At 54.4% G+C, this 53,492-nt stretch overlaps 2 protein-coding genes across 7 annotated transcripts; both read right to left on the reverse strand.

Annotated features, from left to right (window-relative positions):
* Positions 1-897: 897 nt before the first annotated feature.
* Positions 898-12,652, reverse strand: MYOZ3 (myozenin 3). 2 transcript variants are annotated; one of them, XM_044231311.1, is made up of 6 exons: positions 12,592-12,652; positions 6,475-6,629; positions 5,522-5,590; positions 5,279-5,414; positions 4,679-4,841; positions 1,231-1,474 (listed from the first exon to the last, which is right to left on the reverse strand). In XM_044231311.1, the coding sequence occupies exons 1-6, from the start codon at positions 12,650-12,652 to the stop codon at positions 1,306-1,308; spliced, it is 753 nt and encodes a 250-aa protein (XP_044087246.1). In that variant the 3' UTR covers positions 1,231-1,305. The 2 variants fall into 2 exon arrangements, with proteins under 2 accessions (XP_044087252.1, XP_044087246.1); XM_044231317.1 differs by lacking the exon at positions 4,679-4,841 and having other exon boundaries at positions 898-1,474; positions 12,592-12,637.
* A 3,551-nt stretch (positions 12,653-16,203) lies between these two features.
* SYNPO (synaptopodin) lies at positions 16,204-53,211 on the reverse strand. Of its 5 annotated transcripts, none has more exons than XM_044231325.1 (3): positions 52,565-53,211; positions 24,248-26,601; positions 16,204-19,073 (listed from the first exon to the last, which is right to left on the reverse strand). In XM_044231325.1, the coding sequence occupies exons 1-3, from the start codon at positions 52,965-52,967 to the stop codon at positions 18,381-18,383; spliced, it is 3,450 nt and encodes a 1,149-aa protein (XP_044087260.1). In that variant the 5' UTR covers positions 52,968-53,211; the 3' UTR covers positions 16,204-18,380. The 5 variants fall into 5 exon arrangements, with proteins under 5 accessions (XP_044087260.1, XP_044087276.1, XP_044087283.1 ...); XM_044231341.1 differs by lacking the exon at positions 52,565-53,211 and adding an exon at positions 32,014-32,179; XM_044231348.1 differs by lacking the exon at positions 52,565-53,211 and adding an exon at positions 32,010-32,177.
* Between the last annotated feature and the right edge of the window lie 281 nt (positions 53,212-53,492).

Genomic DNA, 53,492 nt, shown 5'->3' on the forward strand with positions numbered 1-53,492 from the left:
CCAAGCACTGAGGCCCCCAATAAAAATCAGCCACCACTGCCAGCATTGTTATTGTCCTCTTCCTCATCAGCTGAACTAAGAGGCATTCCTTTCTCTCCTTTCCTAGTAACTGGATATAGTCCTGAACTAGCCCCGGCAGAGACCAGGATGAGATTTACCCTGAGGCTTGCACAAGATGGTGAGTGGAAGAGGAAAAGAAAGAAGGGGGCCTTACATGTACCCCATGTTGCAGCTGACCTATAAGGTGCCCAGAGGGATGAGGGGTGCCCCTTCTTTCCATCCCCATGGCCATCACCCAAATCTAGACCTTGTTTCCTGCAGACTTCCTGGCCTCTGGTCTTAGTCCTGCCCAATCTTTCCACATAGCAAGACCCATCACTCCCCAGCTTAAAACCTGCCCCCATCTCCTTAGTAAAGAAACCCCAAAGCTGGCCCTCACTGACCCTCTAACACAGCCCCTCCTTTCTCCAGAACATAACCTCCTTCTCCTGTTCGCAATTCCACACTTTGCTCATGCTAGTCCACTGGGCAGGAATGCCCTCCCCATTACCCCCTTTGCCCTCGGTGGCTCTCACTCCTCCTCTGGGGTCCTACTCAAAGTCTCTGAGAAGGTTCCTGGAATCCCATCCCATCCCCATGGGGCACATCCCCCCCACCATGGCACTTTCTTCCTCTGTCGGCAGCATGTTGTCAGGGAAACGAACACGAACTATTGCTTACGAATCTGCCTTCCTGACTGCCCTCTCTCCTCTAGGTCAGGCCCAGGCGTACTCACCACATACTCCCCCGGGCTGGCAGGGGGTCCAGCACACAGTACGTACTTAGCAAGTTTAGACCTGCATCTCAATGCAAGGGAATCTTTCTGATTATCAGAGTTCTGCATAGGTTAACCAGCCACTAGCAAGCTGCCTGTCGGGGGAGTATAAGCTGGTGTCCATGGCAGGAAGGAGGGGAGGCGTGGATGTGAATTCACTGGTGGCTCGGATGCCAAAAGACACAGACCATGAACAAGTTTCACTGGAATCATCTGGGAGTGTGGTTACTAATAGAAATTCCCCAGCTCAGGAGATTTGAATGCTGCAAGTCTAGGGCAGGCCAGAAATCTGTACGCAAACCATCATCTCCAGGAAATTCTGAAACACACCCCATCTGGGGACTACTAAACTTTGTGGCCGCAGAGGCCATTTGTAATGAGGTTTTGTGTGTGAAGAGCCCCTTCATAAACTGGGAAGTGCCATCCAGAAGTCTTGACTCCGAGATGTTACCCAAACACCAAGACAGGGGAATTGAATTTTCGGGCTGGGGCTACAGCTCCTCGGACTCAGGGAGGCTGCGGACCCAGCCCTGGGCCACTCTGTTGAAGCTGGGTCTGAGGCGAAGGAGTTCCAAGCCACTGATGAGCTCCGGGGTGAAAGGGGTGCCTGCTCTGGGAATAGTCTCGCCCACCAGGGGTCCTCCAAAGGGCACCGGGGTCCTGGGGAGAGAAAAGCAGCAGGGGAAGTAGCTGTGTGGGAGAGCACTGGAGAGCAGACTGCTGACATGCAGGTCACCATGTGGGGGCCCCTCCTTACCTCCCTCCAGGTCTCAGTTCCCCACCTTTTTGTATTCTCTTTAACAGGTTTCTGCAGCTCCGCCAGTTCCTTAGCCTGTCTCTAGTGGGGATGGCTTGATGCTTGGGAATAGGCATGAAATTTTCAAAGATAGAATTGGCTAGTCCCAGGCAAAACTCTAGTTTCCCCTTAAGTAAGTTCTGGAAGGCAGTAGAGCTGGAATGGGGTTTTTCCTTCCTCCGCTCATCTCCCCTCAGGACAATATACACCCAGGCCAGAGAGGGAAGAGAGGGTTAGAAAGAGCACTGAGAATCCAGAGATGGACATGATAACAGACACACTATTCTCACCGGTAAGACTAGTGAGAAGAAATAATTTGATAATGTGGCAAATTTGGTGAGATGGTGGGCAAAGTTTCACTCAGATACTGCTGGTTAGAGGGTAAATTAGTGCTCCTACCTTGGACAACTTGCAGGATCTTTTCAACCTAAAAACTGTGCGAACTCTGTTAACCAGCAATTGCACCTGTAGGCACAGGGCCTAGGGAAGCACGTGCACACACAGCAAAAAACAAAAACAAAAACGGGCATGAGCAGCACGTGGCTGAAAACCAGAAACCACCCGGATGTCCACAGGCAGAACACCGACAAGACAGACGTGTGTTCGCATGGTGGAATACCATACAGCCGCTTAAAGGGAATGAAAAGATCTGTGCGTGTTGAGTAGGATAGATTTCAAAAGATCAAAAAGGCAAGCAAGTTACAGAATGAGATACAAAGTATTAAAATGCATACATTCACATAAAACAATGCCATTCACTCTAGGACTGGAACTGCTGGGAAAGAAAATGACCTGAAAACAGACGCACCAACCTGACCACAGTGTTACCTTTGGGAGTTGAGGAAGGGAACTGGGACTGGAGGATGGTGAATAGAGGACCCTCTCTTTATTTGTAGTTGCCTGTGTGTGCGCGTTCATGTGTGTGTGTGTGCGTGTGCGTGTGTGTGTAAGAGAATATAAGGATGTTATTTTTAAACTATTTTGTCATCTTAAAAAAACTTAAAAAGCATTGCTCATGTAGTGTTTTCTTTGAAGCCTGGGAGCAGTGGGAATGGAGGAGTGCTTGCCCCTGGGGTAGAAAGGCAGGCCTCAGGCCAGGGCCTGGGCTCCAGCCAGGAGAGTGGGGCTGCCCAGACCACCCCGGCTGTGGCGGCAACAGCCAGGCCCTTCGAGAACAGGCTGGGCAGTTTCCAAGCTGCACAGGCCTCACGATCCAGCCCTTGTCTGGAAGCCCAGAGCCCTGGATCCTTAACGCAGCTTGGCCACTTACACTGTTGCTCACCCCCGTCTTGGCCTCAGTTGGCTCTTCTGTCTCAAAGGGGGCCTGAGCTGAGGACATTCTAAAGCCCTCTTCCTGCTGATGGGAATGTGTTTCCTCTTGTCCTAGTTGCAGCCTGAGAAGCATGGGGCCAGCCCGGAACCCAGCACCCAGGACTCAATGTCTTTTGAGGGTACATAGCCTCACAGGTAGGGGCTGAGGGCCCCAGGGGGAAAGAGAACACAGTTTGGCCTGGTGGAAACCCCAGAATGCATGCCAATGGCTCGTGGCTCTCATGGTTCCTGTTGAGCACAGTTCTTCCCATGGGGCCCTCCCTGGCTATCAGCTGTTTGAGGGGATCCCCTCCCTTCTGAGCAGTCTCTTCTCAGGGCTGATCACCCCCAGGTGTCCGACAGTCTCACATGTGGTCTGAGCAGGTGCCAGAAAAGCTGGACCATGGCCGCCTCCTGTGGGCTCTCCTCTTTCTCATTTAATGCCACCCAGGCCAAAGGAGCATTTCTCAGAAATAGCATCAGCTCAAGACAGACAACTGCAGGTGAAATGCATGCCCCAGCCCAAAGTCTTCCTCCAGTGCCAGGCTCCTGTCTTGACTCCTAGGATTTCTCTTTGGGCCCCTGGGGCAGAACACCAAATTTATCCCTTTCTAGTTCTCCCTGTTAGATTTTCTTTTCTTTTATTTTTTTTTAAGATTTTATTTATTTATTTGACAGGGAGAGATCACAAGTAGGTGCAGAGGCAGGCAGAGAGAGAGGGGGAAGCACGCTCCCTGCTGAGCAGAGAGCCCGATGTGGGGCTCGATCCCAGGACCCTGAGATCGAGACCTGAGCCAAAGGCAGAGGCTTAACCCACTGAGCCACCCAGGCACCCACTCCCTATTAGCTTTTCCAACCATTATTTCAGCCTGTAACTAATACCAATACTAATACTAATAGCTACTGTTTATTGAGAGCTCATTACTTGGTAGAAACTTTGCCTATGGCTTCTCATGCCATCCTCGTGACAGTCTTACAAAGTAGATACTGTAACAGTCTCCTGTTACAGTAGGGGAAGTAGAGGCTCAGAGCGGTTAAGTCACTTGCTCAAGGTCACACAGTGAGGCGAGGAGTCCTCGCCTGTAAGCATGTAAGCCCACATGAGATAAGCATGTAATGCATGTAAACCCACATTGAGACCCCCTGCTCTAAATAGTACAGCCGCTCCTCTGCGGCTTTCACATCTGGCAGCCGAAGTTTCACCACTGCCCCCCACTTTGATACACTTCAAAGCCATCTCTAGACCTTCTCTAGACCTTTGAGGAAAGTGAGGAGAAGGCTGAGCTGATCGAGGACTGGTGAGGTAGGGGCACCACGCAGAGGAACATGCACCAAAGAGAGGGCACACAACAGGGAGGAAATAAGAAACCGGGCTCTGGAGTCAGACAAACACAGACTTGGACCCCGCACCCGCCGCCTCCTTGTTTCGTGACTTTGGGCAGGTTGCTGTTGGTCCTGAGTGGGTCCCTTCACTGGCAGAATGGGAAAAAAAACTGCAGCATTTCCCTGCCCTGTTGTGTGGAGAAACCAACAAGATGTGTGGCACATTCACCCATTCATTGCCTGTACATTTCTTGAGCACCTACTATGTTCCGAGGTAAGCATTCGATTGAGTTCTAGCAAGAGCTCAATCCATGCGAAAGTGTTCCAGTAGAGCTTGGCATGTGAAAGGGCTCAGGAAATGCAGCCCCTGCCATGCTGTGGTGGGTACCTGCACAGCCTAGCCATTTATCCCCAAGCTGCACCCCTCGCCTTACTTGTTGAAATTTCGATACTGGGCAAGGCTGGGGGTGTGACTTCTGCCATCGCTCTGGTAGTCCCGGTAGCTGATGAACTCCTGCCAAGGACAGCGGTAGCCCTTGGGGATGGCCGTGTGGTTGAACTTCTCTGGCGGGACACCCTTCAGTGGCTCAGCATAGCCTGGAAATGGAGCAGGGCTCATGGGGGGCAGGTGGCGGCGGGGGGAGGTGGCTGAGTTCTTTTTTCCCCTCATCCCCCACTCCTGTCCACCCCACAGATACGGTTGGGGGAGGGAAGCCTGGAGCTGGGATGCAGGCAGGGGGAATAAAACACCAAAGCTGCTCCGGCAAAGTGGACCAATCCTTCCCTATCCCTAGAAGCAAGGAGGACTGGAACAGGGGAATTTCAAGTTGGGGTGTAGACTCGGGCTCGGTGTGTGACCTTGGGCACATTGCTGCGCCTCTCCGGGCTTGTGTTAGGTCTGCGGAGGGGTGTGGGGGTCCATGCGGGAGGTACTAGATGCTCTTTGGGCACTGGTTCCTGCCCCATGGTGGAGCTCTGCCAGGATCGGGATCTGGTCCCGCAGCCCCGGTCCCAGGACCGGGGGAGGCCCTCACCTGGTGCCAGGGCGCTGGGGCTGCAGGCACGCTCCGTGGGGAAAGCTGCGGACTGGGTATCCTCGGGGCCCTGGGATGAGGCTGGGAAGATGTGGAGCTCAGAGCGGCAGTTCTGCCCCTCAGGGCCGTTGGCAACCTGGGCACAGGGGCGGGTGCTCAGAAGCCAAGGTCTGCTGCACAGAGCTGCCTGGTCCCTTCCCCCAACTTCCCCTCTTACGGGGGCTCCCCTCCCTGTATACTCACCATCCCCAGCTCCGCTGATCCTGTCACCTTCGACCCCATCACCTTCCCCTTGGCACTTCCGTCCACGATCTGTGGGGGCAAATAGACCGCGGGGAGGCTCAGTGCGGGAAAGGACCACCAAAAAAGGGGGGGAGGTGCATCATCTCAGTGCCCACATCTCGGGGATGGTGAGGGGATGAATTAATAACATAGGGTGCTAATCCTAGTGCCTGGAACAGAGAAATGCTCTCTGTATGTTAGTTGCTATACTAATATTGACCTTGGGCACATAAACTTCTTGAGTGTCAGTTTCCTTATCTATAAAATGGGATTAGTGTTGATACTATCTAGCTTATAGGGCTGTATGAGCCTTAAATGCGATGATACACACGAATTGCTTGGCTTGCAAGTAGGTGTTTTATTGTCTTTACTGTTCTGCATTCTGCCACATCGTCCCCTCTCAATCATCCTCTGTTGAGTCCAAAAACTAAGTGGAGTGTGAATTCATTCCAAGTAACTGAAACTGCCCACTGACTTTTTGAAGCCTGAGGATAAGCCGTTCTTGTCGCTACTGGCAGATGGTTTTCTGGCCTTTTCCTTCTGCTAGGGTCATGAAGAGAAAGAATTTTGTGTTTTCTCCCTAAGGGCAAGCTCAAGTCTCATCTAAATCCTGCTCACTGCAAATTCAGCCCAGAGCTCTTTTGATAAGAGCCAGAATCCCTTCCCTCTCACAGCTCGCCCTGCCCCTTCCACTTCATGTTTTGTATCTGGGGGGTGATACTGCTTTTCTAGAATCACACAGCAAGTCAGGGGCTCAATCTGATAGGAACATCACAGCCTTTCCAGCTGGAGCTGGAGCTGGAGGGACTCCTCAGGGGCCAGATGTCCTCATCTGGCTCCCTGATTGGCTTTAGGCTAACCACTGGCCCTCTCTGGGCCTCAGTTCCCTTAGAAGCACAATGGGATGAACTCACCATCCTTGGGCTGGCTGCAAACTCAAAGGTGAATCTCTGTACCCGGCGCTGTCTCTTCTGGAAGAGGAGGGATCCTTTGTTGTTGCGTAGCGAGAGCTCTTCCATCATCAAGTCCTGGGGCACGCTCAGCTTCTTGCCCAGGTCCAGCAGAGGGGCTGCCCAGAGAGGCCAGAGTGAGCTCTTACCGCCAATCCCTCAGGGCCCTCGGGGCTGCCTGCCTCCGAGGGCATCGGCCTCCGAGCGCTTGCCAGAGTGTACGAGAATGCCGGTTCCTCCCCACATTTGCTGACCCTGGGAGTCACCGTTCTGGGGACTCTGCCTACCTGGTGGGCAGAAATGACACCTCAGAGCTTAATTTGCATGCGTTTGACACTCCGTGAAACTGAGCTCCATTTCAGATAGATGTTCTTTGGCCATTTGTATTTATTCCATGAATTTCCTCTGCAGTTCTTTGCCCACAGTGGTTGGAGTCGTGGGAAATGGTCAGATTTTAGAGACTTTTCTAAAGGTAAGCCAGGGGAGCGAGCTCTGCTGGGGAAGGGGCCCGGGAGTTTCTGGCCTGATCCAGTCTGTCCTCATCCTGGGGGCAGCCACTCCCTGAGATGGGGAGAGCTGGAGGAGGATGAGATGGGGAAAGAGCAGGAGCTCAGGGTTACACATGTGTTCTTTCCATTTTAAAATAGCCTTTTATTATTATAAAAATAGCATATATATATATATATATATATATATATATATATATATATATATATACTTGAAGGAAGTTAGAAAATACAGATATAAGGGGAAAAGAGAAAAATACCATTTCTATCTCCCAGAGGTTGCTACTTTTAACACCTTAGTGTATATCCATTCATATCTTTTTCAAAGACTATATATTCATATGTGAGGGGCGCCTGGGTGTCTGGGTGTCTGATGCTTGATTTCAGTTCAGATCATGATCTCAGGGTCCTGGGATAGAGCCCCACCTGAGATCCATGCCCAGCTGGGAGTCTGCTTAAGGATTCTCTCTCCTTCTATCCCTCCCCCTCACATGCTTTCTCTCTCTCTCTCTCAAATAAAATAAATAATTTTAAATTTTAATTTAATTTATTTATTTGAGAGAGAGTGAGAGAGAGAGCATGAGAGAGGAGAAGGCCAGAGAGAGAAGCAGACTTCCCACTGAGCAGGGAGCCCGACGCGGGACTTGATCCCAGGACTCCAGAATCATGACCCGAGCTGAAGGCAGCTGCCCAACCGACTGAGCCACCCAGGCGCTCCAAAATACGTAAGTTTTATCAGAAAAAGACTATATAGCCATGTATGAGTTTTCAGCCAAAGTGAAGTCATAGTTATACATGCTTTATAACTTGCTTTTATCAGTTAAAGATATCCACCTGGGCAAGTAGACACATTTTTTGTTTGTTTTGTTTTATACAATGCCTAATCCATATTCAAATTCCCCTCATTGCCTGCAGAATTGGGCATAGAAGGTTTGAAGAGCCTTGCAGATGCCGAAGCAGAGAAGCAGAGACAGAGGGAGCCTGATATGGGATCCTCGTGCTCACGGGAGAAACTGACCTGAGGTAAAAACTGGGGCATCGTGAGCTTACAAATGGTATTTGTTGTTGTTGTTTAATGAAGACCATTACATTTCTTTCTTTTCTCAGAGTGAGGACTCATTATGATAATCACATAGAGGGTTTCCAGGACTGATGGCTGTTCTTAGTAGTTTTGGAACCCATCCATATCCTTTGTGTCTGCCCCCCGCTGTCAATACACCCACTTTGACACAGTTCCCAACAAGGGGAGGCTCTGGGAGGAAAGGGGTGACAGAGGGGTGAGGACACCGGGTAGGAAAAGGATACGTGTGGACAGCATGGCCAGAGCTGTCCACCTCTAAAATCGGATACACTGAGGTTGGTGTTCCAGCTCTATAAATGGTGTTTAGAGTCGGGAGCCTGGATGAGATCACCGGGGATGTGAGGGAGAAAGAGATCTGAAGCCTGAGCCCCGGGGCTCTGGTGCCCAGACCCAGGAGGGGAGGAACCAGCCATGGAGCCTGGGAAGGGGTGCCCAGTGAGGCAGGAGTAAAGCCAGAGTGTGATGACCTGGAAACCAAGTGATAAAAGCATTTCGGGGAAGATGGGGGGCTCACAGAGCCGAAAACTGACCGTCCTCCATAGTGTCAGGACCTTATTATTGGTCATCTTCGCAAACGTAGTTTCTATGGAGTATTTGGGTGTGAAAATCTTCTTGGAAAGTGTTAAGAGAAAACGGACAGAAGGACATTCTAACCACACCTCGAGGAAGCAGTGAACCAAATCTAGAATGTGAAGTATTTTGTAGGGTAGCTGGCCTGGGTTCTTTAAAGGAATAAATGACCTGGGGAAAAAAAGAAAAAAAAAGTGTGGGGGGGGCGGGTTGGGGCATGTATGGGACTTACAGATTCAAGGAGATTGAAGAGACCCGGCCACCAGATAAACAGTGGTCCTTCTTGGAGTCTCATTAACACAAACTAGAAAATTGGAGAAAGTTGACTGTGGGACTGGTCATTAGCTGGTATTAAATAGAAATTGCTAATTTTGTTCAGTGTGCTAACATCTTCGAGGTATGTAAGGAAACGTCCTCTTCATTATTTTCGGTGCATCCTGAAGTGTCGAGGGGATGAAACGACAAGCTCTTTGGGTTTTGCTTTGGGCTCCAGGAGCGAAAGGAGAACCATGGGGATTTGCACTCTCTATTTTTGTGTGTTTGGAAGTGAGCTTAATAAAATGTTAGGGAGAGAGAGGAGGCGAGAAAGCGTAGACAACAGCTTTGAGGAGTTGCGCTCCATGGGACCGAGGCAGCGGCAGAATCAAGAGGTGTTTGTTTTTAAGAGGGAGAAATAAAAGCATGTTTTTTAGCTGATGGGAAATTTTGACAATGCAACAGAGAGAGAGGGCCGACTCCAGGACTGGAAGACTGTCCTGGAGCGGGACAGAGGTGAAGAAAGGGGAGGGGAGGGTGTGGACCGGAAGAGGTCATCCTCCACACGGGGAACGGGAAGGAGAACTGAGAAAGCCAGACGGGGAGGAGGGAGCTTGCACTGGACTCTTTTGGTTCCTTCACTCTTCTCAGTGCAATAGGAAACAAGGTCATCTGCTGAGAAGGAGGACAGGGGAGGAGGCATCGGGAGTTTGGGGACAGAGATTGCCACCATCCTCTAAGCAAGTCATATGGGACAAGGAGATGGACGGGGCTGCCAGGCAGCATTGGGGGTGGGGGCATGCTAGTACTGTGGTTCAGTCCAGTCAATGGAATCCAAACAGACTTTTAAAAAAGGAGGCTGATGATTTTTTTTTCTTTCAGCAAATAGAGAGGACCTCCTTCATGGTAGGGACTGGAGGAGATCCATTGTAGGTTAAGAGGGGAAAAAAGTTAAGTTTCAGAAGAATCTGTATTCCAAGATCCCACTCATTTATTTAGAAAAACAAGCACTATATGTTTATGCATGCTTTGAAAAATCTGCACGGAGATATGCTGAATATCAGTAGTGACTATTTACGGGACGTAGGAAGAGGAGGGCTGGAAATTGCACTTTTTTTTTTTTAACAATGAAAGATACTGCCTACTAAAAGCATGAAAATCTATATCTAAATACATAATAAAAAGTCCCCTAGTATCAGATTGTCAGATACTACCAGATGAATTGAGTTCAATTAAAAAAAAAAAGTTATAGATAAAATCTATCTGATAAAACAGTTCTATTTCTAGGCATTCATTCTTAGGGAGAAAAGTCGAATAAACATGCCTGAAGATAGAGACGGTTGTTGATTGCCCTGAGGGTTCAGCTTGTGAAAACCACACCACAGTGTTGTGGGGGTGCCACCCAGATGCCCTTCATCTGTGGCTCAGGGTCCCAAGTGCCCCCTTCTGAGAGCACTGCCCCACAGAGCAGAAGGGCTCAGGGCCCCATCGCTCGGGACGGGATGAATCCTGCAGAGCCACTCAGGCTCTGGAGCCCCTGCGGGATCAGGCCGAACCTGGGCCAACAGCTGAGCCCACATCCTTGCTGAGCCATTTCCCCTGCCCTATCCTGCTTCCATCATTTCCCTCTTCCTGAGGGCGTGACCTCAGTAAGTCACTCGTGTGAGAATGCTCAGCTCTGTTCCTCTGGGTCCAACCCGAGATGAGCCTGCGTGACCGCCAGGAGGGGGGGGGTGTATCAGTATATTTAACAGGATGCATGCTGCGGGGGGATGGGGAGAGACAGCATACCAGCACCGGAGGGAGTCCCCGCTAGGCTGCTAAGTGAAGGAAAAGGTGAGCTGCAGAGCACGCGTATAGTACTCAGCCCACGTGCACGTGTGTTTGTATAAATGCGTTTATATATGATCGGAAGACGGAGTTACACAGACGTGCTAACCATGGTTATCTCCAGATGGTCCCATTATGAGGGACTTTCACTTTCAAAGTCATTTTACATCTGTTTTGTCTGAATATCTTACGAAAGGGATGTATTATTTTGCACCACTGTGCAGTCAAGAAGCCACTCTGGAGACAGAGAGATCTGGAATCCAATCTCAGCTCTAGCAACTGTTAGATATGGGATGGCCTAGCTCCCCTGAACCTTGGCTTTCTCGTCACCAAAATGGGGACAACAATAGCTAACGTACAGTATTATTGTGAGGGTTACATAACAGGAAGCAGGGAAGCTCTTAGCACAGGATCTGACCCAGAGGAAGCACATAATCACGGTGTCTGTGTTATTATTACCTTACAGAGGCTGTCTTGTCATGGTACTTTAGTTTCAAAATTGTCTTGAATTAATACCCTAGCAACAGCCAACAATGGATGCATTTCCAGTCTGGCATAGATGATATGTGTCCACACTTGGGGGAATGTAATTAATTAGTTACTTAGCCAAGGGAAAAGAGAGCACATTGCCTGCTTCTTCTAGTTAGAGCATCAACACCTCACAAAGTTGGCTTATGTTAGCACCCAAAATCATGAAATTTAAAAAAAGGAAACTTGATGCCCACATAAGGAGGCAAGAACACGTGAAATAGGTTAGGACCACTCCCATATGAAGTCATACAAGAGGATGAAATACTTAGAAGCTGCATGGGGCAGAACAGCAGTGGTGTCCTTACAGCACAGTCTGTCGGAGCTCGGGGCATGGTCCGTGCTCCAGAACCCCCCAGGGCACTTGTCTCAAAGGCACATGTCCCACCCCCTCCCCAGGTCCACTGAATCGGGATCCTGGGGGTAGATGCTGGGAATCTGCATTTTTAGCCAACAGCAGCGTTCACTATCATTTGCACTGTAGGGTGAGAGCTCTGACCTGGTTGAATTTGTTTTTAAAATACTTGAAATCCCCATTTCAAGCCTGCATGGCTCTGGCAGTAAAGCATCTGCCTTCCACCCAGGTCAGGTCCCGGGATCGAGCCCCCGGTCAGTCTCCCTGCTCTGCTTCCCCCTCGCCCTCTGTGTGCACACTCACTCTATCACCCTCCCAGATAAATAAGTAAAATCTCCTAAACACTTCTTTGAAAATAAGATACTTGCAATGCTCTGAAGTAGGCCAAATCAACGGACTCCAAAATTATGCCGGGAGTTCCAGAGGGGGTCTCATATGGTGATAAACATGTATTTTAACTGATTTCTTCATTGGGTGAGCCAACTTTCAAGTGAAATGGTCTGAGTCACACTGGGGAGTCTGCTTTAGCCAGCCTGTCCCCATTCTCCCTTGACAATTGTCTCCTGCCACAGGGGCTCCGGGAGACCCACAGTGACAGGAAGCAAGGGCACTTGTGGTGGAGGGGAGTGGGGGAGCTTGAGACCACAGTTAGGGCTGGAACTGGGACCAGAGCCCTCATGCTCAATTTGGGGCTGAGGTAAGGACTTTGTTAGGCCCAGGGCCCAGTGTAAGGCATTCGGTCTCAGCCTCTGGGTGTGTGGGCATCAGGCAAGGCCCCTCCCAATACTTCGGGAAGCTTCCCAACCCAAGTGGCAGATTCCACAACACTCTCTCGGGGCTGACCTGGAACTCACACCTGTTTGCCCAGGCCTCAGGCCAACAGGCCCGAGTGGCTACACTTTGAGACCAGGAAAGGGTGGGGTCTGAAGAATGCACAAGGGCAGAGTCCGCCTTACCTGGTCCAGCAAGGTCCCCCATGGCAGCCATCACTGGGCCCTTCTGCTCCTTAGGGATCATCCTGTGGAAGAGAGATGCTTACAAATGGGTGGGCCCCTTTCCACCCCTCCCCAGATGTCCTCCCAGTCCCTGGGACACCCAGTCTCAGCTCTGAACTGCCTTGCCCACCTCCACCCTAGTCTCGAGGATGGGCTGTCTGAGCTGGACAGGGCTTTGGGGGTCTCTGTGTACAGAGGAGGAGACTGAGGTCCAGGGAAGGCAAGAGGAGGTGCCAGAGGCCACACAAATCTGCTTCCCATGCTGCCAGGGAGGCACTCTTTCTTCAGGGGGCAATATCTGGGAGATGAGGGGTAGGGGAGATGGGGAGTCTCAGACAACTATCACCCACTGAGGCAGATGAGCTCTAATCAGAGGCTGAGGCTGAAATCGGGGAGGGGAAGAAAGGATGGGTTGTTAGGCTGGGGCTGTGCTAGGCTCTACAAGACTGGTCCTGTCCTTCTGTCCCCATTACTTGGCTCTGAGGCGTGAGGGTATAGGCAGGTCCAAGAAAGCCGAGAGACCCATCACCTCCTTCCCTATGCCCCATCCCTCAGCTGACCTACAGGGTGCTCTCGCTCACTCCTACTCTGTCTCCTCCTCCATCTCCCCTCCCCATTTGCACCTCATGACACTTTCCAGAGACCTTGGAGGATATTTACAAACAGAATGAGGTCCAGAGCCCCAGAGAATCCCTGCAGGTCCCAAATCCAGATTCCCTAACTTGCCCCAAGGAGAGAAGCCAGAGCTCTTGAGTCTCCCGACAGACTACCCCTGTGCTTTGCTTCCAGGTTTTTCTACACTCCTTCCTTTAGAAAGAAACAGTCTGTCTCCATCTGTACACCAAACCCACACACGGCCCTGGGGGCACTGAGGGCACTGAGTTGGGCAACCTGGAGTCTAATCTGTGTCCCCGATCTCCTCTGTGACTGTGAGCAAGCCGCTCCCCAGGTTTGTGCCTCAATCCCTCACGTGTCTCTGTAGCATAAGAAGGTTGGCCTAGATCATGGGATCCACAGATGGGCTTCAGGGCACCCACAATCCCCCACCCCGCAAACCAGATCGGATCTGAGCAGGTCTGCAGGCATCTGGGGTGAGGGCCATGAACTGAACTCCGACTGTGACCACTCAGGAGGCCAAAGTGCACGGGTCTGTTTCTTGATAAACACTCCCCTTACAGACATGCGCAGACCCTGGGAAGGGCCCTCATCCCACTGTCAGGGGCCCCGCTTCCCTCTGCAGCCTAAAGACCTTGAAGTCCCACCCAGAGCCATTACCTCTGCCCACCTTGAATCCAAGCCATCCCTTCCCATTTAATCTAGAATGATCTAGAGCTTAAATCCCGCCCCTCCCAAACCAGGCACCAGGCTTCCTAGAGGCCCCAAGCTCCCAGACCCTTGGCAGGGCCCTTCCTCTGCTTGGGGGCTGGGGCTCTGACAGCTGGCTCATCACCTCTGCCCACACCCCATAGCTCCTCAAGCTCCCCTAGGATCCTGGTACCTGAGTGGCGGGACCACAGTGTGCAGGAGGGAATGTCAGGCCCTCAAGATTAACACCTCTGTCGGGAAGCTGAGAGCTGAGTGGTCGTGTAGGTGCTGGTGGTCCTTGGTCCAGTCTGAGTGGGGCACGCCCTTGCAGCCAGCTCTGGCCTCAGCAGATGAGAATCAAGAATCGGTCCTGCCTTGTTGTGGCTCACAGCCTTATTTCGGGCTGCAACAGGATCCAGGGACAGATGCTAAAAGCACCAGGCCGTGGGGAAGACAGGTGCCCCGGCAGCAGGCCCTTGCAGACGGAAGGGCTTGCACGCACGCACACACACACACACACACACACCAGAGTCACCTGGGAATGGTGAGTCAGTTGCCAGTCACTTGAGCTTGCTAATTGTATCCTTAATACCTAGAATGGGGCCTGATAGGAATTCAACCGCTATTTGCTGAATGAATGAATGGATGCATGCATGCATGAATCAATGAATTTTCCCCTGATATCCTTGCTTGACTTGTTCATTTCTTCTTTCCTGCCTTTCTTTCTTCCTTCTGCTCCCTCCTTTTCTCTCTCCCTCCACCTTCTTGCACTGAGTCCCGATGGACGGAAGATAAATAAGGCAGGGCTCTGTCCTCAAGGAGCTCCGCCAGGCCCAAGTCAGACCCAAAAATAAGCCTTTGCAATGCATGATGGGAAATGCTCTAGGAGTACCCAGGGGAGGGTGCCATCAGCTCTGCCTTGGGGGGGTGGGGTATGGGGAAGGTGCTTCCCAGAGGAGATATTTGATCTGGGCCTGGGAGGCTAGTTAGTGGGAGGGAGTTCAGTGGGCAGAGGGGCCGAGGCCTTGCGGGCAGAGGCCATGTTGTGTGGAATAATGTCAGGGGTCCGCAAGCAGAGCCAGAACTTGCCTCAGAGCTGAGACATGGGTCGGAGCTGAGAGTTGAGGCCGAACATGTGGGCCAGAATCACAGCAGGCTTTGCCAAAGGCAAGTGTGCTTTAGAAAGGACTGCTGAAGAGTTTAAAGCAGTGGAATGGAGCGGTCAGGCTGGCATTTTCTGAATATATCTCTGGGCTGCTAGGTGAAAAATGAGTTGGAGGGGGCCAGTCTGGAGGCAGGAAGATGTGCCTGTGGTCAGGTGGGAGAAGGGGAGGCTGCAGGGGACAGGGACAGAGGCCATGGAGAAGAGGAGGAGGACCTGAGGAGTAGCTGGGGAATCACTAGGTCCTGCTCCGAGATGAGATGTGGGCAGTGAGGGAAAGGCCAGTCTGGCTTGAGTGACTGAGGAAGGTGAGGGGGCACAGCTTGGGGTGGTGGTGGCTTCTCAGCTCAGTTTGGGATGAACTTGATTTGAGGTGTCAGGGATGGGAATCGCCAGTAGGCAGGGCGGTGTTGTGCTCGGGGAGGGGATGGTTCTGGCTGAAGATAAAGACTGGGTCACTTGCAGGGAAGCGTGGGCTGGCAAGGGTGTGCTCAGTCCAGGACGGGCAGCACCTGTCCCTGTGTGCCAGGACTGACTGTCCAAGGCTGTATTTCTGACATGCCCTTAGGAAGAACCCGGGGCTCTGAGGACTCCAGGAGCTCCACGCTCTGCCCCTTCGGTTCCTGTGCCCCGCCTCTGCTGGGCCTGAGCTTTTAGAGAGGAAGGTGAGGGATGTTCCCAGGGCAGGCTTCGCCTCACAGTGGGGTCACCCTTTCTCGGGACAAAGGACACCCCCATCAGGTGAGGAGCATTCCAGATGGTCTGGGTTCCGGGCTCACTTTGGTTACCTGGACTCAGGTGGGACCTCTTGTAGGGACTTCTCCTCCTGCATGGAGCCCCAACCTGCCAGAAGGAACCTGCCGCACAGCATTGGGCCCTGGCCCAGCTTGGCCCTGCCTGCTCCAGTGACAGTGGCTTGTAGGGAAGACCAGGGCAATACCACCTCACCCAGCTCACCCTGCACAGATAGGGAAGTTGAGGCTGGCTATGCAGCGGGCTTGCTCAGGGTCACCCAATTAGTAGAAGACAGGATCAGGATTTCAACCCTGGGAATGCAGGGGGAGAAGGAGGGGCTTTAGACACAGCTGAAAATGACACAAGAGGCGGAAAGATGCAGGAAGCATTTATTGAGGGCCAGAGATGAATTCTACAGGAGGCAAGAGACAGAACACAGGCAGTCTCTAGTGGGCTAGAGGGGAGGATGGGGGTGGGGGTGTGGGGTGTGGGGGGGAAGGCTGTGACAGGGAGACCAGCCAGGCAGAACTGCAGCTTTCCAGGGCTGCCTCCTGGCTCTTTAGGGAAATGCAGGCAGAAGTGGATTTTCTATGCCCCTCTATTAACCAGTGGCCTGATAGGGTCTCTTCTGTGAAAGCGGCCCTTATTCCCAGTCTCCGGTGCTACTAGGAACCCTGAAGCAGATGGGGACTTCAATATGGTCACTCATCATCAACCAAGTGGGAACACTCTCTTATCTTCCCACTGTCAAGGCCTGTGTTCCCAAGCCTTAGGCCCTAGGCACCCTCTGGGATCACTCCTTAATTCTAAAGACCCCCACCCAACTTTCTCCCACCCTGAACCCAGCTTTCCCTAGTCTTACATAGGAGCTCCAGGTCTAGCATCACCTGATAGGTGGGTAAGTCTACCCCTATACCCAAATCTCACTCGGTCCCTCACTGTTAGCAACATCCTGGTATCCTTTCTCCCACATCTCTTTGATCCTCAGCCAAGTCCAGTGGCCCACCCCCACCCTCCTCTGCACTTAGTACCCTGAAGCTGATATTCTGAACCTCTAGAGGGCACCACCAGCCAACTCTGGAAACTATAGAATTTAGCCGCATTCCTCCCACGTCCCTGCTGGGGACTGGAACGAGAACCACCCAGGTCTAACGGACAGACCAGTCTGCAGCCAGGCTCCTCAGGGTCACTGGGCCCGAGGCACAAGCTAGGCCAGAGTGTAACAGGAAAGAGATGGGGCAGAACAGTGTCCAGCCATCTGGGCATGATATGGATACTGGAGCCTAACTTGAGCAAGGGGTATTTCCTAAGGAGCAAAAAACACAGGCAGACCCTAGTCTAACCCCTCACTCACCCACCCATGCCCATCTGCCCCCAAATTCTGCCCAACCAATCCTCCACCACCATCTGCCTCCCTCCCTAACATCATGCAATGCATTTCAGGACTGGAAGAACCCTCAGAGGTCATCTGAGCCAATCCATTTCCTACTAGAATCTCCTCTATGCATCCTGGCTCCTGCTTGAATATCTCCCGTAAGAAGGAACTCTTGCCTCCCCCTTTCCAAGTGGGCAACCTCAAACTCAGGGCCACCGGTTAAAGTCATAGGAGAGCAGATAGCTTCCTATCAACTCTTCTCTCCCCAGCTCAGCGTTGAGCCTGGAACCTGCCATGAAAGGGCCCAGGAGAGATAGGTAGGTTGGAGGCACCTATAGCATTCCTGGAGGCCCAAGTCCTGGGGCCGGGGATGTCAGCCATTACCTTCCTGCTCTCCCCCTCTGGCGGCACATAAGAGGCCCCAACAGTCTGAGCTGGGGGCTGAAAAAGCACGAGAAGGATCTGGGAAGAGGAATCTTTCCACCTCTTATCTCCCAAGGGGCCACCAGGGCACCTTGAGCTGGCCTGGAAGACCTCTCTAAAGGTCATCATGGTAAAAATAGAGCTTGTCTGGGAACGGGTGGAAAACAGCTGCTCCTGCCTGGGACTTGGTGCCAGGCAGGCGGATGGTCAAGCCAGGGCCTGGATAGGGAACTTAGGCTTAGGATCTTGTGAGCACCCCTCATTTGCCAGACTCCAGACAGCAGAGCCAGGAAGGGAGGGAGGAGTATGGAACCCTGAACTGCAGCAAGTCTAGGGGTCCATATATACCACACCCTGACTCTTTAGAGGCAGGTGTGTGTGCGTGTCTGTATGTGTATTGATGGGAGGGGAGGGGGAATTTAGACCTGTGCAGATGGTTTTGGCCAAAGTCCCATTAAACAGATAGGAAAGCTGAGGGTCGGACAGAGGAGAGGTCTTACCCAGGGTCACACAATGCCTGAATGACAGAATAAGGGCTACACCCAAGTTTGGATCTCTACCCCAGCCCCAAGCCCGGAGCACTCCTTCCCTGACCCCTCGTCCAAAGCGGCCAGACCTTACCCTCCATCCTCCCCCTACAGCCCCCCCCAACCCGCCCCTCGCACGGGACGCTGGAATCTACCAAGCCCCACAACTCTTCTACTGGCCCAGCCCTCCCGGGGTGCGGATGGAACCGGAGCGGGGGAGGCTTTAGGTGGTGCAGGAGGCCTCGGTGGGGAGGCTGCCACGCTTGAGCCTCAGGCTGCCGTTCCACCCGCGAGGACAGATGTTGTAGCCAAGGATGCCGGGCGACTTAGCCCCGGAGTCCTCGGAATCGAGGGACACGTCGGAGTCCGTGGGCGAGCGGCGGTAGGGGAAGGGCCGGGGCGTCGCGGGCAGCGGGCTCCGGGGGCTGGCGCAGGGCGAGGGCCCGGCGGGCAGCGGGCTCCGCGGGATTGGGGAGAACGTGGCCCCGGGAGCGGCGGCGACTGGGGGGCCGGGCCGTGTGGGCTGCGGCGAGCGCAGGCGCGGCGGTGGCGGCGGCGGCGGCCGCGGTGGCTGCGCCTGCGCCCCGGGCGGCGAGAAGGGCCGCAGGCTCTCGGCGCCCGCCGGCCGCGGGGAGGCGCTCTTGCGCCGGGCGGCGTTGATGATGTTTCGCGCCAGGAGGGCCTGCAGCTGGCGGCTGGGAGGTCGCGCCTCTGCCTCGGGTCGCAGCGGGGATACCGAGCGCTCGCTCCACGAGGGCGACATGGGCGGCGGCGGCGGGAGCGGCGGGGGGCTGCTCATGCTGCTCCCCCGGCCGGGTTCCCACGGCCCCGGGCTCACCCAGCCGTCCAGGCTGCTGGGGGGCCGGGAGGCGCCCGGCGTCCAGGGCGGGGAGGTGGGCAGGCTCTCCCGGCGGTCCTGGGGAGAGAGCAGAGGGCGGGGCAGGCGTTAGTGCTGGGCTCCTCCAGACCCGGGATTCGGGAGCGACTGCGTCTACTTTGTTACTGTAGAGTCGGGAGGGCAGCGACCCAAGCCAGGAAAGAAGTGCCTGCAGTAAAACGCCGGGTGCCGCAGCTGTCCGCACCTGCTCCTGCGCTTAACCCGGAGGCAGGGGACGCGTGGTTAAGAACGCTGACTTCCGAGACCGGCCCTTCTGCTTGCGGAATGAACGCGGGCAAGTTGTTACAGCAGCAGAAGCAATTGGAAGCCTCTGGGCTTCAGTTTCCTCCTCTGTGAAATGGGGGTTTAATATCAGCACCTACACTTTGGGGGCTGTTGTGAGGATTAAATGACATAATTCATGTAGAAGAATATGATATGTCTTGAAAGATTCCATGGAGGAGAGTCAGTGCTCTCAGTAGATGTTAGTTACCGTAAAGAAACACTGGACGGCTACACGTGAAACTAACCAAAGTGGGCTGCTGTTAGGACATGGGGCCAACAGGGCAAGGTATGCAGCCACAGGAGTGGGAATAAAGGTTTCATGTATTACTTTTTATATTAGTTTAGGTTCTTGAAAGCTATGGATGTATTATCTATTCTAAAATTTTTAAACGAGGGGCACCTCGGTGGCTCCCTCCGTTAAGCATCTGTCTTCCGCTCAGGTCATGATCCCGGGGTCCTGGGATCCAGCCCCCATCCCCACCCCTCAGGTCTCCCTGCTCATCAGGGAACCTACTTCTCCCTGTCCCTCTGCCACTCCCCCTGCTTGTGCTCTCTTTCTCTCAAATACATAAATGAAATCTTTAAAAATAAATAAGAATTTAAAGTGAAAATATTGGCCATTATTACTAAGGACTTAGGGAAAGGCCCTCTTTGCCCCAACCCCCTTGCCATGTTGCCATGGTCACCTCCTAATTTTTCCTTGTAGGCCTTGAGCAGAGAGGAAGTTCCCACTAACAGATGGGAACACAAAAGGAAGTTGGGTCCTCAAGCGCTAGGCAGCACGCTCTCCTGACTGGATTTCTTGCCAGCATGGGGTAGAGAGTGAGGAGTCGGTGAAGCCAAGTTGGTGAACATCTTCGAGGAGATAACGCATTACTCTGCTATACACGACTACACCTGTTTCCTACCTCTTTAGGGACTTTCCAGTCTACAAGTTTCCATGTCATCCTTTCTCCCCCATTAGATCCTCACAGCATGCTGATGTGGTGGCTGGCATTATTACACCCATTTTACAAGGATGAAAATGAAGTTCAGAGATGTAAATAACTATCTGGTGTGTTCTGCCCCATCAGGATGTGTGCATATGTGTGTGTGTGACTGTGTGTGACTACCTTCTGCTCAAAGGCCACACCATGCTAAAGCAGTTTGGAGAACTGGTTTGAAAGTGGAGGGCTTGGGAATCATGCTCAGCTTGTATCTGCTAAACCTTCCAACTCTTCATCCAATCAGATTACAGAAGTAAACCAGTCCACTCAGCCTTCAATCCAATCCAGATTCACCAGCAGTCATTTCTCAGAGTCCAGACCTAGCCAGTCCCTTCAATGTCTTCTGCCCAATCAAAATCTAGAACCATTCATGGATCCATTCTTTCATTCAATCAGTAATCAGCCACAGTCAAGCCTGTCAGCCTCTCATCCAATCAGAATCTGATTTCTCCCAATCAAAAGGAGTGTTATGTTTTCTCCCTACAATGCAGCAGCTACTAGATGACCTGACTCAGAATGGGGTCCTTTAAACAGCAGTCCGTATAGGAGATTTTTCATGGGATAGTAATGCTGGAGGGACCCTTAGGGACCTCCTGGGGACAACCAAGACCCCAATCATCAATTTGAAAAGGTAAAAAGCTCAGCATAGGATCCATCCCTTTCACTCCCAGGATCAAAGCTATGTCTGTGTGAGCCAGAGACACTGGGACCTTCTCTGTCTGTGACACATCCCAGGAAGCTTTCAATCAGCCCAGCTATGGGAAATGTGGCCAAGAGTAATTGATCCCAGCCTGTCCACAAGTCTGGGGGCACAAGGACCAGGGCTCTGAAGCTAGAAAAAGGGCAGGCTGGGGCAGGAAGAGTTATACCTGTCTGAAATCTCTAAGTGTTATCTCTGCCTTCGGTGGCCACGAGGGGATGGCTAGGCCAGCCAGTGGAAGGAAGAAGCAACAGAACTGACTTCCCAAGCCTGGGGTGGACTATTGGACAGTGGTAAGCAGTTCCGCATCATTTGGAGGTGGGCCAGAGCCTGACCTCATCGGAACTGCCATGTCTGGGTACTGACTCTGTGTGTGCAGTGCAGGAGGTGGGGTGCACAGTACAGAAAAGCTGTGAAAAATCAGGACTGTTCACTTTCTGACAAAGCCCTCAATGTCTTATATAAGCCAAAACTCCCTGGAAATGCACATGGGTGAAAACTCAGAAACAGCGCCCACTTAACCCAGCACCAGCCCCACTGCAGGACATGTGTGTGGGGCGAAAGCTTAGGCAGAGCAGTCAGACAGGAACTATCAAAGACCAAATGGAACTAGCTCCCAGATTGCCTTCTGCAGCCCCTTTCCTTGGAGGGAAGGGAAACTGAGGCCCAGAGTTGAGAAGGGGTTGTCTAAGGACAACCCCTTGTGTCCCCACCTGACACAAGGAGTCAGGTGGGGACTACAACCCTCTTCTGACTCTTGATGCCAGCTTGTTCCTCTCCACCAGGGGCAGAAGCCGTTTTTCAGGAGCTAGGAGGTGATGAATATGGGAAACTGCCAGATTAAGATAACACGGAGAGGGGGGAGGGGGCATGAGGGAACCAGAAAGTATATGCTCTGGCTAAAGGCATTTACATTCCACTTTCAAAGAATTCAAACAAACCTGGACTGTAAGGGGCTGTGGGTTTTCCCCCATGCTCTATAAGCTTTTTGGCCAAACTCTGGAGGAAGGAGAAAACAAAAGAATTTCCTCACCCAGGGAAGAGAAAGGGCAGCCCTGGCTTCCAAGCCACCATACATCCGTACCCACAGCAGAACCAGAGTCACAAACAGCCCACGGAGACACGCCACATGCTCACACACAGGAACGGACTCGTCCAACTCCCCCTTCCCAGGCCAGAATCAGCGAGGAAGGGGGGAGACCCAGACCACCAGCCAGGGAGCGCGGAAAAAAGAAAGAAGCAAGACAGATTTGAGGCTGAGTGTATTGAGAACAGGAGAGAAAACAAAGTTAGGGGAAGAGCTCGGCCAGCCTGGCCGCGGGAGCTGCAGGATGGAGGGTGGGCTCTTGCGCTGCTGGCCCTCAGGGGTAGAAAGGATCAGGGGTCTGGGGTAGGGGCTTCACTCTGTCCTGGGAGGGGGCCGGTATGAAGAAGCTGAGCTCACTTACGACTCCCCCACGCATGCCCCCCAGTTTCAGGCAGAATGAACTCACTAGGAAGGCACCCCCCTGTTCCCATGGAGACGAGCCCAGAGCTCACGAAAACTGCAGGCTTGGCCCAGCACGGGCACCGCCTCCACCACCCCTCACCCCACTGGGGAGCCCAGAAATAGGGCCGGGGAAGAGGGAGTGGGTGGTGCTCGGCCCCCAGCCTTGGGAGGCTTCCATCTGAATTCTGCCTCTTTCGTCTGTATTCTCACACCACCACCCCCCACCCCCAACAGAGTCTGGTTTCAGGGCTGGCTCACCTCAAACATGTCAGAGGTGGTGAAGACCTCACCCTGCCTGACTCAGTATCCTCACTGTATGGGGAAACTGAGACTCAAGGATACACATGGAATTAATCTGGTAGAATCCAGATCTCTTAAATCCCAGCCTTTTCCTCAAAACCTTAAGGTCTCCCTCTCGGTCCCACCACGAGGCTGTGCTCCTGCCCTGGCTTCCTATGCTTCTATTGTCTCCAGGCTGTCCCAGCCTGGGCTTCTGGTTCCCTGGCCTCCTGCAGCGGCTTCCTCCAGCAGTACCCTCCCCAGGACGCCCTCACAGACCTCTCATCTCCAGCCCTTCTATGGCCAACAGCCCACTGCCTCCTCCTCTTTTCCCCAGGGGACTGTCTTATCAATTAGAAGCCCTTTCTCCCAAAGCACCGGCTTATTCTCTCAATCCTCACGGACGGTCACAGCTGGAAGGGCACTGACTGGGTAAATAAGAAAACGGAGGCCCAGGAAGGGAAAGTGACTTGCCTGGACTCACACAGCAAAGGGGAGGCTAGGATGGGACCAGACCCTCCCCTCCAGCCTCTCTCTGCGGCGCCCACCACTACGCAGAGATAGTTGCTTTTAGTGGGGCAGATCTCGGCTGAGGTTGAAGCCCGACTAGCCAATGGGTACGCTGCCAGGGGCCGCGCTCACTGCACGCCCACACCTGCACGGCCTTCTCTCGGGGACTCCCCGGGACCTCGCACACCCCAGCACACAGAGGGCCAGCCAGGTGGCACCGGGACCAAGGTCTCATCCCCAGCGCAGAGCCAGGTGTCTGGAGAGGACAGGGAGGCAGGGGAGCAGAGGGCCGGGACGGAAAGCATCAGACAGCAGTGGCAGGCTAAGTCCTCATCCAGCAGAAGAACCCACGAGAGGAGAAAACGTGGTGGCCAGGACAGAGCTCTCTGAAGCAGCGGAGAGGAAACGGCGTCCGGAAGGCAGAGGTGGAGGAGACAGGCCAGTGCAGGTAAGAAGCCAGCGACAGGCAGAAGGATGCCAGGAGCTGGGGCAGCTGAGGAGGCGGACCCAGGGCTGGCTGGCTGCACGGAGGCACTGGCCGGCTGTTTGTTCCGGAAGCCCACAGGAGGGTCCCCTTCTAGGCCATTCCCCAGCAAGACGCTGGCATCCCCACAGCTCACAAAGGCCTGAGGGAGCCCCCAGCCTCACTGCGGCCTGCCAGGGGAGCTCCCTCTTCGTTGCCCTCCCCCCGACCCAGTATGGGACGGCGGGTCCGTCAGAAATGGAGTCTAATGACCCTTGCGGAAGCTGCAGCCCAGAGAGCAGAGGCGACCTGCCCAGAGTCACAAAGCTAGCTGGTGGCAGCATCGACCTTTGAGCCCCGAGGCCCCATACTCTTGACCCTCAGCTCAGTGCCACTTTCAGCCACATCTGCTCTCCATCCAGCCCTCTGAGAGGGGGGTCCTGCCAGGCAGTGGGATCCCTGTGGGGTCCTCTACTTGAAGCAGAAGGAAGGCTTCCACACCTGAGCCTCGATCCCAGCATTCCGGGTGGAGAAGGAGGGCCTGGGGGCCTGCTTGGCGCGGGGAGACCACGCCCTGGAGGGTGACACGGGGGAGATATCACTGCTGTAGGTCGGGCTCACGGCTGTGGGCTGGAGGCCGTCCTGGCCGGGGGAGGTGTAGAGGCCCGGTGAGGAGCGGGAGGCCCGAGGCAGGGCTGGGGACGCCGGGAGGGCCCCCTTGGGGAGGCTGGGCACCAGGTCCAGGGAGCTCGGCTTGGCAGGAGAGGCGGCTCTCGGCGAGGCCTTGACAGGCTCCTTGATGGGCGAGAGGACGAAGAGCGAGGGCCGCAGCTGGTAGGCTGGCTGCTTAGTGGGCTCGGGGCGCAGGACCCCATTCTCGGGCAGGTAGCCGTGGTAGAGGGAGGCGGGCGGGGTCCGAGCTGGGCTCCGGGATGCCACTCGGAAGCCGCCAGGAGCATTGGTGGAATATTTCCAGGATGAAGGCAGGGACATGGTGGGCGAAGGGCAGCGGGCCAGTTCGGTGTGGCCCGAGGACTCGATGACGTACTTCTCCATCCGGGACTGGCGGCGGGCGTAGAGCTCAGCCCCCTTCCCGGAGGCCTCGGACAGGTTCTGGTTGGGTTTGGGCTTCGGCTTGGCCTGGATGCGTGGGGACTTGAGGCACGAGGCCCACTCCGGGAGGACCTCCTCAGCAGCCGCAGGGCTGGCTCTGTCCCGGGGCGCTGACTCCTGCTGAAAGTTGGAGGCCTCGGCCCCCAGTGCAAAGGGCTCCTCCTCCACGCCTGCCTCCCCCTGGTCCCTCTGCCTCCGCTTCTCATCAGCCGTCTGCACAAGATCCAGCAGGTCTGGGTTCGGGGTCACCTTGGGCTTCTCCACGAAGGTGAACATGGATTTCCGGCTGCCCCTGCGGGCCATTGACTCCTCCAATATGCCCGTCTTGCTGGCAGGAACGGCCTGGCCCTTCAGAGGAGAAGGCTTGGGGTCAGAGCTGGGGTAAAGGGCAGAGTAGGAAGGGGGAGACCTAACCCGGGAAGCTGGGGGTGCCGTGGACAAGGTCTCAGCATAGGTCGGGGGTGGGGTGAAGTTCCCCAAAGGGCGTCTCTCCAAGGCTGGGCTTCGCTGTGCCACAGACCTCCTTTCCACCATGGGGCTATGGGACATCATGTGTCTCTGTGGCCGAGGGCTCCTGTCTGCCATGCTGGAGGGCTGGGGAGTCAGGACCTTCTCTCCGAGATGTCGTCTCTCTACCATGGGGCTCCGCTCTATCTGGCTGGTGCTTCCTGAACCCTGGATGCCGAAGGGTCTGGCGGTCCTGTTGACCACTGATGGGGGCTTGGCCAGCGTGAAGTGGACCTCACTGTAGAGCTTGGCGGGAGTGGCCGTGGCTGCCCACACAGATGTCTCTTGTTCCGCTGACACGGCTGGGGCGCTGGGCCGTAAATCGATGAGCAGGGAGCTGGACATGAAATCTGGGGCCGGGGTCCCAGAGCTGGAGAGGGGAGCTGTTTGTCTGGAGAAGGTGTTGGTGGTGGTAGGTGGCACGGACACCTTATCAATCAGGAGCGTGCTGGGTCTCACCTCTACAGCCGGCTCTGGCGGCTGCCCGCCGGAACACAGGGTGCCGGGTTTGGAATCGGACACCGTGCCATTGGGAGGGAGCTGAGCCTCCGAGGGCTGTGGGCTGCTTGAGAGCGGCGGGCTCTGTGGGGTGACAGGGCCCGGCGGGTTCTGGTTGATGTCTGCAGCCGGCAGGCTGTGGTTGCTGTTCGAGGTCGGTGTGATGAGGGTGCCACTGAGTGAGGACAGGTTCTGGTTGACGTCTGCAGCCGGGCTGTGGACCTCCGCCGTCGGCGGGCTTGCTGGGCTCTGCTGGGCTTCTCGGTTCTGGGACAGGTGCAGCCCATTGGCCGTCAGCAGGGCGGCATTCTCCTTCAAATAAACCACCAGCGGTACCTCCTCCTCCTCGCTGGCCACCTTCTCCAGGTGCCGCAGCAAATTGGCCTTCTCCGAGCATCCCTCCATGCTATGAACAGGGACCCCTACGTCGGGGCTCTGGCTGCTGGTGTTCCTTGGAGGGCCTGGTTCAGGCAGTGAGGTGGGACTCAAGCTGAGCCCTGAGGCATAGCCTGCGGGGCTGGCAGGGGGCGCTTGGAGGGACTCCTGGCTGGGCTTCTGTCCCCTCCGGCTGTGGTTCTCCAAGGTGAACTCGTTCACCCTCTGCCGGCGCCTGTTGAAGAGCTGGACGCCGCGGGAGTTGGAGCTGGGAGGGGTGGTGAGCTGGGCTGCGATCTGCTGGCTGCGGGCCTTGGCCTCTTTCAGATCTCTCTCAGTGAGGCTAGTGCTCAGGCCCAATGCTGCAGAGAGAGACAGAGGTCCAGTTAGCAAATGGGAATGCGAGCCACCTGGGGTACAGAGACAGACAGATGGCCACCGTGTCCCTCCTACTGATGATCTTTTCCTCTAGAATCTGATCTTTACTCACTGTTTTCTGGAATGCCCTCTCCTCATGACGATCCCTGCCCCAATAATCATGGCCCAACTCAAACGCTAACACCTGTGTAAAACCTCACCTGATTACCCCTTCAGCATGACCTGGCCCCTCATTTGGCTTCTGCCTGAAGGCTGTTGATACTGCACTTTATCAGACTCAGCAAGAACACATCACCCTCGCAGTAGAGGCCCACTCCATCCCTGACTCATCCCCTACCACCCTTCGCTCACTAGGCTCTGCCCCGCTGGCATTCTTTCAATTCCTTGAAAATGTCAAGTTTGCTCCTGCCCCAGGACCTTTGCACTTGCTCTTTTCTCTGCTTGGAATGATCTTTTCCCAGGTGGCATTCTATGTTGGTTTCTTCTTGCCACACAGGATTTGCTTGAATGTTCCCTCTCTGGAGGATTCTTGCTCTATAATCGGTCCTCTCCCCTCCTATCCCATCTCTTTATTTTCTTCAAGGCATTCACCATCATTTGGAATCACCGTTTCCTTGTTTATCATCAGACACCTTACCTAGAATATAAGCTCTAATAGGGCAATGACCTTGTTTGACCTGGTCATCGTTTGGTCCCCTGCCCTTAGAATACTGCCTGGCATAAAGGGGGCCCTTAGTAGGCATTACCATATGCATGAATGAACCCCCAGAACATTTTCTATGTGCCTGTCTTAGGGTCCTTTTCACTTTCAAACTCATAGTATAATCATTTGCAAACACTAACAGTAATACATTCCCTTTTTAGTGTAAAGAATGCATTCACATGGTCTAAAAATTCAAAGATTTAAAAAAGTCTTCAGTAAAAAATGTCCCTCCACCCCTGAGCACCCCCACCACAAATCAGTAACAACTGTGACCAGTTCCTTCTTACAGAGTTTCTTCTTTTATTTAAATAGTTGTTTTTAAATTCTCATATTTTAATATCATGAGAGTAGGGTATTTGGCTAATTTCGGCAGCAACTATACTGGAACAGTGCATTACTTGATTTTGTCCACACAAGAACACTGGGAGACAAACGTTACCTGTCCTTGTTTTACAGAAGCAGAAAATGAGGTCCCGATGCTTTGTAAGTAACTTACCCATGGTCACATGGCAAAGAGCGGCAAGGCTGGGCTCAAAACCAGTTCTTTCTGGGTTCACAACCCATGCTCGAGTTGCCCATTTGTCCCAATAGGTCCCTTTGGGATATACAGCAGGCAGAGTCAGTGGTTGGGGACGGGCTCAGTCTAGGGCTGTGGAGTCTGGGGCCTGAGGCTGGTGATCAGGCTCTCAGGCTGGGGTCAGACCCCTGTTAATCCGTAAGTTCACTGCAGGCAACCACTTCTCTTTATATCCCCAGTGCCCAGCTGGCACACCGTTGGTGCTCAATTTATGCTTATGGAACAATGAATGAACAAAAGGACCAGTAGGCAGATGGACGAGATAGCCTGTGGCCATGGTCAACAGCTCCGTCAGTGGCTGGGAAAATTCCTCCCTCTGACATCCTCCCCCTACCCCTCCTTACTGTGGGAAGCTAATTAGTTCTTGAGGAATCTGACCCTGCCCTCCCTCCTACCATGCCCTCATTAGCACTGGCCGTGACATGCTGAATGGGTCTCCAGGGACAGTCTTTCTAGGCATCCTGCCAGCGAGGCTCAGAATTCATGGGCTCCCAGAGCTGGAAGGGCCCTTACAGAGGAGCTATTTGACCACTACCCCCATTACATAGATGAGAAAACTGAGGCCCAGAGCGTCACACTAGGGTCACAGGGAGGCCCACACAGAAGAGAGGCTCTCTGGTCCCTATCTCCTTCTCCCCTCCTCCCATCAGGATCTGGCTCCCCACCCACACATACCTGTGCCCACCTGTCCAGAAAAGCCTACCCTGTGCACCCCGACACCTGCTCCCTCCTGGTAGGACTCCTCTCCTGCCTGGGTTACCCCATCTCTAAAAGATGAAGGATTTGCGGGTTTGGCCAGGCTGCCGCCCCGGGGGTGGGGTCTTGAGTGGGGGCACACAGGCCACACAGGAGGGCCCTGAACGGTTGCTGGGTTCAAGCAGTGTTCACCTCCTCTGCTCTGCCGAGAAACCAGGACTCCTGGCCCGAATCCGGGCTCCGCCGTTTGCTACTTGTGCGACCTTGGCAAGTCCCCACACCTCTCAGAGCCAGTTTCCTTAACTGAGGAGCAGTGATAAAAGCTCTGACGTTAGGGTTGCAAGGCTGCAATGAGTTCATGAATGCCAGCAGTACTCATTGTCATCAAGCCCTGGGGGACAGGGCAGAGGGTGCATGCTACCCCCAGAGAAGCTGCTCTGTGGTGACCATACTCTACTCCCTGGAAGGGGTGAGAAATTTTTCTGGCAAAGGAGGTTCATCCCTAAGATCAGGATCCTGAGAAGGGATGTGACTCTCTTAAGGTCACACCTGCAGGGGATTTCAGCATTATGGAGAGGCAGGGATTACTGCCCCAAACTACGGAGCCTCAGGGTCTTGGGAATGGCCACCACTGGGTCCAACTACCCTCATAATTCCTGTGTCCCTAAGACCACACCCCTGAGTTACAAGCCTCTGTTTACACACTCCACTGACGGGGAGCTCACTACCCTAAAGAGCTGCCTTCTACTAATGCGTATACCTTTGCTATAAAGTCACTCTTTATGTGAACTCCCAACCTCTACTGCCACATAGATGAAAAGCTTTTTCTTTCCAACCTGAGAGCCCTGTAGAGATTCACAGACACAATTCCCCTCCCCATGGGGCATGGTCAGGATACACATCCGCGTCATCCCACTAGTGTTTCCTATGACACAACTACTAACATTGATTATACATATTATCTTATTTAATTCACACAACAATGCTATGAAGCATTAACTATTATTATCCACTTTGTAGTAATGAGAAAACCAAGGCTTGGAGAGGTAAAGTGAGTTGCCTGAGGTCACAGAGCTAGAAAGTAGCAGAGCTGGCTCACCTCGGCTCTTTGTGACTCCGGAGAGCACCAAGCCTTCTGGCTAACTCGTTCCCACAGCCTGAGGCTCATAGAAAGTGCTTCAGGGTTTGAATAATCCAGACCTCCCCAAATCCCCACACTTGCCTGTTTTTCTCCTTGCTTCTCTGCTTCCATCCTGTCCCCAGACTTGTTCGAAAGGCCATGGGTTTCGAAAATGCTCAAAATGTCAGAGCATGAAGGGCCCTTGGGGGCTAAGCAGGCCTGGGAGGCTGAGAGAGGGAAAGGGTGGCAGAGTAGGCCTCGGGCCAGGACCCTGACTGCTGACCCCCAGCTGGGCTTGGAACTCCGCCCAGTCCCCCTGCTGCTGTTCTGGGACAAGAGGAGGGCAGCAGAAAAGGCCAAGGGGTGAGAGAGCCCTGCCTCCAAAAGAGCTCCCGGGCCCCCACCCCCAGCCTGCGGTGACTCCACGGAAAAGGAATCTGGCAGGAGGCTTGGGCAAGACCCTGCCAGCGATCCAGCCGATTTCTGCCACCCTGCACAAACAAAGCTGAGAGAAGCGTGGCTGGGCTAGCCACAGGCACCCCAGAGTCCCGCACTTCAGGGCACCAGGAGAGGGGGGTCCCTAAGTCCCCCAGAGCAGGAACTGGTGTCCCTGGCCATGCCCCAGCCAGCCAGGAACTAGATGGGGCTCCCCGAAGCCGGAGAAGCAGGAGGCGGCCAAGGACCATGGGGGGACAGGTATTTCGACTGAGCCCCCCATTTGCACAGCTGCGGCCTGTGCCTGTGTCATCCACATGCCCCCCTCTTCTCAAGACAGGGTGCTGGCCCTTGAAAGACCCATTCTGGACAGTGGATCAGGAGTTCTGAAGACAGGCCTTCGGGAGAGGAAGGGGTGAGGGCAGACACAAGGAAGAGCTGCCCAGGGTAAGGACACCTGGGTCCCACAAGGGTAACTCCCTAAGTGTAGGGGAGACAAGAAGCCCCAAGGACAGCTGTCAGAATGAGGACCACAATGGCAATCATGCAGCCCCTGCCACTGCCCAGGGGCCGTGCTGCATACTTTACACCCATCCTCCTTCTCAATTCTTGCCCCAAACTCTGAAAGGCCAGCCCTCTCATTCTCCCAAGTTGGCAGATGAACCTGCAGCTCAGAAAGACCTATCCAAGTCCATACAACTTGCAAGTAGCTGAGCTGACTTTCAAAATTCTAAGTCTGGTTGCTGAGTCTCATTCCTTAACCGTTCTGCCTTCTAGACCCAGACTTTGGACGGAAGGACACCAAGAGAGGCTCCAGAGCGCTTGGACAAGGCTCTGCAGGACGGCCTGTTTCTCCGCCTCACGGTCCGTGTCCCCAGCAGTGCCCTCTCCCCTCTCAGCTGCCTAGAACAAGCCATGCTCTCTCCCTTTTTTCTCGTAGGAGAAGAGCTGATAGAACTCATTCTTACTAAGGTAGAAATGACTGCTAGGAAATGAGAGACCAGTAGAGTAGAGAGAACATAGTATCGGGAGTCAGGAGACCTGAGTTCCAGTTGTGCTTAGGCAGAGATAAGCCCTTTCTCCGAGCCTGATCACCCCTGTAGGCAGTTGCCTGGTCTGCTGACCATCAGGCCTGTCTGGACAGAGGATCTGAAGGAAGGAGGTGGGGCAGGGGAAGGGAGGCCAGAGCAGAAGGTCAGGACAGGGAGAGAATTCAAGGAAATGCTTCTTCACACGGCTACGGTCAATGGGAGTACCCAGGCCCCAAAGAGGGTGGAGTGGGACAGGGAGCCAGAGGAGGGAATAGAGACTGGCTGGAGGCAGCCCATTGTGGTCGCCTGGGAGTCTTGGCAATGGGACAGGTGAGCAGGCTGGGTAAACCGCCCCCCTGCCGGGGTCAGGAAGGAACCAATGGCTGGCCGCTACACAACCTCTGGCTCAGCTAGGGGCAGGAAGATGAACTGGGCCTGAGTAATGGCCTGGCCGCCTTGCCAGCCCCTACCCCATCTTCTCCCCTGGCCGCAGGAGGAAATGACACAGCCTCTGTTCCCTAGGGAGTGCTCCAACCATGCCAAAGTCCCAGGGAGTGCAACCTGACTGAATCTCAGCAGGCTGCCAGCCGTCCTCTCAGGAGGAGAGTAATTCATACTAAGGTGAGGAGGACTGCCAGGACATGGGAGATGCATAAGAATAGAAACAGGGAGCCCCAGACCTAGCTCCAGCCTTGCCACTAACAGGCTGGTGGAAGTCATCCATACCTCTTTTCTTGATGCCCAGAGGGGAGCTGAGACCAGAGAGGGAGGCCAGAGGCCCTAAGTCACACACCCCAAACCACAAAGGCACTTCCGTGTGCTCCTCTTACTCACTCCAGCTGGGTCCTCCCTGCAGCCCAGCTTCCCCCTGGATGCTGAGCCGGCCTCGGTTCTCAAAGCCTCCGGGAAAGGCAGCCAATTGCCCCGCTGACAGAGAGGAAAATCCCACTTTGAAGGCAGTGCGGGAGCTGGATGTGACTTCTCTCCTCCACAGATGACTCAGCCCAGCTCTTTATCAGGAAAACTGATTTTGCAACAGCTTTTTAAATGGCCTCTCCGCCCCCCCAGTCTCTCCTCCGCCAATCTACCCGCCCCGTGATGCCAGATTCATCTTCCTCTGCCTGGCTTCGCTCATTTCTCTCTCCTGCCTCCCCAGGATGTGGAGGATCAAACAGCAAGTCCTCATCATGGCATTCAGGGCCCCTGCCACCAGAGCCTGCCTGAGGGCTTACTAACCTGCTCTCTGTGCCCTCCCAGCGGCCACAGAGAACCCAAGGGCTCCCATGCGCCCCCTGGCAGTTCCTGCCTCCCCTCTGTGGTCTGCACCTGATCAGGGGTCCCAAAGTCTTCCCTTCTGTATTCTCCCCTGTCCCCCACACCTTCCACATGTGCTCGCAGAATAACAATAAAGTCAATCAAGACAACAATAGCCATCATGTGAGGAGCACCAGCTGCTGCTAAGCAAAGGGGTGAGCCTGTACTTTCTCAATGAAACCTCACACCAACTCATAGGGGAGGCTTCCCGACCTGTGTTGCGGAAAAAGAGACCCACAGAATTAGAGAGCTCATCCTGGGTCCCCCAGCCAGCAAGGGACAGGCAGAGCAGAGTTGGAGCTGGGAGTCTGGTGCCAACCAAGCCTGGGCCCCCTCATTCTGAAGAGCTCATTTTCCCCATCCCCCATCCAGGCTCAGCCCAGCTGCTGCTTCTTCCAGGAAGCCCTCATGGATCCATCCAGACTCCTGAGATCAGTGCTCCACCTGTCGGCTCAAGTCGGCACCAGGGCCTCAGAGCAGGCTGAGAAAGTTTAGGAGCCAAGGCCTGAGGGGAAGCAGGCCTAGCCTAACTCCTGGCATCTCTAGCTGGAAGTGGGTTGGGATCAGGCAGGAAGAATGGGTGGGTTGGGGGGAAACTAAGAAGAAGGTTGTCAGGTGGGTGTGGGCCTTAGCTGGCAGCAATCCCTTTAGGCCACAAGCATTGCTCATTGCTGGACCTCTGATGTAGGGTCTCTCCTATCTGCTCTACTGGCCTAAACACCAATCTACAATTCCATTTTCAGGGACTTGAACATGGTGACCTAGGAGAGGCAGGCTTAGCCCCAGGTGCACAGCAAACTGGAAAGGACTGGTTCACAGAGATCCAAGCTCAGACTCAGGCCCCCAGTTCCTACTCGAGCCCACGTAAGCCAGGCCTGCCCAGCCAAGTCCTCTCCTGTTGCACCAGCCTCCATCACCCCAGCCCTGGGAGCCTCCAGAATACGGAAAGAACTGCCACACCCTGCCCTTCCAGACAATGTTTCATCCAGGAGACAAAAGGCAATGAGCCAGTATGGGGAGAGATGACTTCCCCCAAACTGCCTCTGCCAGGGGTGTGGTGGGCCTAGTCCATCTCTGGGTCTCCAGCACCCAGCCCAGGGCCTGGCACACTGGGCCCTCCACAAAGATGCAGCCCTTTCTCTTGGCCTGTAGCATCCTGGGGCCAGAGTAGGTCTTCATCCTTTCTCAATGCCCCCACACTCAGCAGAGGCTGGCACTCATTCAGTGTGTGGAGGAAATTAATGACTGAAGGATGAGCCCTCCCCAAATCCAAATCCACCTTCACAGTTTGCCCCACCAATGAGAGCCAATTTCTAGAAACCTCTAGATCTCAGATTCACCTAGATTCTAGATCAGAGCTCTAGAGGGTACTTCCTGGAAGAAGTGGGAAGAAGGAAGGAGGGAGGGAGCAAAATGTCTATGGGAGAAGAGGGAGACGAAACCTCAAATCACAGGGTTTGACCTAAGAGGCAGAATATTCCATTAAGCACTGAGAGAATTAATTAGGAAGAAGGAATCCCAGAAGGCTTCCTGGAGGAGGAGGCATATATATATATATATATATATATATATATATATATATATATATATATATTTTCATTCTAGGTCTTGAAAGATGGCGCTGTGGAGGCTTTCCAAGCAATAGTGCCAGCCCAGCAGAAGCTGGAAGGCTCAAGGCAATCCCCACCCCACTCCCCTCCACCCCCCTACCCCAAATCAAGACCAGCTGGAGAGGAAAGGCACCTTTGAGAGGAACACAGCCCAACGTTGGGCTTGCCCGGAGTCTGAAAGTGAATGGGGTATTCCAGGGGGAGTTCCACCGAAGCTGTGTACATTACATGGCACATTCCCCCAGGGGACCAGCGGCACCCCAGGCACCCCAGCGGCCTCCAGGTGGGTTACACAACTGCCCACCGTCCAGGCCGCAGATTCAGCCTGACCCTGGCTCTGCGTCTACCTCGGCCTCCTCAGCCATCTGTCTGGGCCGCTTCCCTCTTACAGAAGAGGCTGCTGCAGCGAAAGTGAAGGCCAGCACCCTGTGGTAAATTCCCCACATTCCTTCCTCACAGAAAAATAAATAGCCCCGGAGAAAGAACGCAGGAGGAATGATAATGATGGCCTGGCCCGGGCTTAGAGGAGTCCTGGCAGCAGGGTAAAGAGCGCAGGGAGCCTAAGCGCCTGGAGGAGCCCCAGGCCACAGTGGACCCGGTGCCTGTCCCCTGGAGGCTGCCGGGCCCCGGGCTCCTGGAGGCTCCCTAGTCCATGCCAAATCTCTGAGGTCTCAAGCTTGCTCACATCTGCCCAAGAAGGTTCTGGGAATCCCTTGGTCAGGGCAGGTGACTGCAGAGGGCAAACTTGTCGGGGCGGGACACACTTGACTTTTACCACTCAAGCTGCTGTTTGCTGGGAATTTCTTAAGTTCCAGACATTCAGTTTAAGTAATATCATTAGGTTATTATGTTGTTTCATTTTCTCTTTGCAAGCTATGGCCTGGGGGTACCATTATACCCATTTGACAGAGGAGAAAACAGGCTCAGAAAGGTTTTTGGGCTTTGCCAAGGTTATCTGGCTGGTTAGTATGCGGTCTCCACTCCCGCCTCTCACTCCCACATCCGTTCTCCCTGCCTGCCCTTTCCAGAAAGCCTTCCTCGACCAAGTCCAGCCGGAGGCGCAGCCTGTTCTCCTCCTATGCCCTGTTCAAGCAGGCGTCCTGTACCACTCGCAGGCTGCCTTCCGGAGATCGCCTCACCTCTCTGGGTCTCGACTCCCTCATCAGTGAAACAGAGATCATAATATCTGCTTTGCAGAGTCGCTGCTGCGTAAATGAGATGCAGAAATGCTTCCTGTGGTATGAAATTCTGTACTCGCCTGAGGGGGACCGAACTCAGCTGTTTGCACAAAGCCCCCTCTGCATAACTCTGCAAGGCCCAGGCCCTGTCTGTCTCTCTTCCTCTCTTCTCCGGCCCTCTCTGGGTCTGGTCTTGCTCTTCTACTCACAGTCAGGCACAGCCCAACTGCCCCACACTCTCAGATCCCTCCCTCCCCCAGCATCCTCTCGGCAAAGGCACCCCAGCATCCATCTCGAGCCAACATGTTGTAGCAGAGAGAACCAGGTTTGAATCCCAGGTATGCCCCTTGCTAGACGTGAGTGCCCAGGCCCTTTGGGAGTGCCCCAGCTACAAGAGTCCCAGGAGGGAAGGCGCAGCCATGGCTGGCTCCCACCTCCCAGTGCACTGCCCTACAGCCTGGAGGGCACCGTGGCCCAGGGCATGCAGGAGTCTGCTGACCCTGCCATGTGCTCATGCCATCCCCCAGTGACCAGGCCTGTCTGGCTCGCCTCCAGCAGGAGGAGTCTCCTGCCAGAGGACAGGCTGGACCACCCAGCCCTTGCCTGCCCCTTGTCCCTCAAACTGCAAAAAAAACCCCAGAAGACTAGAGCCCAAGAGATTTGGCCCCAGGATCTGTCCTGTCACAGTTTGGGTGAGACACTGGACTATTTCCTGACCATCTTTGGGCTTCAGTTTGTCCGTGTGTCCAAAGAGAGGATCAGACTGGAACAATGATTCCTAGAGTATGGTGTCCCACGCCTCTAGCGGAAGCCAAAGGATCTAAGTGGGACCCCGAGACCTGAAATCATACTAGGTAGGTAGGTTTCACGTGGGTAGTGACAGAGGAGTATAACGAACACGTCAAACCTGTGAAGGGCGTATTCCTGCTTGGGGAAAAGTAGGTATTTCGGTAATGAAAGTTAGACACTTTAAAGGAAAAAAGGAAGTAGAGGTGGTGATGGACTCATTCCCTCCCCCGATATTTACTGTACCCCAGCCAAGGGCATGGCACTGTCCACAGCCATGAAGAGTGACAGACAAAGGTCCCTGCTTGCATTCTGGTAGGGGAGCAAGATGACACCTACATGAGTTAACGACACCAGTAGGTCAGAAGGCAAATGTTACAGAAAGAGATAAAGCAGGGACAAGACATATACTGACTGCATGGGCGAGGGGGAGGGTCTGCAAAAAGAAATACAGTAGCTGAAGCCCCTGAAAAGTCACACCTGCGTGAAGAAGTAAGCAGGTGAGGGAGTGAGGCCTGCGCGTGTATAGGAAAAGAGAGAGATCAGACGGAGGGAACAGGGGGTGTTAAGGTCCTGAGGCAGGCTCGTACCTGGCAGGTCTGAGGATGGACCCGTAAGGTGGATGTGCGGACGGATGTGGGGACGGGGTGCCTGGGTGGCTCAGAGGGTTAAGCTTCTGCCTTCAGCCAGGGTCATGATCTCGAGGTCCTGGGATCGAGCCCTGCATTGGGCTCTCTGCTCTGCGGGGAGCCTGCTTCCCCTGCTCTCTTTCTGCCTGCCTCTCTGCCTACTTGTGATCTCTTTCTCTCTCTCTCTCTGTGTCAAATAAATAAATAAAATTTTAAAAAAAGAAAAAAGAAAAGAAAAGAAACCAAGTTCTCTAATGGCTCATCAGGATCTGAGGGATCCCCCTGCTTGGCAGCCATTTGTGCACGCACGCGCGCACGCGCACACACACGCGCACGGGCACACACGCATGTGCGCACACACCCTGCAACATGCATTCTCGGTAGCTTCTCAGTGCTGGCGACAGCCTAGCCTGCAGCAGCACCTCTGCCTCTGAGCTCTCGCCAACACGCACAGGCGCTGCCTGCTTCACGCCTGCAGTACACGGAGGCCTGCCGGCACCCCCTCAGAGGGGGCAGAACCTACACGCGAGTGTGTATGCACTGAGCACCTGCACGTGTGCCGGCGAGACACACGGCTCCCCGGGTGGCCGACTGGCCCAGATGCACCTGCCGCAGGTGGAGGGCCCATGCCGCCCTCTCCGGCCAGCTTGCCCAGTCCACCCGCGGGGAGCTGAGCTGCCACATGGCCCCTGCCTGGAGGGCACACGCTACTGGAGAAGGTTAAGTGCATGGCGAGCGTGACTTCAAATTCTCCTCTCCAGCCTCTCTGCCCTTTGGTCCTGGTCTCCACTTTCCAGCGATAAGTAAAAATCTACCCCCGATACTCAAATGTGCCAGTGGGTTTTGTCCTTGCGGAGAGTGTCCCCTTTTCTACCCATGCTGCAATTAAACAGAAAAGCCATGTAAAATGCCTCGCAGGGCACTGTAAATGTTACCAGCTGCCACCAGCATCACCACATGTCACCATCCCCGTCCCTGGCTTTGTGCCTTCAGGTTGCGGGGTTGGGGGGTGCGGGTATACAGAGCAGCTGATGAGCAGAGAGGCCGTTCCCTCTCTGGCCCAGAGCAGAAACCTGCAGGTGCTCAAAAATCCCTCAGGAAGTATGTCCCAAAGGCACATTCCTGGGATCCACCCCAGCCCTGGACCACAGATTGTCCACCTTAACAGTCCCCCTGAGGGGTTCTGAAACACTGCCAAGTTGGGGACCCACTGGGCTTTAGAATGCATGCTTTTATTAATGTGTTTATAAGTGAATTAACATACAAGGAAATGGCTATAACAGAGTTTGATACATAGGGAGACCCCATAATGTTAACGAAAAATACACTTAAGAAAATACATGTATTTACGTAATATGCCATCCCTTGGCTGTGCGCCCTTTTCTCGTTTTACCAGCCCCTTCGCATCTGTCAGAGACAGAAGCCGAGCAGGGATTGTTACACTATTTTCTAGACCAAACGACTGAGGCAGAGAGCGACCAAGGGGCCTGGCCAGAATCTCCCAGAATGCAGCTCTCCCTCGGCTCAGCATCATGAGGCCCCAGGGCCTATCGCCCCATCCCCAATCGCTCTGACTTTTGGCCCACAGTGTACCTGTCCTTCCCCTACGGGCTTGCGAAGCCTCCAGACACACATGACTTCTCCAGTAACTCCAGGTTCGCCAAGAACAGGACAACCGCAAACAGGTCGGTTCCTTCTAGCCATAATGTCCCTCTCACTGGGCAGTGCAGGGGCTCCCCCAATTCCCTCAATGGTACCTTACATGCTACCATTTGATCCCAAGTGGTCCTTCTGTTCCCAGCACCCCCAGTTCAAATGCCAGCTGAGCAGATCACTACCTTGAGCGCGTCCTATAAATGCTACGCCCAGCTTTCCCCCTTGTAAAGGGCTCCCCTCATCCCTACCCTGCAGGGTGGTTGTGCGGACTAGATCTCAGATGTGCCAAGCACCTAGCATCAGGCCTAGCATGGGTGCTCCTGGGAGGACACAGCACCGTGGACTCACAGGCTCAAGCAGAAGCTTCTGGAAGGCAGGGATTCTGTTTCATTCACCTGTGTACCCACACCTACCGAGTATAATGTGTGCTCAATAAACATGTGTTGAATGAACACAGAAATGAAATGATATCTCCAAAACAACTCTGTCCTAGTCCTTGCTTCCCCTTCTATTTCATGACCCATTTCCCAGCTTGGGGGCTGGAGGCTCCGAGCAGGAATGGTCAGGGCCAAGAAGGGATGGGTGACGGGTTCATGGGAAGTGACAATGACGGCCATCCGGGGAGGGTGGTGTTCTTCGAGCTCTGAATGTAATCCTGTTGACTCAGAGGCATAAATAATGCACTAGCATGTTCTCTCCTCACTATCCTGTCATGCTAAGAATAGCACCGGCTACCCTTTCAGGAATTCCACAGGGAAGAGAACAGGACACCAAGATGGAGACAGGCAGGGAACAAGGTCTTGCCAGGCTGTGGATTGTCAAGCGCCCTCCCTCCAAGCCCAGCTTTCCAAGCCCGTGAAGACAAAGGACCCTGCACATCAGAACTGAAAGGGCTCTTCCAGGCAACTGGTCAGGGGCTCTCCAGGGGAAAGGAAGAAGCCAGAGAAGATGGGACACCATCCCACCCTCTTCCTGTTATCTTTTCCTCCTCCCTTCTGATGCCCCTCCTAATACGCCCAGGCCTCAACCACCCCACCACACTCCTCCCCGTCGCTGTTCGTGCGATGCATAAATACAGAGTGGGTGGTTCCCCTCTTATGTGTTTCATATGTAAAACTTCAGAGAGACAGGAAGATTCTGTAGCTTTCAATTTTTAAAAAAATGTTTAAGTTTAAAGGTGACCCACCTAGAACAGGGCCACTCAAACTCCAATGTACACTCAATGTAATTGCTCAGGGATGTTGTTAAAACGCAGATTCGGACTCAGGAGGCGGAGGGTGAGGCCTGAGAGTCTCTTTCTAAGAAGTTCCAGGTGATGCTGATCATGTATCCATAGGCCATATACTGAACACAGGAAACAGTATTTGCCTACGATACAGATGGAGAGGGCACCTGGGTGGCTCAGTAGGTTAAGTCTCTTCCTTAGGTCATGAGCCTCAGGCTCAGATCATGATCTCAGGGTCCTGGGATCTAGACGGCATTGGCATCTGGCTCTCTGCTCAGCGGGGAGCCTGCTTCCCCCGGCTCTCTACCTGCCTCTCTGCCTACTTGTGATCTCTCTCTCTCTCTCTCTCTGTCAAATAAATAAATAAAGTCTTAAAAAGCACACAAACAATACAGATGGAGAGGCTGAGGCCCAGAGAGCAGAAGGGAGGTACCCAAGAGCACACAGTGGACCTAGGCTCAGAACACAGGCCTCCAACTCCTCCTAGGATTTGCCGGGACAGACTCTGGAGTTGAATGGGGCTGCTTGGAGTGGGGTAGGGGACAGGAGGCAGTGACAGGCAGTGGCCAGAGATCCAGGGGCAGGCCTTTATTCAGCCACGCCAACCTCCTTATGGCCACAGGCTCTCACAGGAATAAAGGGAAGTAAGAATTCTCCTGAACAGAGGCACTCAGCCGAGTGGGTAGCTAAGAACATGCCCTCACCAGCCTGCATTTGAGGCCTGATAGACCACCAGAACCTCCTGGAAGGCAGGTGCGTCTGATGGCCATTAGGCTGCAAAGAAGATCCGGACACTGGGTAAGGAGGCTGGGGGAGTGTGGAAGGACCCTGGGACAGCTCTCTCAGGGTGCAGCTCCAAGGGAAAAGAGAGAGAAGGCAGGACCAGCCTCCCACACCAGCGCTGGCAGTCACTCCTCCTTCCCAGGATGGGCCTCAAACCCCTTCCCAGGCTCTAGGCCCTGCATAACCAGCCCCGCTGCCCGTGAGCCCCCTGTTGCAGCCTCCCCCCAAAAGGAGCCTATCTTCCTGCCATACTGCCCCTCCTTCAAGCGCTCAGAGGGCCCAAGCACCTCCTCACCCCAGAACCTTGGCATCAGCTGCTACTTAGAAAGCCTAGAATGCTTTCTTCCTTACCCCCTGGGTTGTCCCTTTCTGACCACACTTCTCACTCTTCAGGTCTCTTTCTGGGTCTCAGGGAGGGCTGTCTGCCCTCAGAGGTCACATTCTTTTGCCTCTCCTCCAAACTCTCATTAGATCTGTAATTCCATCATATTTTTCTGAGCGTCATCTGCCCCGACTGACGACAGTTAGCAGCCCTGAAGGGCAGGGGCCTTGGCTGTCCTTCCTCTGCTCTGCCCCTGCATTGCTGGGGCTCGTAAACTTTTGTCAACCGAACGAAGGAAACGATGGATAAAAACATGGCTCACATCACTACTGCAAAGACCTCCGTGGTTTCTGGCCCTGCTCACCCTGAAGAAGTTGTACAAGACTGGGGTTCGCAAGATTCCCTCGGTCCAGTCCTCTGCTCTGCTGGTCTCCAGCTCAGTGGGCTTCGCAGGGCACCTCGCTCCCTGAGATGGGTCTTTAGCATGGTCTGCCGGGTTGAAATGAGAGATGGAGTCTGGCAAAGACTTGGGAAGCTGTCACGAGCTTTCACGGCTAGCACCACTCTGGTGTGTCTGAGGCCCAGAGAGGGAAAGAGCCCCAGTCAAGGCCACACAGCCAGCAGGTGCTGACAAGAAATCCCAGGCGCACAGCTTAAGCCTATGGCTGAGCTTCAGGCCCACCCAGGCTCAGTGAGAGCGCCATCTGCCTGGAGGCTGGGCAGGGGTAGGGGAGGGAGAGCATTCAGCCTCAGGCCCAGAGCCAGGGTGGGGTGGGCGGAGCCCCCAGCGGGAGCCCTGAGTGGGGCCTGGCAGCTGGGCCTGGGGGAGCCAACTGGCGCCCGCTGGGTGATGGCATGCTGACTCCCCATGCGCGTGACAGTCTATTTTTTAATCAGCGCCCTCCCCCCAACTCCATGTACCCTCCCAAAGGGCCCAGTATCAGGAATCATGTCCTGGCTGAGACCAGAGCCACCTTGGAAACTAGGGGGAGGATCCCCAAGTCCCATCGCTTCAGGGAGCCCACAAGTACTAAACATCAGGGCAGGAGGGCAGGCAAGGAAAAGCACCTCCCACCTGTGTGACCTTGGGTGGGTCCCTGGACCCTCTGAGCTCAGTTTTCCCCATCCGTATAGTGAGGGGAGGCATGCCAGACTCCACAGGAGGTCACTTCAACTCAAACTCTTGGGATCATGACACTAATGACACCCACTCGCCAGGCCCTGGCAGAGCCTCTGGGCCCACAGCCCTCCCAGGGTACACTTGATCCTCCCTGACCTACTCCCAGGGGACAAGGGGGGTGGGGAGAAAAGAGGCTGAGCTGCCTCAAGGGCCAACCCCAGAACCCCAAATCCCAGACCTCACGTTCCTCTTTCCAGGACCTGAGGGATAGAGATGAGGAGGATCAAAAGAAATGCTGTGTGTTCTTAAGCAGGTGACCTGGCCTCTCTGAGCCTCTGGCACACCATCTAGTAGAAGAGTTTGTACAGAAGCTATCTTCTGCACAGAAGCAAAACTGCCTGGGTTAGAATCTGGCCGCTCACCAGCTGTGTGACCTTGGGAAGTTCACTTAACCTCTCTGTGTTTCAGTTTCCCATCTGTAAAACACTGATAATAAGCGCACTTACTTCATGAAGTTGATGACATGTAAAGACCTTAGGATGCCCTTGGCACACAGTTAAGTAACCATAAACATTAACTTTTTTTTTCAAGAACTTTGGTTTTTATCTATCGAACACTCTTAGTCTCCAAGAGATTTTATTCCAGAAGATTAGATGTGTGAGTCTCCGGTCAGCCTCCTCTCCTGTCTGTGGGGCTCATTCAGCCCGCCCCTTCCTAGCCTCTCCTGCTGGCTCCATGTTCTTAATGTCCGCCAAACTCTTTCTCGCCCATGATCCCCTCACATCTTTTCTACCCCATTTCATCACAGCTCAGAACCGGAGCCTGAGCCCCAGAGGAAACGAATGATTTGCCCAAGACCACCAACCAGTTAGCTAAGACCAGAGGTTCAAGTATTTGTTCCCGAAGTGCAGTCCAGGCCCTTTTCCACTGCACTGTACCCATCCTCCGGCCATCAAAACCTGTTTCTGGCTAAACATCAAAAAGCCACTTATCCCAGGGGTGCGTGGGTGGCTCAGTGGGTTAAAGCCTCTGCCTTCGGCTCAGGTCATGATCCGGGGGTCCTAGGATGGAGCCCTGCATCAGGCTCTCTGCTCAGCAGGGAGCCTGCTTCCCTTACTCTCTCTCTCTGCCTACCTATGATCTCTGTCTGTCAAATAAATAAATAAAATCTTAAAAAAAAAAAAGCCACTTATCCTGATATGAATCTTGAGCTAGTGTCCATCTCCTCAAAGGCTTGCTATTTTCACAGAGATCAAAACATGACAATACTATCTAAGAAGTAATAGTTATCTTTTTTAGCATTTATCATCATTTAATTTCAAGACAACAGTAAAGATAGGGTTTATTATTATTTCTATTTATAGATGAGGAAATGCAAGCCCAGAAAGGTTATAGAATATGCTTCCGATCTCCCAGCTAGCCAGGAGGAGAACCCAGGGGTCCAGCCACCGAATCTGCGTGTTAGCCATACAGGAAACTGGTCACACAGGAGTAGGCTGAATTTTGCTTCACCTGCAGTGGCCCTGGGAGGCTGGGCAGGGGAGGAGAGGGTTGCTACAGCTCTATACTATACTGCCTCAACGAGTGGAAAAGATGAAGCCAGGATGGTGGAATTTCAGGCAGTGGCCAGTTGGTAAAGATTTCATTCTGGAGAGAGAGGGCTTTTGTAAGCCTCTGGAATTACAGGGCCTGGAGGCTGTCCCCACATTGATTCCTCTGGCCACACTGGGTAGTGACTGAGCCCCAGGGTCCGGGGACAGTTCACAAAGAACTATGAGCTCACACATACACAGGCCTAACTAACTCAGCAGAGCCCAGCCACCCCTCTGACCAGATCACAGGCCAGGGGCTCCTTTGGGTCTGCAGCCTGAAGCCATGAGGGATGAAGGCATTTTCATAATCTGCAGCCAATGGTCGCCCCCACCCGTACCCCAACACCAGCTTCTGGTTTAAACCATTTATTGTCCTTTGAAATGCCCTTCCTCCCAACCAAATCCCTCCCCTTCTTCTAGATCCAGGTCCTGGACATGTCTCCTCCATGAGGCCAGCCATGACCACTCCTCCAGATAATAGTCAGGTCTCCACTCCAGTGGAGTGAGAGAGGCCTTCCCTCACCACCAACACAAAGTAGCCCCTTCAAACTGTCCTCCATCTCAGTAGCACAGCTTTTACACACACACACACACACACACACACACACACACACACATATATATATATTTTATCAGATAGATAAATTATATACATATGTAATGTATATATGTATAATTTATCTATCTGAAAATGTCTTATTTCTTTGCCATCCATTTTCTGGTCTATCTCTCTGATCAAAATGTGAGCTCCTTGAGGACAGGGACCCATCTGTCTTGTTCACCACTGTAACCCTAGTGCCTAAGGACCCACCTCATCCTGTAGCTAGCCAGGGACACTGAAGTCCATAAAAAGAAAGGGATTCATCCAAGGTCACACAGCAAGCAAGCACAGATATCGGCTTAATACCCAGCTCCCTGATCTGCAGCCCAGGGCACTTGGCCATCCACCCCTCCGCCCCCCCCCCATGACCCTCTGCTGGCCTATCTAGTCCCTGCCTCCACACAACAGTGGGGGCCAGAGCCTACAAACCCTCCACAATGGAGGCACCCAACCCAAGCTGGGCAGCCCTGCCTGCTTCCCCCCTCGGTCCCGCCCTTCCTGGCATCAACAGCTCTGATGAGCTCATGTCTGGAAGGCTGGGAGCTGCCCTGAAGGAAAAGGTGCCTCTCAGGCCAGGCCCCGTCTCTAGACCTGCAGGTGTGTAGAGCCCATGTGATGTCAGCACCGGCAGGTGGAAGGAGTGTGCTGACCCATGCCCCGTCTACCTTCTAGGCTCAGGGTGACATGTGGCAACCATGGCGAGAGGGCACGACCAGGGGGAAAAGAACATTCAGAGAGGTTTCCTCCTGTGCTTCTCCCATCTCTATAGATCTTCCTGTGTCACTTGCCCCCCCTCCCTAATCAAGGAGCTGCTGTCCTAAGGAAAGCGGCTCTGCTGCCTTCTACTCACAGAACTACCCTGGGCCGATCTCATCCCATCCCCAGACTCAGTCTCCCCAACTCTAGAATGGGGAGCTTAGATAAAATGCTGACCGAAGAGGCTGAGGATTCTCTATGAAGTGGGCACCTGAATACTACAGAGTTTTGTCCTTTTTCTCACCTTAGGGGAAGGGCAACAGCCAACAAGAGAGGGAAGGGGTTAAAGGTTTTATTTTAACCATAAGTGATGATTCCAACCACAGCTTAATTTGGGTGCTAGTTTGGGATGTGGGGGGAGCTAGTCCACAACCTGCAAAGTGGGGGCCACCCTGAAAAAAGTGGGAGCTGGGGGCAGCATGGCAGCAAAAAACTTGTCTTTCAGAAGTTCTCCGAATATCAAACGACAGTGATTCTGGTGCATTCCCCTTGTACAGATGGGGAAACTGAAGACCAGAGAGGAGAAGAGCCAAACCAAGGTTTCATATAGAGACAGAGGCCGGGGACCCCACACCAAATGGCATTTTCAACTCCCTGGAGGAGCCCCATCCCACTGCCTGAGGTAATACAGAGGTTGGTCTGTGGCTCTGTCCCCCAGCACAGGACAGGGTCAGGCGTGGGGGTGGTGACAGGCTGGTGGGCACCATGACTTCCAGTCCCTCCCAGCATACCCTAGTCCCTCTGATCAGCATCTGATCTCATCCCACCCTTGCAACATGACAGGGGTGGGGCATCCTGGAACTGCCCCTTCACCCATCTGGTCCCTACTGTCTCCAAGACAGTTGTCCCCTCAGGGGTCACTCTACTCATTCTCTCATGGGGAGCCAGAGAGGACAGGGCTTGCCTCCAGATCACACAGCAAGTTGGTTTATTCCAGAGCCACTTGTCACTCAGGATAAAGTGGGAGTGGGGTGTCTGGCTCTTCCCTGCTCACTCTTGATCCTTGTAGACAACCCAGATGGGAAATACAGAGGGTCCCTGTCCCAATCCAGAGTAAGCCCATAACTGGAGGTGGGGGGAGGGAGAAAGGGAGAACCTTTCCCCAGAGCCCTCAGAGAAGCCTTCTCAGGGGCTCGTTGGAGCCCCTGATTCCGTATTGTAGGGACTCGGTAGGAGCCCCACCCTCCCCTCACTTTACCTCCATGGCCCCTCACCTCGGAGTAGTGGTCCAGGAGTTGTGCGAATCTGAGATAGAGCCCTTAAAACAGTTCCTTCTCTGCCCCCCTAGGCGCTCAGGAAGGGCCTCGATTTCCCCAGAGCGCTCGGCCGTGGTCCCCGCGGTCGCAAGGTCCCGCGTCCTGCAAGCCTCGCCCTCACCCTCGCCGCCGGAGCCCGCCGCCGCCGCCCCGCCCGCGGGAAGGGGGACGCGAGGCCAGCACACGCCGTTCTGCTACCCCACGGGCGCCCATGTTGGTCAACCCGGCGCGAGCCCGGCCCGCCTTTCCCGGAGCCGGCTAGGGGCGGCAGACCCCTCCGACCGGTGCCCACCCGTCAGCCCTGGCTGTCCGGGTCCCCGAGGTGCTTGCGGGTTGGGACTCGAGGGCCGGAGCCCCCGCGCAGCCCCGAGAAGTAGCTTCCCCGCGTCGGGGCGTCCTTCCGCTCCGGGGCTGCTCCAGAGATTCCCGATTTTTTAGACTCCCCCTGCCCCGGCTCCCCGCCACGGTACAGATGGGAAAACTGAGGTCCACAGTGTAGCAGCGACTCGGCCAAGGTCACCCTGCGCGCCGGCATTGGAACCCAGATGTGCCACCTCCACCTGCGCGGCGCGGGGAACAGCACAGGTGGGAAGGGGCGAGGCTCGCCGGGCGCCGGCACCCCTGCCCCGCCAGCGCCCCTCACTAACCTCCTGCCGCCGCGCGCTGTCCCCGGGCTCACCGGCGCCGCCGCCGCCACCGCGCACCTGGCCGCGTTCGTCAGTGCGCCCCGCCCCCGAGACCCCAGCCGTCTCCGCTCCGCCCGGGGCGCCCCCTCCGCGTCGTTGCCGCCGCCGCCGCCGCCGCCACCACCTAGCGGGCTGCTCCGGGACCCGGAGCCGGGAGCCGGGAGCCGGGAGGGCTGGGCGGGCGAGCGAGACGCGCTCCTGCCTCTCGCTCCCCGGGGCCCTAGCGCCGCCCCGCCCGCCGCCCCGCCCAGCCCCCCCGGAGGGGCGACTCCCTCAACCCCACCCCGCGGGCTCGGCCCGGGGATCCCGGCGGTCCCCCTTTCCTCCCGCTTTCCTCCCTTGTGCCACACTCGAATGTCTCGTTGAGTCTCTCCGTTGCCTCCTCCTTTTTTGTTTCTCCAGGTCGGTCCCTAAATCCTCTGCTTTCATTTCACCCAGTTCTTCCTGTCTCCCCATCTTTTCTCAATCCCACCAACCACCCCTCTCTTAAATGGGTCTTTGTGATTCTTTCCCCATAACTGAACCACCCCCACCTCCCCAGACCCTTTCCTTTCATACCCAGATGCTGTACCCCTCAGGGCCATCTTCCCTCCCCCTTCTCAGCCCTGGTGACTAGAATAACTGTCTACCTCGGTAGGACTCAGGCAAATGGGGACAGAGGAAGGTTGCCACCTCTCCTCTGGCCTGGGGCCATTCCAGGGCTTAACGGTAGGTCAGCAACAGTAGGGGGTAGGGAGGCTGTGTGGCTCCTGGGTTTCAGTTCCCCATCTTTTCGTTGAACTAAACACCACTCAGATTGAGCTCAGCAGAGCCCCAGGACAGTGGTCAGTGTGCATCAGAATCAGAATCAAGGGGGTGCTGTTACAAATCAAGACGCCCACCTTCTAGCACACCCTCCCAGTGGTGAGGAGGCCGTGGGCTCGGAACAGTTCTGATAACAAGCACCCTTCACACTCCCACCAATTTTGAAACAAAACTACGCTTGGAAAAATGTTGATCTGGGTTTTCACCAGAGTTTCCCTAGGTCCCAAGTACCCCACCCCTCCAACCAGGGTGGTTCCACTTTCATTTGTCTTTCATATCAAGGTTCTGTGTTTAGATTTCTGCTAGAGGAAGTTAGAAGTGTGCTGACAGGAGCCCACCCTACCAGAGGTCCTGTGAAACCCAGAGCTGCAGGTGGCCTGGGTTTGGGGGACATCCCCTCTCCCCAGTGGGGACAACATGCAAGAGGTCAGGTGACAGAGGGGCAAACCCTCCCTGGCCGCTCCCATCCCTCCGGTGGGCCTCAGGGTCTGCAGAGAATTCTTCTGGCCCCGTGGCAGCTTTAGCGCTGGGGCTGTCCCAAGTGGAGGTGGGAAACATGGAGGGGGTCCTGGGGATTGGCACCGGGTAAGCTACTTCCTGCCTGATGAGTACATGTGCTAGAAAAGTGGCTATAGCCCAGCCTGTGGGAAACCAGGAAACAAACTGTGTGGGTGAGAGAGAGAGAGAGAGAGGGAGAGGGGAGAAGCTAGAATTACTGTGTGGGTGGGTATGAAAGAGACAGGGATGGGGAAGAGGAAGGAGGACAGAAAGTGGTTCAGTCTGTACGTAGGTGTGTGACAGTGGGTGTGCAAGAGTGGATATGCCTGTAGGAGAGAATGTGTGCATTCAGGAGAGATTTTAAAGTGTAGGTATGTGAGCAAAAGAAAATGGAGAGAAGAACATGCTTTTAACCTGTATGTAAGAAAGGGAATATGTGTGCTTGGATATTTCCAGGTGGGACTGTAGTTCTGTGTACAAATCTGTGTATTCTGTGTGCACATGTATCCACATGTGAAAGGTAGGCATGCCTGAGTGAGGGATGTGTGTGTGTGTGTGTGTGTGTGTGTACTAGTGTATGCCTCATGCATAGGTATGTAGGTGTCTGAGGGCAGGCACATGTGTACATGTGTGTGCAGATGTGTAATTATATGTGTGTGCCTATTGGCATAAGAACTGCATAGATGCACCTGTTGGGCCGGGGTGTGAGCGTGTGTGCATATGCGAGGTACATGTGAGCCTGTGCGCCTTGCTTCCACACCATTGCCCTTCTCTTCTGGTTACTGTGGAATGTGGAAGTGAGAGGGGGCATGGATGGTATCCTGCCCAGTCTCTGCTCCGTCCTCTCTCCCACAGACCTAAAGAGCAGGAGCCTTGTCTTTGGCCCAATGATCAAGGTCAGCTCTTATCATGGCCAGGGGCTCCTCTGCCCCAACAGTATAGACACGGCCAGGGGCAGGGTGTATCTGACAAGTCAGATCCACACCCTCATTCCCGCCTTAGAGGCTCAGAGCAGTGTCCGGCAAGAGTTGGAAAGGCCACCAAGCCCTTAGATAGATACCCTGGGTCCCCAATAGTGAATGGCCTAGAAAAGAGGGAAGGTGGCTCTCCCCAAGCCATAGATACAGGAGGGCTGCATCAGCAGTGGGTCCCAGGTTTCCCTAAGTGTATTCAGTGTGTGTGGGGGGGGGGGTGAGGGTGAACCATGGCTTGGCAGAATCCTCCACCATCCTCCAGAGCTTGAACAACCTTTTTCCAGCCCTAGGTGGGTGGAAGAACACAGCCTGCTGCCTCGTTTCCATGGAGACAAAGCAGCACAGAAGGTGGTTGAAAGCAGGGGCCCAGACCTCCTGGGGTTCAAATCTCTGCTCCTCCACCCACAGGCCTGAGACTGGGACAAGTCACTTAAATTCACTGTGCCTTAGTTTCCTCATCTGTGTAGCAGGGATAAGAAAAATATGAACTTCATCCAACTTGTTTAGAGGATGAAAATGAAGTAACCTAAACAAAGCATTTAGCATGGCGTGTGGCGACCAAACTGGGGCGGGGTGGGGGGGAGGTGGGGGAGATGGCAAAAGGCCTGGGTTCTAGCTTTAGCTTGGCACCAACGTACTGTATGACCTGGGACAGGCTGCTTGCCATCTCTGGGCTTCAGGGTCGCCACAAGATTATTTCCAGAATGATGTCAACCAGCCCTGCCCAGTAATGAGCAGCTGAGATGTTGCAGTGAAGGCAGCAGCTCTGGACTCTTGATGAGCTGTGGACCAGCGACTGCTGGCGGAGGCCCAGCCGTGAGCCCTGCCCAACACATTCCTGCCCCTCTATATTCTCTCCTGATGGCAGGAAACTTAAGCTGCGGGCTGCTGCCCCCTTCATCTGGCTGAACCCTTTGCCCCTTGAGCCTGCGAAGACCCAGCTCTGCCCCGCTCAGCTAGTACTCAGGCTCTAGAGAAATGGCACCAGTACCCACCCACCTCAGGTGGTAGGTGCCCAAGGCAGAAGATGCCATGACCCATCCTGCAAACTGCCAGGGGGCACTCAAGAGAGGCAGGTATAATTGCGGAAGGACGGGTGTAATTGCCTGAAGATGCTTATAATCCCTTGGCGGTACTGGGAGGAAGCTTTAAAAGGAAGCCCTAATCCGCTAATAACCTGGCAGCCGCACAGGCCTCTTCCCTCCGGATCTCCACGCAGAGAGAAGGGACTCTGGCCGCTCCCTTTCCCGAGGGAGCAGAAAGGCCAGAGTGGGCTCTGACCCAGGACCACCCGGATTTCTACTCTCCCGTAAGAACTAGCTTCCTTCCAGTCTCTGCCTCCAAGAAGACTTCCCTGAGACACATCGTGCTAAGGTCACTCCTGCCCCCTCCGTCCCTAGAAATGTTCAGGACAGAACTGGAGGCCATCTGGCTGGACATTAAAGGAAGAAATGAACCAGACTGCGAGGAAGAAGGACATGATCGTAGTCTCAGCTCCCACACTATGTGACTTGGGCAAGGGATTTAGGTGTCTGAGCCTCAGCCATGTCTCCTGTAAAATGGGGAGATTTTGTTTTAGAAGGCTGCCTTAGAAGACTGTATAGTGAGAGGGTTGAGAATGGGATACTACAAAATGACCAAGCTCTGTGTAAGGAGCCAATAGGAACATGAAAGGTGGCCCCTCTCCACCCTTCATCCATGGTCTCTTCCACCCCAGGAGGTCACAGACAACACTCTCCCCCTGTAACTCCAGGATATGGTGGTGGCTAAGAACAAAGTCCCGTACTCAAAAACCCATGGTTGAATCATAGCATAGAGGTTTACTAGTCAGGAGTCTTAGACAAGTCACTTATGTTCTTTGAGCCTCAGTCTTCTTACCCATGTAATGGACATAATCATAGTATGTCCCTCATGGAGATTGCTCTGAGGTTCAGTGAAATGATACATGTAAAGCACAGTAGGCTTGGCACATAAGGGCTTACTTAACGAATATAGCTTTCGTACTGTTGAGTCGGTGATGATCATTTTGATTATTATTAATGTCCATCATGTGATCACTCTAAAATTTCCAAAACACTATCCCAATCTAAGATCACTGCAACCTCACAATGGCTCTGTGAGGTAGAGGGGGCTCATATTTAATTTTGTTTTCATGAATGAGGAAACCAAGGGAAACTCACCAGAGGAATGCAATTTGCCGGGGTTTGGCCAGTTGGTATCAGGTCTAGAACCAGCACCCATGGCTCCCCACACTCGGCCAGGGTCTATGAGGGGGAAGGGAGCAGGTACTGGGGCTCGAAGGCTCTTGGGGACTTGAGTTTGGGCTGACTCTGGTATGAGGGCCCATCTCCAAGTTCAAGGCTGCAGGGCCCTCCTGGGTCCTCCTTCTTCTTGCCCTTGATGCATCGAAGGCATCTGCTGGATCCTGCCCAGCCTCCTGTGTGACCCAAGCATAGGGGAGTGGGGAGATGGGTGGGGGCGATGCTGGCCATGTGTGGTGGTCAGAGCCTGGCGGGAATTATTTCAGAAAAGAGAGTGGGCGGGATGGTCGATGGGCTGTCAGCCAGGGGATCAGCCATGCCTGCAGAGAAACGACGTGTTCCTCCAGTTTTCTGACACATTAACCCTCCCAGGCCTGGGTCCCCCACATGCCCTGTGCCCCCAGCATCTGCTGGCAGTGGCTCCTGCCTCAGCAAGCATGGCTGGGCTCACGTCCTCTCCATCTGGGCCCACTTCAGGGTTTCCATGGACCCAGGCAATGAAGGTGATTCAGTGTGGGTTTCCCTGTCCTGCCCTGCTCTGCTGTCTCCTTAGCCTGCGTGGGGGCGGGGGGGGGGTTGGGGAGGAGTGAGGGGAGCTGGGGGGGGGGAATGCTCTCCCTTCCTCCTTTCCTCCCTCCTTCCTTTCCTTCATTCCCCCCTCCCTCCCTGACTCCCTTCCTTCCTTCCTTCCTTCCTTCCAGGCAGTGCACTGTGAGCTCTTCCCTATACACTGTCTTTGGGTCTTTGCCTAGGCGATACGGATGGATCGGACCATGCCTCTGTCCTCTCTAACAGATGGGAAACTAGGGTGGGGAGAATGTGGCCCAGCTCAGCCACCAATAGGCCACCCAGAGCAGTCAGTGTCTTCCTCACTCCGGGCCCATTTTTCCACCTGTAAAATCAGGAGGTCCAATCGGATCAGAGATTTCAGCCTCAACCTCGAAAACTGCACGAGGGCAACAGCCTCATGGGCTTTGCCCAGTGCTGCGTCCCCAGCACCCTCGGGCAGCCGGCACACGATGTGTTCAGTGAGGCGGTCCTGCCCTGTCATTGCCTGGAATCCAAGGCCATTTGTTGCCATGGATGATTAAGGGGGGGGACGAGAGTGAGGGATGGACTTCTGTTGGCCAAGCGCGATCACAGGGCTTTCTCTCGTGGACTTCTCACGTGCCCTCTTTGGCAGAGGAAAGAGTGGGCATAAATGGGGCCCAGCTGGATCTGCACAGAACTCCCAGTCCCCCATCTCCTCACAGCTATTAATTGGGGTGTGTCCATGGGACTGTGAGGGACCCCGGTGGGCTCTGGCAGCCTAGGAGAAAAGGTCATGAGCTTACCTGGTTTCTGGGCAATCCTGGGTCCCGCGCTGGGGCGGGGGGTGGCTATCACCACCTGCTGAGCCTTCACCGTGTCCCAGTCCTTGCTGGCACTGTTGTCATGCTGGGAACACCCTTGGGCTTCCCTGGAGCAGCTGGGTGGCTGGATGCCCAGGGCATTGGGCAGGTCTAGTGCCCCTTGGGTGGCTCTGCAGGTCAAATTGTCCCCATTCCTGCTGGCCACCCTGTCCTCCTCTAAGTTCATGAGCCCCGCCTCTCCCTGCAGGCCCTCCTCGCCACCACTGCTCTCCTCAGCCTCCAAGGCCAGACACCTGTAGCTGCCATCAGGGATCCGGAAGGTGGAGGGGGTAGGCCTGTCGTCGCTGAGTCCGTGGGGTGGAGGTGGGAGGTGGGGACCCAGCATGGTGCGGCTTCTCCTCAGGGAGGCGGAGAAGCCGGGGCCAGGCTGGCCGCCTGGGTGAGCACCGGTCCTTTCTCCTCTTGGTGTCTCCTCTCTGGCTCGCTGAAGCTTTGTCTTCCTCAGCCAAGTCCCGGAGCTGGGGCAAGGTCCAAGTGTGGGGCCCTCCTGGGCTGGGTGAGTGGTAGGCCCCCAAGCCTTCCTCTCAGCCTGTGTCTGGGCTGTGAGGCCCTCCTTCAAGGTGATCTACCTGCCCAGAGAGAAAAGAAGCAGCACGTGAGACAGTCTGCTGGGTGTTTTGGGCTGAGTTTCTGAGACCTGTCCATCTTAACGGGGCCGTGAGAATGGGCTGGGGTTTGGGGTACAGGTCTCACACACCCATGGGAAAAATCCCAAGCTTCAGCCACTCAGCATCCCAAATTTTCACCATCTCCTTATGCCACATGACCCCTTGTTTGCTTACTATTTTGCCATAAATCAACTTTAAATAACTTACTTCTATTAGTTCAGACTTATCTTAAGTACGAATGG

This window comes from Neovison vison, chromosome 1 (genome assembly GCF_020171115.1).
Source record: "Neovison vison isolate M4711 chromosome 1, ASM_NN_V1, whole genome shotgun sequence".
NCBI lineage: Eukaryota > Metazoa > Chordata > Mammalia > Carnivora > Mustelidae > Neogale > Neogale vison.

Coding starts and splice junctions, on each gene's coding strand:
- MYOZ3 (XM_044231311.1), bottom strand. CDS start 12,652: ATGATCCCTAAGGAGCAGAAGGGCCCAGTGATGGCTGCCATGGGGGAC. Junction 6,630..12,591: donor GGGGGACCTTGCTGGACCAG/GTAAGGCGGACT, acceptor CTCTCTGGGCAG/CCCCTCTGCTGGACCTGGGC. Junction 4,842..5,278: donor CCCCAGCGCCCTGGCACCAG/GTGAGGGCCTCC, acceptor CTCCATTTCCAG/GCTATGCTGAGCCACTGAAG.
- SYNPO (XM_044231325.1), bottom strand. CDS start 52,967: ATGCTGGGTCCCCACCTCCCACCTCCACCCCACGGACTCAGCGACGAC. Junction 26,602..52,564: donor CAGGATTGCCCAGAAACCAG/GTAAGCTCATGA, acceptor CTCTCTCTGCAG/CATTGGGCCTGAGCACTAGC. Junction 19,074..24,247: donor ATGCTGGGATCGAGGCTCAG/GTGTGGAAGCCT, acceptor CTCTCTCCCCAG/GACCGCCGGGAGAGCCTGCC.